General features: G+C 43.6%; 2 protein-coding genes across 8 annotated transcripts; one reads left to right on the plus strand and one right to left on the minus strand.

Moving 5' to 3' along the window:
- Positions 1 to 28,508: 28,508 nt before the first annotated feature.
- dnajc19 (DnaJ (Hsp40) homolog, subfamily C, member 19) lies at positions 28,509 to 33,303 on the plus strand. Its single transcript, XM_015971114.3, has 6 exons — positions 28,509 to 28,633; positions 28,977 to 29,028; positions 31,446 to 31,519; positions 31,613 to 31,692; positions 31,823 to 31,893; positions 33,140 to 33,303. Exons 1-6 carry the CDS (start codon positions 28,631 to 28,633, stop codon positions 33,208 to 33,210), a joined length of 351 nt encoding a protein of 116 aa, XP_015826600.3. The 5' UTR covers positions 28,509 to 28,630; the 3' UTR covers positions 33,211 to 33,303.
- A 270-nt stretch (positions 33,304 to 33,573) lies between these two features.
- fxr1 (FMR1 autosomal homolog 1) lies at positions 33,574 to 51,292 on the minus strand. 7 transcript variants are annotated; one of them, XM_070554302.1, is made up of 19 exons: positions 51,177 to 51,292; positions 46,406 to 46,458; positions 46,213 to 46,306; positions 46,056 to 46,127; positions 45,762 to 45,910; positions 43,348 to 43,441; positions 43,091 to 43,207; positions 42,699 to 42,869; positions 42,412 to 42,490; positions 41,782 to 41,891; positions 39,892 to 39,978; positions 38,761 to 38,892; positions 38,398 to 38,617; positions 38,164 to 38,257; positions 37,950 to 38,071; positions 37,641 to 37,847; positions 37,409 to 37,477; positions 36,856 to 36,938; positions 33,574 to 35,395 (listed from the first exon to the last, which is right to left on the minus strand). In XM_070554302.1, the coding sequence occupies exons 1-19, from the start codon at positions 51,264 to 51,266 to the stop codon at positions 35,237 to 35,239; spliced, it is 2,202 nt and encodes a 733-aa protein (XP_070410403.1). In that variant the 5' UTR covers positions 51,267 to 51,292; the 3' UTR covers positions 33,574 to 35,236. The 7 variants fall into 7 exon arrangements, with proteins under 7 accessions (XP_070410403.1, XP_015826596.3, XP_070410406.1 ...); XM_015971110.3 differs by lacking the exon at positions 38,761 to 38,892; XM_070554305.1 differs by lacking the exon at positions 38,761 to 38,892 and having other exon boundaries at positions 39,892 to 39,984.
- Positions 51,293 to 72,089: the final 20,797 nt, after the last annotated feature.

Consider the following 72,089-nt stretch of genomic DNA (forward strand, 5'->3'; position numbering starts at 1 on the left):
CACACACACACACACACACACACACACACACAGGAGTGAGCTGGTGAATCTGAGTTCACAGGTTAAATACAGACTCTGTCCAAATTGTGCAGGTCAACTGACAGACAGAGGAAATGACAGGCTTAATGACTAGCTGCTGCTGCTAATGACTGCTGAAACACACTAGCTGGAAGGAAGAAGAGCCTGCCTGACACACACACACACACACACACACACACACACACACACACACACACAGGTGCAGAAGCAATGCTTGCAGATTACAGATTAAATCAGCCCTCTGCCACTCCTGCTCAATGAGCTTTAATTGGCGGTGAGAGGAGACCATCCAGTCGTGAGCGGAGCATGCCCCGCCCACTACTTTAACGGACCATTAGCCATCATTATGGGGTGGGGGGGTCCTCAGGGAGCACTATGGGTCAGAACACACTAACCTGACAGAGATTAATAACCTATGAGATTTAATAGACAATTTCTCTGTCGGTCATAATCAAAATGCTGCAGAAGGAAGTAAAAAAAAGTTACTAAAAGATGAAGAATCAGGGATGAAAGCCGAGTAACAAACCTCATTTATAGGCCTAGTCAAATACTCATAGTTGTAATATTGAAATTTGAAGGCAGCTGGTGACTTAAATCAAGAAGAAACAGACAAATGTGTGACATGTGTTCAGTGGGGCCCACACGCAAAGGCACATCACTGATTCTGGACACAGACGTTCTTTTTGATTGAGAGGGTTAATATGGGAATGTCTTCAATAAAAAATATATTAAAAATGATATGTTTGGGGACATGAGAGTCTAATCTAATTTTGCTAAATTATTTCTAAATCTTTCACACCCCCTCTGTAACACACACACACACACACACACACACACACACACACACACACATGCGTGCGGGTGTGTGAGGGATTCAGTGGTTTGTTGGTAACAATCAAAGCATCGATGCATGTCATGTGACTAAGTGAGTGTGACCCTCCAGCAGGCTGGGCCCGCCCGCTGGAGTGTGGAACCACTGAGATAGCTCATCACCAGTTCAACTCCAGTTGAATTCTAACCAGCAGGTTTGTTCCCGTGCAAATTCTGACATTTCAACGTGCCAACCGAGAACTCTGCCAACACTTGGGTATTCTTCCCTGAAATCCAAAGAGGAAGTGAGAGGTACAGAAATCTCAGGCCGTGTTTGTGCAGGGCAACAAACTCTCTACGGCTGCAAAGAAAAACAGCCAATAAGGGCGTCTGCTTTACTTCCAGATTTATTTACTTCTTGCTTTAATCGCTGATTAAAGTCGCGAACTTCAGACAAAAACAGTCCAAGTTTATTTCCATCATTTTTATATTAAAACGTCTTTTACAAAAGTATCATTTTAAGTCAAGTTCTACACGAACAACTGAGTGAAACTTTGATTTTTTGTGTCAAAATAAATCACACGATGGATTTCAATTCTTGTGTGCTTAAATAAAACCCTTTTTAGTTTAAAGCTATTTTACACTTGAGTTCCTGCGGTGGTTTCATCAACGTCCAAACTGCCGTAAAATTATCCTTACATTTTGGTTTCCTTTAACTTTGTTGGCGCTTAAACAAATTAAACGGAACTTATATTGCAGAAGGTGGTAAAATTTGAATGATTTTTGGCCGTTCTTGCTGTTTTATGTCCTGTGGTTTGCTAGAAATTAGCCAAAGTTGCACAAACCTGAATTTATTCAAATCTTATCAACAAATCCGTGTTGGGTTCAGTTTCACTAAGTCTAATGGAAACAGATCAAAGACAAGGTTTACAGAAACATCCTGCCTTTGATTCAGTTTTGTCAGCTGCTAATGAACACATCAAAGTTATTCGAAAGCAGAATAAATGGCCTTAAAAAGCGTGTGCAGAGCAGAAAAGACATTATTAAAAGTTCTTTTCACATTTCACAGTTTCTGCAACCTTTAGACATTTACTAAAGAACAACATTGACTCAGAAAAATGTAAAATGTGTTCTTTGTGTAGTAAAATACATGACGATGCTATCGTTTCAGTAATATCCTGTGTTGATGCAGGAACTTACAGAATTACACTTTTTTAGGACCGATGATGCATGAAAAATGCACAATGAGTGTAATTTGAGCTTCGACTGGATTTTAAACCAAAGTGTTCGCAAAAAGACAGATTTGCAGAGACGGTAAACACAACAGGAAGCACCAATCAGCTTTATCCAGTTCATTAACCACAGAAGTTAACGTGACACAAACTTCATCTGAACAGAACAGAAATCACTTTTAAAAAGGCAGAAAGTGAAAAGCCGAAGAAGCTTTGAAGCGAACTGAGATTGTGTGAAAACAGCAGAAACGAAGAACGTGTCAGGACTCACCAGTGTCTCTTCTGCAGGAGGAAACTTCAGGTGTGTCTCCACTCTGTCAACCAGGAACTAATCTGTAGGCCCGACACGCACTTTACAGTTTACAGGTTTCAATGCATTCAAATGAATTCAATCATTACATCTGACACTCATAAGCAGCTGCCGTTAGGTTTGCAGCTTGCAGGCGTCTCCAACCTTGTTTATCTTCCAAACTGTTGAACTGCTTTTGCTGTTTGCATGAACAGCATTAACAGGTTACTGTAACTCACCTGTAATGATCCATGAGAGCGATCCTGCCTGGTGTCACCGAGGATCTGCCAGATCCATGCAGGTAAAAAGCTGCACGTCATCCAGCTCCGTGATGCAAGAGAAAAGAATGAAAGCAGTTCAGCTAGAATCCTCCAGACTTTGTAATCCCTCTGCACAACGATCCCCGCAGGATGTTTGCTTCTTCTCCCCCTCCTCCTCGACTCCAGACTCCTCTGCAGAGGTGTGACCACCGATCAGACGCACCTGCGGCAGGACGACAGGTAAGGGGGGATCAGGAGGCTTCTGAGCAGCTGCAGTCGTCCTTTCATTCCTCTTCCCTCCTCGGCATCGACACCTCTGTCTGTTCCTCAGTGTGTGTCTGCCAAGAGTAGCCGGGCAAAGCGGTCCTGTTTTACCGCTCTTTGCCAAACACACAAACACACAAACACACACACACTGAGGAGCATGTTTTTTTCTTTTTTGGTTTTGTTTTGTTTTTTTTTTCCCAGCAGTCAAGCTAACCCTGAGCCGGGGCCCGGTCTGCCTTTGAGATGCTCTCTAGCCTACAAACACAAGACGGCTTTCATTATCTTGCCCGTCGCAGCGCAAGGCCTAGCTTCTAAAAGCTACTGATTTCTTTCTTCCCTTAGCCCCCTGCACAAAGGGAGGGCATTTTGTAAATTACTTGCTCGTTTCAGACCAACAAAAGGTACTTTCATTGAACCCCCCCACCCCCCCACTGCTCTTCTTCTATCCTCCCGCCATTTGATTTTGCTCAAATTTGATTACAAGGCTTGAAAAAGGAGGAGAAGAAAAGAGAAGAGGAAATAAGAAAGCTCCACAGATGGCGTGTTCATTCAGGGCTGTGAATGGCTTTATGCGGGCTGCCTGCATACACGTGGCAATCCAGAGGCGCTTCAGCCGCGCTGCTAAAAAAAAAGAGCTCGACAAAATTATTGGTTTGGCGGCTTTCTTGCAGGGCTGACATGGAGAGCTCTGAAAGAAGCGTCTGCCTCCTCTTTCTCTGCCTTTCTTTCACCGTTTTTGTCTTGGTGCCTCGTGCTCTCACTGGGTTGTTCACCTCCATCAAAACAAACCACAAAATCTGTCTGATTCTGAGAGAAGCTGCGTGCCGGCTCACACTCGTGTGTTTTATTAATAACCAGCAGCTCCGGGCCTGAACAGGATGCAATCCAAGACCAAAAGGTCAAATATTCAGCAGAACGGAGAAATGGAAAATCAATAGCAGGAGGCTGACGTCAACAATAAATAGACAGAAACACTTCTAATCGAAGATCTCAGACTGAACAGGTTCTATAACTCGTTCTGTTTGCCGACTCCTTTCCTCAGGTGGATAATTATAGGTTACACCCACTCACGCTTGCACCAGAGGACCCTGTGCAGAGGCAACTATGACTTGTTATCCTATTATCAGATCAGCCCACCTGAGAAAAGGTAAGGGTCATTCTGGCCAGGGTCTATGGGAATGGGGTCGGATAATTCCTGGTGCCACTAACTTCAGGTCATATGCTGCACCATGACATCAGTGTAAAAATAGAAAATGGTAGAGATGGGTCCAGCAACACTGACGCACCAGCGCATGTATCTGGCTCATCAGAGTGACACCCGTGTTGGTGTGCGCGTCGTTGTCATGACAGCACCGTGGTGTCCATGGCCAAAAATGGCCGCGCTCAGACGTCTTAAATTTGGTAAAACTTTTTTTTTTTTCCGGAACTGCACTGCTCTGGGCGGCTGCATGTTGGAGTAGCTCTGTTGATTATATGTAAGTTTTGCCTTTTCTTGGACATTTTTTCTTCTAGTTTCTCAAGAAAAACTGTAGTTTTTGGGACACTTTACTTTTCTGTTTCTGGTGCTGTGAAGCTTGGAGGATTCTTACTGCTATTTTTTAGCTTTTTTCACTTTTTGAGCACTTGTTATGATGCGTAACCATGGCAACAAGCTGTTTTACAATCTGGAGCAGCTGATTAACATTGGAAAGGCTGAAATAATACCTCAACTGAAGCCACAAATCCCAAATGAGCTAAAACGCAAGAAGCGTGGGTGCAGAGCGGGAGCAAAACGGAGACAGAGAAAGAGGAAATTCAAACCTTCTCTTCCATCGATCATAATGGGCAACGTGAGATCACTGGCCAACAAGATGGAGGAACTCCAAGCCCTTTCAAGGACTCAGCCAGAGTTTCGGCAGTTTCGGAACCGCTGGAGGAGATAATGCAAAGAAGGATTCTCCAGATAATCAAGAAGATTATGGACAACCCTGAGCATTCTCTTCACAAGACTGTCCGACAACGGAAGAGTGTCTTCAGTCAGAGGCTTCTTCAGTTTGGCTGCAACACTGACCGCTACTGGAGATCCTTCCTGCCAACAGCCATTGTAATATACAACAACTCTTTGATGACTTGATTATTATTATTATTCTGAGCTACTACAGCAATCAATTTCCCTCTGGGATTAATAAAGTATTTTTGAACTGAATTGAATTGAATTGAATGTAACAGAAAATTCCATAAAAATCCATTCAAGTATATTTTACATGTCAACATTTACATGTGTTATTGTTATTTTGACATTTAGTTAGATGTTTAGCATCCAGTAAATGTTGGTCTGACGATAACGTGGTGTCCACGGCCAGAAATGGTCTTGCTAGGACGGTTTATATTAGTAAAAAATATTGTAACAGAACTTTTCCTAAAAGTTCATTCAGATATATTTGTACATGTTTACAGTTACATGTGTAATTGTTATTTTGGCAATTAGTTACGTGTATTCCAACATAAAGTATTGCTCGTCAGTGAAGCGTCGAACTGTGTTTGATGCAGGAGCGTCTCCCTCTGTCAACGGGATGAGTTTGTGTAACAAGTACAAATTATTCCACTGTTGCATCAAGGATCCAGAAAGAAAATGCAAGAATGTTGTTTTGAAATATTGTAACTATTTTATGCAGATTAAACGTCACATTTGTTAAACTTAACTTACTGCCATACCAAGTTTATTTGTAAAGCACATTTAAACACGGCATGAGAGCCGACCAAAGTACTGAACAAAGACACATAATAAAAACAATTAAACATAACAAAAACTAAATCTATTGAAATCAGGTGATTCAGATACAAGAGAAAAGGAAAAAGAGAATAAATTAGGCTGAATTAAAAGCCAGAGAGTAAAAGTGAGTTTTTAAACAAAGGGAAAGAGAGGAAGAGAGTCTGATCGGGAGGGGCAAGTGGTTCCAGAGCTTCGGTGCACAAACTGAGAAAGCCCGGTCCCCGCGGGACTTACAGCGGGAACTAGGGACATGAAGAAGGTGCTGGTCGGCTGACTGGAGGGATCGCGTAGGGACATAAGGGTGAATGAGCTCAGACAAGTAGCCAGGATCTTAAACTCTATCTGGAGATAGATGGGGAGCTAATGGAGATTTTCCAAAACTGGTGTGATGTGTTCTCGCTGCCTGGTGCCAGTCAGGAATTGAGCTGATGCATGTGTATACATAAATGCGTGTCTAATCGTGCTGCAGACACGTGTCGTCAATAGTTTAGCACTTTAGTGCATTTTTGTTAAAATTTTTATGTTCTGCCTAAAACTGTCTGTGTTGTGCCGTTGTCAGGTAAAAACTCTGCACTGCATTTGAATTTAAAACTGCTGTGTGTGTGTGTGTGTGTGTGTGTGTGCGTGCGTGCGTGCGTGCGTGTGTGTGTATTTGTTAGCGGCTCTGCCCTCTCGGTCGGCTAGGCAACAGCATTTGTTGCATTTTTCAAACAGGAAGTGGGAGTTGAGTAAGAATCTGGTAGGGGGTGACTTGCTCTTTAAAGCAGGGGTGTCAAAGCTCAGGGGCCACATTGAGGGAAATCTAGTCCCAAGTGGGCCGGACCGGTAAATTAAAAACAACTTCAGATTGTTTTCTTTGTTTTAATACTATCAATATAAAACAAGGCTGGAGCCTGAGGACAGTGTATCCAAAATAGTACAACACCTGAAGTGTACTTGAAAATCTGAAAAAAATAATAAATCAATAAAAAAAAACATTCCTTAGTGATTCAAAGAGCTTACAGATCACATGGATAGATCAATTTCATGCAGCACTTAAAGTATATTTGACTCATTTTACTTTACATCTTTTAGCTTTCACCAGCACATCAATATCAGAAGTCACATCCTGAGTGACGGCCAACTTCAGGATGTGATTCAAGTTCTTGTGTGAGCCTTGAGCGCAGCTTGGATTTATTTATACTCATTACAGAGAAAACTTGCTCACAATGATAAGTTTATTTTCACTCTACATTGTAAAATATGAAAATAAAGTTTACACAACCATCTCGCGGGCCGGATTTAACCCGCTTGCAGGCCGGATCCGGCCCGTGGGTCACATTTTTGACACCCCTGCTTTAAAGATTCCAGATGGAGCATCAGGATTAGCACCTCCATCACAAACCTGCTGCGCTTTTCTGGAGACGTCCAACCGGAGACGTCCAACCGGAAGACATGCTGGAGGGATTGCCTCTCAAAAAAAAGCAGCACAGATTGTAAAAGTAGTTTTATTTTGCTCAACAATTTTTTCCCTCACTGTCCAAAACCCCAGACTGTCCTCAGAAGTTTGACATAAAAACTTCTAAAGTGCTGTCAGCAGTTTCTCCAGCTTTAGAGATGATAAAACTACCTGCTGTCGTCCTCGGGTCATCCACATGACGTTTCCCCTCGCACCTGTCTGACCATCCTTAGTACAAACCCACCTTACCAGAAAATCTGCTTTATTTAATTTTATGTAATGAGGAAAATGTGATTTTGTTATTACTGATGAAGGCAGAGATTCCCCCCGGTGGGCAGAGAACAGCCATAATAAGCAGCTGGCTGCACATCCGCAAACCTGAAGTAATTATTGTCTCAAGATTAAAAAAATGGAAAGCAGGGGTTATTTTTAAAGGATAAAATAAACCAGAGATAGAAATGACCTTAATATTATTTCTCTGTCCGGGCATTTCCAATAGGAGTACTCCGTCGGAGGGTTTGATAAAAGGATTATGTGGTCAGCTTCATGTGGCTGCAGTTAAATCTGGATATGGAGGGAGAGCTGATTGAATAATTCTTGTTTCCTTTCTGCCAACCTAGCAGTCCTCTTTGGTAAAAGCAAAAATCAGCATTATGCCAGATTTGTGCATGCACTCTCTGTGTGTCTGTAGATTCCAGTTCGCCCATCTGACTGCTGGTCAAAATGTTTGCATGTGGAAAAAAGAAGCGCAGATGCTCCTGGTGTCATTTATCTCTTGGTAAACATTGAGAAATCCTGAATTTGGTCAGTTACGTTGACCGTCATCGATGTGGTAAACGTGTGACGCAGCATTGGGATAAAAGCTGAACCATAAATCAGTCTTTTGGTGTAAATACATCTAAACTCAGATTATTCCATTTTATCAAGTGTTTTCACCTTGCTAAGCCACTTCTCAGTTACCTTTTAAACATTACCGCTGAAAAAATGAGAACAAAGGTGTTTTATAGTTTAACCAAAGGACAGTTTTTTTTACTTGTTGTTCAAGAAAGCTACTTTTAAAAGATGCCCCTTAAAAAGAAACAACCCCCACCCCTCAAGCCTGATGACTAAAGCTTGGTTCATGCTTGACGCATTCACTTTCCGTGCGGTGATGCGGCTCGCGGCTGGAACGCGCTTCACAACTTGCAGCTTTTATGGTTCGTGCGGCTCGTCTCTGCGGTGAGCCAATATTCTCCCAAACTGTAGGGGGCAGCATGGAGCTCTACGGCATGCATCCAACACTACACCATAGTAGAAGTAGAAATTACTGTTTACAACATGGCATTTCAGCATTTTTAACAGCGTTCTCGTCTTTTCCGACAGTGCGAGCTATTTCTCTCCAAGAATTATTTACAACATGTTGATCACGGTGATCTCTGACAGCTGAATCATACAAATGTCTGTATTTACGAACCTCTGCCATACTAGTTCTTGCCGGTCCGCCATGTTTTTCCGCGTCCGTCCGTCCGCGTGGTTAGAAATTTTCCGAGGTGCGTGTTGCGGAAATTCTGGGCCGTGCGGAGGTGCGGTGGAGGGGCGTGGTTGTTAAAATGACGCAACTTTTCCGCGCGGAGCCGTGCGAACCTCGCGGACGCGTCAAGCATAAACCAACCTTTAGCATGCTGGCTAGTATAGCGTGTAGCTCAGCACCACCGTGGGCAACCCCCACGAACAACGGGTCACACCTTCCAGAACCCGACCCAAACCTTCTCTCACTCACTTTCTCCTCTTACAAACAGCTCTGCCAGCCCACAGAAGATGGGCTGCATTCAGAGACAATAACTCCATCACTTAAAGGGATATTCCACCCTTACGTAAAATTGTGTCTATTTCCATAATCCTCAGAGTTAGGTAAGTGAGAAAAAAGCATTTTGTAACCCGGGCAGTATCCAAAGTGACATACAATGTTTTACCTATAGGGCATGTTGTGATCTGTGGGGGAAACCGGATTACCGGGAGGAAACCCACGCATGCACGGGGAGAGCATGCAACTTCATGCAGAAAGGCCGCAGCTGGGTTTGGAACCTGCAACTTTCTTGCTGCGGCAGTGCAGGCGACAGTGCTAATAATTGCGCCACCATCCAGCCCACCTGCAGTAATTCTCCTGGTCTGGCAGCGCAGCAGTCCATCTGCATTAGTGCAGCATCCAGCAATGGTCAGTTTGGGTACAGTCTGACCTTTCACCATCTATTCAACATCTGGTCAGAAAGGAGACACAATATCACATGTGCTCCCTTTAAATGAGCCTTCACACCAGCTGGGATTCAGACTCTGCAAGTCTGAATCATAAACAATAACTTTCTTTCCCAAGGTCTCATCGGTCTGCCTCCAGAAGAAAGAAGATCCAGCTCGAATCAGTTGCTAAATTCAAGAATGATTATAAACTACTTATATGACATATCTAACTAACCGTTAAATAAACATTTGTTTATTACTACTTATAATAATTATCGTATAATGAAATGCTTCATTAATCTGTGCACACTGAATGGATTTATATTATGTGTCTAATAGAACCTGCAATGTGTCCACCATGTTTGACTACAAGGTCCTCACACCTGCTCCACACAATAACAAGTACGGCTGAGTTAAATCCATTACGCATAGCTAACCTTTTACCCAGATCAGAGCCTCCATGTAAAGGAGGGTGTGTTTCTGAGTTGCCTTGATAACATCTCCAAACTTGTCAGAGGCTGATTGGCTGTCCAAACCATAACAACTAAACTTGAAAACTAAAACATGCTGAGAGATTCGACAGTTCTTGAGAAAGCTTCAGACCGGCCATCTTTAGCATATCTCTAACAATCAAAGATTTTGACACGTCGTCAAAACCTTTTTGCACCTACAAAGCTGAGACAGCAAACAGTTCCTGCAGAACAAAGCTGATATTGTTCAACTCCTTAAGAGTTATTCCTGAGACGCATGCTGATTCCAGCCTGTGCTGCCTGGTGACATCTTTTGGACTGGAGAAGTCGGTGCTTGCGGTCAATCTACCGGACCTGGGTGTTCCGAGGTAATCCAACCTCTCTGACCTCCGGATCCGTGATGAGGGTCATCAAAGGGTGAGGTAGAACACAGAGAGATTGTGTCTGAATGTGCTTTGATGATACCCACTTATAGCTTAGAGTAAACCTAATTATTTTCACCAGAACTCAGCTTATTTTGATAAGGAAGATCTGACTGATATCGCATCCACACATAGGATCCAGACGTTACCTTTAGCTCCATCCATTCACAGTAAATAATCCATCCACCCATCTTCTGAACCCACTTTGTCCACGCAGGGTTGCGTGCGGGGGGGACAATCAGGCGGGGTACACCCTGGACAGAGAGCCAGTCCATCGCAGGGCAACACAGAGACGCACAAGACAAACAAACATGCACACACACACTCACACCTAAGGACAATTTTGACAGACCAATCAACCTAACAGTCATGTTTTTGGACGGTGGGAGGAAGCCGAAGTACCCGGAGAGAACCCACGCTTGCACAGGGACAACATGCAAACTCCATGCAGAAAGATCCCAGGCCGGGAATCGAACCCAGTAAATAATAGTTAACCAATATGTTTTCAATTGTTTGTAAAATAAATTCTTACTTTTATGAACTTGACTCTTAGTAACACGAAGTGTGGTTGATCACTGTAAAAGCAAAGAACCTAGATCTTCTGAATTAAATCCTACAATCTTCTGATTAATTACAATAAAGACCTCGCAGGTTAATATTTTATATTTATATAGAATATTACATCTTCATGGTCATAACAGATAAAATCATCACTTTGCCTCCACTACATTAGCTTAGCATAAACAATGGAAGTGAATAGTAGAAGTTAGCATTTTGTGTGCAGCAGTGATTAAAATCACTCAGTAATGACACAGATTGTTCCTGGTGAGTTCAATCATCATGTTGATTTAGACTTGGGACTACCTTATGACGAAGCACCGCTGCTGCGGGGCGAGCAGATACAACACAGCGGGCAAATCGTGGGTACAAGACTGAGGAAGCAAGGCTGGGGAATCTACTGCTGTGAGGACTGGTTGGAGAACAGGATGGATCTGTTATAGCAGGAGAAGCAGGTGAGTGACATGAGTTTGATGAAGGGAGCAGGTATGATGACTGAGGCTGATTGGAGACAGGCTGTGGTTGCTATGGAGACGGGTCATAGCTGGAACGAGATCATGACAATTGGGCTTCAATTCAATTTAACCTTCTCAGTGACCTAGTGGTAGAGTGTCTGCCCTGGGACTGGGAGATTATTCAAATCCTGGACAGGTCATACCAAAGACCTAAAAAACAAATGGGACCCAGGGCCTCCCTGCTTGGCACACAGCTTTAAAGAGCAAGTCACCCCCAAATCAACTTTTTTTGCTGATAAACTATATAAATGTGTGTCTAATTGGGCTGCAGACACGTGTAGTCAATGATTTAGCGCTTTAGTGCATCTTCGTTAAAATTTAAATATTCTGCCCAAAACTGTCAGTGTTGCGCCGTTGTCAGGTAAAAACTCTGCACTGCATTTGAATTTAAATCTGCCACCGCTATTGGCTAAGAGGTTTGCTATCATGTAAACTGGTACATTATGATGTCACAATGCCGTTGTGAGCCTGTGTGTGTGTGTGTGTATTTGTTAGCGGCTCCACCCTCTCGTTCTGCTAGGCAACAGCATTTGTTGCATTTTTTTTAAACACGAAGAGGGAGTGAAGTAAGTTTCTTGTAGGGGGTGACTTGCTCTTTAAGGGGGGTAAAACCACCAAACAGTTCCTGAGCGCAGCCACAGCTGCAGCTCCCCACTCCCCACGAGGATGGGTCAGATGCAGAGATAATGCAGAGATAAATTTCACCACTGAGTGATGATGACTAATGGGACTTGAACTTTCAGCTCCTCAGAAACCTAAAGGTGATGTCATGGAGGGTCAGTATTTTAACTATCTATGGTCTGCTCGTGCAAGGTGCTGTTGTAGCACCATCAAATGATGTTAGAGGGAGTCTGAGGAAGGGAGTCACACCTTAAAATGTTTTTCATTTTTATTTCTTCAAAATGAAGCTTGCTGGAAGAGCTTTGCCCAAGAACAAGTACTACAACTTTACTGGTGTGGAACACTTGTTTACTCAACACACATCTCTAGTAGGAATGAATGCCTTGTAAGTCATACTGGGGGGGGGGGGGGGGCTGGTGCAACCTTTTCAGGAACTAGAAATGAGCCACAACCCAGCTGAGCTTCAGACAACAGAATTTAGTCTTTTTCCTGATATATGGACATCTCACCTCTGATTGGCTAACAGCAACGTGATGACCACTGACTCAGCTTGCTTTGACACGTTGGTGTTTTCATCTCCACAACTAACGCAAGCATGGAGGACGTCTGCTGTGTGGTGGAGTTGCTAATGCTAACTGTGAAATGAAATAAAAAGGGGAAAACATGTGACGAGTGATGCAACATGTGATTGTTGGTAAAGTATCATAAACCATAGATTAAAGGTTCAACTGTGGAAAAAAAACTCAAATATATGGAATTTAGGCTGGATTTTCTCTTTCTTTCTGGATCTTTTTCTCCTTTTTGTCATCGTCTTTCAACAGAAAAATGTATTCACGCTGATGTAATCAAAGTTTTAAATTTTCTTTGCCTTTTTGGTCAGCCTGGTTGAGGACAGTAGACAAATAGAAAAGAATATTTCTTTTCTAGATGAATTTAGGTGGTAACTGTTAAATAACCAAACATTCATCTGCTGTTATCAGACACCGTCAGCAGTCAGAGCAGACTAACGTTCGGGCGTCTGACCTACAATTTGAGTTATCATAACAGGGTTTTGACCTCGTGACCTGCAGTCATTACTGCCGTCGCCTTCAATCAGCCCTACAGCGCTGATAAAACCCTCTGGGAGCAAACCGGCTGCTGGGACTGAGGTGACAGAAGATTTATGTATATGTGCAGGAGTTGTGACAGTACATGCATGCCCTGCTGTAAATTGTCATGTTCCATTCCTTCTGAGAGCAGAGATGCTGTCGTGGAGAGGAGAAACTCCCAACTGAAGTGGCTTTTCTTTTTTTAATTCCCCGAAAATTTAAATTAGAAAAATTATTTTTGTTAAAATTGGCTGCCTGGACTTCTCTGTAAAAAAAAATTCTGTAAATAGAGTATTTCTACTGTGTAGGCTTTGTCACAAAATGCAAAAAGTACAAATTTTACATATAAAAATGAAAAAATTTGCCATTTTACATGACTTTGAGAAGTTTCCTGTATTTTTACTCCTTCAGCATTATTCTACAAAAACGATGTGAATTCAAGGTTTTATTCCCAGTAAAAGTGTCCACCAATTTTTAAATTGTAAATGTGAAAAAGAAAAAATCTGAATTGATGCTTTATTACTTTAAAACAAAACTATCCAGCCAAAAACAGAAAATATGCACGATTTGATCATTCGGTTAAAAGACAAGGTTAGCTGAAACCACTAAACACTTTCCCAGCAGCAGAACCTCACAGCAACACATTACGGTGATGAGTTGTGGCGTCTGTGTGACTGAAGGGTTTGCTGTCGCTCATCCAGCTGTAAATCACTTGTCATGTCAAAGCGTGTGTGAGGACTTTGTGAAGCCATCTGTTCCCAAGAAGTGAAACCAGCAGAGCAAAGACATGAATTACTCGATGAAGGTAAAAGTGTAGGGGAGGGTGCTGGGGTCGATACGAGAGAGAAAAATATAAAAGATGCAAGAAATTTTTTTAAATGATCCTGTACACATGTATCTCACTAAACTGAGATGTATTTTCTACAGTTTGGTCTGCCATTCACATAAAAGTGAACATATGCAGCACCAAAAACATTCTTTCAAAATCCTACGACCAAGGTGGACATTTGTGGTCATAAAAACAAGGTTTTAGGTTTTGTAGCACCATTGGCCATGATGAATATTTTCTGACGTCACATGGGCGACCTGTGTTTACACTCGGTTGTTTTTACAAACTCAGTTACTGCTCTGTGTAGAAGGCCACAGGTGGTTATTGTCTGCTATCTAGTTGTTCCAAGTCCAAGGAACAGTTTTTGGCAAAGATGCGGATGATTTGGGGAACTTCTGCCAACTACAGGCTTGGCATGCCTATGAATGTGCGTCACAATGAGCAGGATTTATTTTTGCTCAAAACAAAGTTTTTTTTTCCAGATGAAACCCCGCCCCCTATCACTGCTGGATTACATCGGCTGCTTTAGTCCTAACTGATGGCCTATAAAGGCTTCTCGTCACCCAGGAGGCACACAGGAAAAATGTCATGATGGGTGAAAGTTGTCACACCGTCTTGTCTCCCCGTTCTGTTTGGTCATGTGTCTCTGTTAATTGCTCCCACCTGCCTCTCGTTTTCCAATCACCCAAACTCACAGCCCTCTTGTATTTAAACTCCTTCAGTTCTGTGTCTATTTTCGGTTCATTGTTTCATTGTCCAGCGTGTGTTCTACATTAAAGACTCTACTTGTGCTGGTTTGTCTGCCTGCCTGATTCCTCACCCGCATATGGATCCTCGCCTCCGCTTCACTCACCGGCATGCGCTGACAAAAGTAAAGAACTCTTCCAAGATCTTCGTAATCTTATTGTTCAAAAGAATTCTGATGGGAATGGTGGTTATAAGCGCATTTCCAGAGTCCTGAATGTTCCTGTGAGCTCTGTGGGGGCCATTTTCCAGAAATGGAACTCCGCCATCTTCCGCACGTCTTCGGTGGCAGGTCAGTGGTCGTCCACACTCACTATTGCACACTCCTTTAGAGAAACCTTACACATACAAGCGTGTGTACGCACACAGGTGCTCATGTGATGCGCTCACAAGGATGGACTTGGGCATTTTCAACTCATCACCCGTGTGGTGGTTGTGGTTGGCACTAAATGCACCATGAATTGTTACCGTGTGTTTCTCAGCAAAAATTGTTACTTTGATTTATCCTCATGTTGTTGGCGCAGTGATGTTTTGGTCTTGTTGTATTTTTGTTTGTCCCTTTTTTTACTCTTTCTCTCTTTATGCAGGTCTAGAAGCAGATTATTGTTCATCATTTATTGTTTATTTTTGTGAAACCCCCTCCCCCACCTCTTCCTTCTCTCTTTTTCTCTTACACTTCTGTCACTGTGTCCATTGGTATTTTAAATAGGGATGCACCGATATGAAATTTTTGGGACGATACCAATATTAATACCACTGTTATGGCCGATAACAGATATACTGACAATACTGTTTCTAAAAGCAGCAGATTTTGTATAGCATGAAAATTATTAAAGTTGAATTTACGTTGTTATGTACACACATTTACGCTTCTGAGATGATTACAACCACTGTCACGTGACCAAACAAATACGCATCACCCCCTCACCCTCTGAAACAGGCAAACAAATGGAAACAATATGGAAAAGATATCGGTTGTTAATATCGGCCCAGTTTTATTTATCGGACCGATGCCGATTTGTTAAAAAATGACTAGCATTGGCCAATACTGATATTGATGCCGATATATTGTGCATCCCTGATTTTAAACAACCAAAAATGTTTCTAATAAAGTTTTGGTATCAGGATTGGCATCATGGCAGAAACTATGATGTTCTACCTGTGAGAATAAAACTGCAAGGCTCGTCTTCGGCATTCAGACGTCAATTCTTATTGCTTTACAGCCGGACAGGACACGGTAAAAAAAATAAGTAAATAAATGGAAAGAGCATCAGTTCACCATAAACCGGCCATGATCAGGTGCTCTACATAAGATTCCTGTCACAGGAGACCAAAGAATTATCAGGAGAGTTCTCCAACAGCAAGAACCATTCGGGCAGAACTTCTGCAAGACCTTGCATCAGCAGGTACTGTTTCAAAGAAAAACTATGAGCAATGCACTGAATCGACATGGCATCTATGCACGCTCACCATGCAAAACTCCATGGCTGAACGAAAAGTTATGTCGAGGCTTGGTTAAAGTTTGCTAAACAGCATTTTGAGAAGCCTGTGGATCACTGGGAGACTACTGAATGGTCAGACGAAAGTTAAATGGAACTTTTTGGCTGCCATTCTACACACCATGTATGGAGAAGAAATGGCACTGCCCACCACCCCAAGAACAGCATACAAACATTTGAGATTGGGGGTGGAAGCATCATGGTGCGGGGCAGCTTTTCAGCAAGGGGTACTGGCAGACTTCACATTATTGAAGGCAGGATGGAAAAATGTACGGGGACTTTCTTGATAAAATCTGCTGCCATCTACCAGAAAATAGAAAATGAAAAGAGGGTGGATATTTCAATTATTCAATTATTTCAATTATTACAAGAAGGTCAGCACAGTCAGTGTTCAGCCCACTGCATCTCTCGCAGACGAGCTGAACAACTTCTATGCTCGTTTTGATGCAGACAACAGAGAGGAGATCCTCTACCCTCAAGAGGACAGTGAGGCTGCAACTCTAACTCTGGAAACAGAAGCTGTGAGATGGGCCTTTAAAAAGGTCAATCCTCACAAAGCTCCAGGACCAGACGGCATCCCAGGCCGGCTACTCAGAGTGTGTGCAGACGAGCTGGCAGAGGTGTTTACCAACATCTTCAACCTCTCCCTGAGGCAGTCAGTGGTCCCGACGTCCCTCAAAGCATCCACCATCATTCCCGTTCCCAAAAAATCAGTGGTCTCCTGTCTGAATGACTACCGTCCTGTTGCACTGACATCCGTCATCATGAAGTGCCTGGAGCGGCTGGTCAAATGTCACATCTGCTCCTCCCTCCCTGACACACTGGATCCTCTTCAGTTTGCCTATCGGACAAACAGAGCCACAGAGGATGCCATCGCCCTGGCAACACACACCGCCCTCACTCACCTGGAGAAAGGGAATACATATGCAAGAATGCTCTTCATCGACTACAGCTCGGCATTTAACACCATCATCCCCTCAAGACTTGCCACGAAGCTCGTCGACCTTGGGCTGGGAACACCGATCTGCAGTTGGATTCTAAACTTCCTCACAGACAGGCCCCAGGTGGTGAGAGTTGGTAAGCACACTTCCTCATCACTCATCCTAAACACAGGTACGCCCCAGGGTTGTGTGCTTAGCCCCCTCCTATATTCCCTGTTTACACACGACTGTGTTGCTAAACATGAGACCAACATCACCATCAAGTTTGCGGATGACACAACCATCATAGGCCTCATCACAGGGGATGATGAGACGGCCTATAGAGAGGAGGTGATGGCACTGTACGAGTGGTGCCTGGAAAATAACCTGACTCTCAACATCAGCAAAACCAGAGAAATGATAGTGGACTACCGGAAACGACCAGTCAGGGAACACCAACCCATCCGCATCAACGGGGTCGAGGTCGAAAGGGTCAGCAGCTTCAAGTTCCTTGGAGTCAACATCACTGAGGACTTCTCCTGGACCCTTCACACAGACACTACTATCAGGAAAGCTCGCCAGCGGCTTTACTTCCTGAGGAGGCTGAGGAAGTTTGGCGTGAGCGCCTGCTTCATCTCAAATTTCTACAGGTGTGCAATTGAGAGCTTGCTGACGAGCTGCATCACAGTGTGGTACGGAAGCTGCTCTGCCAGCAGCCGTAAATCACTACAGAGGGTGGTGAAAGCAGCAGAGCACATCACTGGCATGAGGCTTCCTGCCATTCAGGACATTTATCTCCAACGATGCCTCCGGAAAGCACACAGCATCATCAAGGACCACAGCCACCCGGCACATCATCTGTTCTCCTTGTTACCATCTGGCAGACGTTACAGGAGTCTGTCTGCTCGGACTACAAGACTTAAAAACAGTTTCTATCATCAAGCCATACGACACCTCAACCACAACACCTAAACACACACAACACAGGACTCAGAAGCTACCCTGCAGCTTCACAAGTACTATATTTAATCCGTACTGGTCACTTCACTTTATTGTTATTGTAATTTATATCCAAAGTGCAACACTGTAATCTATATCCTGCATAATTTATATCCTGCAATACTGTAATTTATATCTAAAGTGCAATACTGTAATTTTCTGCAGCTCATTCCTGTGCAATATCCCATCTGCCCTCCCGTCATATTTCTTTTCAGGATTTTCTTTATTGACACATATATATTTAGTCATCTTTTCCCTTTTACCATGTCTCTCTAATATTTTGCTCCTTACTATATTTTTTTGCTTTATTTTATTATATTTTTATTATATTTTATTATATTTTCTCCCGTATCATGTTGCTGAGAGACCGCTGCTCGTCATACACGTTTCATTGCAATGTTGACCCTGTGCTAACTTGCATATGACAAATAAACTAAAACTGAACTGAACTGAACTATTTCAGCAAGATGGTCCCAAATACCAAGCCAAGGAAACACCGAATTGGTTCCAACGATAGAAAATCAAGTTGCCTGAATGGCCCAGTCAATCCCCTGACCTAAATCCCATAGAAAATTTAAGTTCATAAGATCAAAGTTCATAAAAGAAAAACCCAAAGACTGTTTGTGTGAAAGAATGGGCCAGAATCCCTCCTGTGCAACACTGATGACTGGTCTCTCCATACAGGAGGCGTCTTGTAGCAACATGATGCTGTAATCGCCAACAAAGACTTTTCTACAAACTAATAAATAAAGTGTGTTCAATAATTATTCCCTGTGTCATTTCATGTTATTTATTATGGCGCAACTTGTTGATTTCTTTATATCAATTCAATATTTAGTTTGATGGTAACATCTGGTGCCAATTTTGTGTCAACAGCCTGCCTGCTAGACCTGACTGCAGCCTTTGACAATGTTGGCCATCACCTGCTACTGGAGAGGCTCAGAGGCAGTATAGGGTTTATCAGGAACTATCTATCTGAGCGTTCCTTCTCTGTGGCCATCTCCAAGTTTCAGTCCTCCACCACCTCCCTCACCCATGGTGTTCCTCAAGGTTCTGTGCTGGAGCTTCTACTTTTCCTTTTTTTATCTACCTACTCTGCAGCACATCCTGAGCTCCTTTTAGGGAATCTCCTACCATCTTTATGCAAATTACATCCAACTGTACAACTCCTTTAAGCCCCATGAGATGTCTAAGCTCTAATGCCTGTGCTCGGCTTCTGACCAAGTTCTCCAAACACACCCACATCACCCCGCTTCTCCTCCAGCTTCACTGGCTCCCAGTCAACTTCAGGGTTCATTTCAAGACCCTGGTTCTGGTCTATAGGGCCTTACATGGACAAGCACCATCTTACATTGGTTATCTTCTGAGGCCCTACACCCCCAGCAGGTCCCTGAGGTCCAGTGATCAAAGCCTACTGGTTGTGCAGCACCAGGCTAAAGACCAAAGGTGATAGATCATTTGCTGCTGTGGCCCCCAGACTCTGGACCTCTCTCCCCCTGGGCCTGAGATCAGTGGACTCAGTGGTCCCCTTTAAAAAACAGCTGAAGACTCACCTGTTCAGGCTGGCTTTGGTGTGACCTTCATCACCCTTCTTCTTATTCTGCCCTTCCTACCTATTCCACCTTTCCTGGGATCCAATGATTTCCCTCTTTCTTATTTATTTTCTCTCTCCCTTTTCTGAACATTTTTTAATCACAATTCTTTTTTATATTATTTTTATTATTGTTGACTTCTAATTTTAACCATATTTGATAACCAGCAAGTTAGTTTTTGATGGGAAATGACATACAGTGGTGTGAGAAACTATTTGCCCCCTTCCTGATTTCTTATTCTTTTGCATGTTTGTCACACAAAATGTTTCTGATCATCAAACACATTTAACCGTTAGTCAAAGATAACACAAGTAAACACAAAATGCAGTTTTGAAATGATGTTTTTTATTATTTAGGGAGATAACAAAATCAGAACCTACATTGCCCTGTGTAAAAAAGTAATTGCCCCCCTTGTTAAAAAATAACCCAACTGTGGTGTTTCACACCTGAGTTCAATTTCTGTGGCCACCCCCAAGCCTGCTTACTGCCACACCTGTTTCAATCAGGAAATCACTTAAATATGAGCTGCCTGACACAAAGAAGTAGACCAAAAGCACCTCAAAAGCAAGACATCATGCCAAGATCCAAAGAAATTCAAGAACAAATGAGAACAAAAGTAATTGAGATCTATCAGTCTGGTAAAGGTTATAAAGCCATTTCTAAAGCTTTGGGACTCCAGTGAACCACAGTGAGAGCCATTATCCACAAATGGCAACAACATGGAACAGTGGTGAACCTTCCCAGGAGTGGTCGGCCGACCAAAATTACCCCAAGAGCGCGGAGATAACTCATCTGAGAGGTCACGAAAGACCCCAGGACAACTTCTAAAGAACTGCAGGCCTCACTTGCCTCAATTAAGGTCAGTGTTCACAACTCCACCATAAGAAAGAGGCTGGGCAAAAATGGCCTGCATGGCAGATTTCCAAGACGCAAACCACTGTTAAGCAAAAAGAACATTAGGGCTCGTCTCAATTTTGCTAAGAAACATCTCAATGATTGCCAAGACTTTTGGGAAAATACTTTGTGGACTGATGAGACAAAAGTTGAACTTTTTGGAAGGCAAATGTCCCGTTACATCTGGCGTAGAAGTAACACAGCATTTCAGACAAAGAGCATCATACCAACAGTAAAATATGGTGGTGGTAGTGTGATGGTCTGGGGTTGTTTTGCTGCTTCAGGAACTGGAAGGCTTGCTGTGATAAATGGAACCATGAATTCTACTGTCTACCAAAACATCCTGAAGGAGAACGTCCGGCCATCTGTTCGTCAACTAAAGCTGAAGCCATCTTGGGTGCTGCAGCAGGACATTGACCCAAAACACACCAGCAAATCCACCTCTGAATGGCTGAAGAACAACAAAATGAAGACTTTGGAGTGGCCTAGTCAAAGTCCTGACCTGAATCCTATTGAGATGCTATGGCATGACCTTAAAAAGGTGGTTCATGCTAGAAAACCCTCAAATAAAGCTGATTTACAACAATTGTGCAAAGATGAGTGGGTCAGAATTCCTCCAGAGCGCTGTAAAAGACTCGTAGCAAGTTATCGCAAACGCTTGATTGCAGTTATTGCTGCTAAGGGAGGCCCAACCAGTTATTAGGTTCAGGGGGCAGTTACCTTTTTACACAGGGCAATGTAGGTTTGGATTTTGTTCTCTCCCTAAATAATAAAAACTGTCATTTCAAAACTGCATTTTGTGTTTACTTGTGTTATCTTTGACTAACGGTTAAATGTGTTTGATGATCCGAAATATTTTGTGTGACAAAGATGCAAAAGAATAAGAAATCAGGAAGGGGCAAATAGTTTCTCACACCACTGTAGGTGTCTCTCAGCAGATAGTAAGACAATGTACAAGAGGCAATGTTGTGCCAAAAAATACTTTCTCAGCTTTTATTTACATTTGAGCAAACAGTGTCATGTCTGCTGTTTTTCACCTGTTGAGTTGAATAAAACAGCTGTTCCCAATAAATCTGGGTAATTAAGATGCTTTTGACCAGCTTGGACTATTTGGAACGGTTTAGAACTTTGGATTTTCCCCGAGACCGAGTTTTGAAGGGTATGAACAATCTTGGACATGACACCTTTTGCTCAAATGTAAATAAAAGCTGAAATGTCTTGGGCACAATAATGCCTCTTGTACATTGTCTTATTATGGTCTGGGAAACACCTATGTCATTTCCCTCCAAACAATAACTTTGCTGGTTGAATAAAAGTAACTAAAACACAATTTGCTAGGGGTATGAATAATTATGGTCAGCACTGTAGGCATGTGTACATCACTAGCTAGGGTGCAGTATATAAAAACAAACTAATTTGAACTGGGAACAAACTAAGCTATAGGCCAGGGCTATTCAGTTCCAGGCCTGGAGGGCTGGTGTCCAGCACGTTTTAGTTTTAACCCCATTTCAACACATTTGATTTCAATCAGCAGATGATTAACAGGCTTCTGCAGCGCCTGATGAGCTGCTGCACAGGGGATTCAATCAAGTGTGTTGGAGCAGAGAAACCACTAAAACATGATGTATACCAGCCCTAGAGGCCCAGAAATGAATAGTCCTGCTGTAGACAGGGGAGGGAGGGAGGGAGAGAGAGAGAGAGAGAGAGAGAGAGAGAGAGAGAGAGAGACAGACTTGACTTTTGTTTTTAGAGACCAACACTCAACTTTATGGACACCTTCTCACTAGAAAGGCCCTCAGAACAAAACAGAACATATTAAAATCCAAGAGTTAAAACAGTGAGAGAGATCCTGATCAATTTACAGAATAAGCCATGTTCACAGATGATGTCATGACGGTGTGCACAGCAGTGTCGCTCCATCCAACCAGACACAGAAGAAGCTAAATCCAATTCTTTTTCAAGAGCATGTGTGCACGCAGAGCCTATAAAGAGTGTTTTTGTGTGTTCCAGCTTTTTAATGGGTTCATATTTAATTCATATATGCTATTAAAAATCAACATTTTGAAATAAGGAAATCAAAATTTAAATATTCATAATATATTGGGATTAGTTGGCATTTAGACAAACACTTAAATAATATCATGAACTGGTGCTGTAGCACTCTAATGTTCAATCAAGCTGCAAAATATGAAAGTATTCATTCCTTTCTTGTTTTGAGTCATCTTATGAAACCAGTACGTCAAATCGGGGCGTCTGATACGCAACTTTCTAGGAATGCAATCAAACGTGTTAAAGATTCTTAATAAAACATTGAAGTTCATGTGGTGACCAGGAGCAAGGCACGCAAAAAGAGCAAAGGCCAACTCAAAACTGTAACCAGGTCTCAGATAAACGTGTATCTGGTGGCAGAAGCCTCTCGGTCATGAACACATGGAGTCAGAGAGTCAAGAGGAGCACCACGCCTCCTGGCAGACAGCAGCCGTTCTCGTGGACTCGCTCCAGAAAATGATTGGTCAGGAAAACCACCCGCTGACAGGAGGTCAGGACCCGACTCAAACTAGCTTCAACTTTGCTCAGCTCGCAAATTCAGCAACATAATACCTCGATAGGCTGTTTAAAAATAAACAGGAAGCCTGACCACCTTCACAACATCAACTAAAACTTTAGTCATCAGAGAATTCATTCTTCATTTTTCAACTAAAGTATCCCACCACATCAGGCTTTCCTATAATCCAGCCTCCGAAGAGAAAACTGGAAATGCCAAGTCCGGCTGCGACTCCCAAAACACGATCAAATCCAGCGCTGCAAGAGATAAAAACTTCAAATCATCCCTCCATCTCCACCAGGCAGCCCCACCACTTCCTCCTGAGTGAGGTAAAAAATAAATCCTTTCAATGTCCCTAAAGGGTCCTATTGTCATTTCCAATCAACCCTCAGCATCACAAACAGTCTCACAACTTTTTGTATTCCGCTCCATCTACTTATGCAGGTCCCAGAAGACACTGCCTTTTAGACTCCTGCTCTCTGGCGACAAAGATGTTGGGAAAACAAATAACGGAGCAAAACAAAACAAAACCAAGTCTCCTGAAATACCTTGCGGATGCCCAGAGGAAAGCGCTGGACAGACAGATGAGCAGATAGGTTCCTCTGTCCTCCTCTCTCAGGCTCCCTTCTCTCTCGGTGTGCTGTGGAGAGTGACTGCTCACAGCCCGCCTGGCATATCTAATTAGAGCCAGGCTGTTGCCACTATCGGGCAGAGGATCTACCTCTCCAATCTCTCCTGACTCAATCTTCCCCATCTCTGATTTTCTTTTATATTTATGCTGGAATATTTAATTGTAGACAAAAGGTTACTCTGGGCTCTATTCATCACACACAGGCAGAATAATCTCCTTTTAAAGGCTTGACATTTCAGGCTTTTCAAAAGGGGCTGAAAAAATTATATCCCCGCTTTTGTTAATCAATGAAGTAGAACTCCCCCGAACAAAAGAATTAAATTGCTTGGTTGGGTTAATAAAACACACAGAAATAGCTGCTTCCTGTGGGCTTTTGTGCCTGCCACTGGCTTCCCCTCATATGCAACCAGCACTGTAATTCCATATGATTTGAGGGGCAAAAACTCTTCTTTCCCCACACAGTTGGCTTTTTAAATCCTATTGAATGAGCAGCCAGTGAGGCTGGCTGCCCGAGCCTGGCTAACAGAACAGGCTCGCTCCATTCGAGTCCATCTTCCACTAAGGAGAGACGCAGGGTCCACTACAATTTAAAATTTCTATACTGTCTCAGACAAACATTGTAATTATGAAAATGATAGGGGTAATAAGTAGGCCCTTCACTGTCCCATTGTGTCAGCTGCCACCATAATTCAGTCCAGCGGCAGGAGAAAACACAGCAGGACACGTTGTGGTTTAAATTGCTCCTCACAGACAGCCTGCAGATGTGCACGCCATCACCCCAAGGCAGGGTGCTTCTGGATAAAACTATGCAGTGGCACACAGTCTAGCTATGGGGCTGAACGCTACAGTAGTACACAGGCCAGCTGCTGCTCTCTACATATTCTGTTTTACACTTTCCCTATATCATACCATACCAGCGTTGTTTATAAAGCACTTTTGAAAACGGTGTGGCAGCCGACCAAAGTGCTGTACAGATAAAAAGTAAAGGGAGTGAATAATTTACCAACTTTATTTTAAAGGTGTGGAACACTCGTTTAATCAGTGCATTTGCAGTGGTTTTTAGTAGGAACGAATGCTTTGTAAGTCGTTCCCGGGAGCCAAAAATCACAGGTGCACCATTTAGGGGCGGCGTTAGGCCCGGCTACCTGGGCTGAAGCCCCGAATGTTTTACGAAAAGCCCCGGATCTAAATCGTGGAAGTAACATGCAGTACCAAAGTCCAACAGAGAGGGAGCAGCTGGCAGTAGTTTGTATACAGCCTGCCTGAGCCTCCCCCTCTGAAGAAGAAGCCCTTCAGCAGCCGGCTTCTTCTACAGTCTCTGCCTGAAACGCCATGTGTGAAGATGGACATAAGGATGTTTTTTAGACAAAAAGTACAACGACAGAACCCCAGCTTTGATGAGACTGGTGTTGACTCAGGTTTGTGAGTCTTATTTGAAAATATTTGTGATTTCTAATACATATGATGTTGACTAGAGTGTGTCACGTGTGTGTGTGCGCGCGCGCTCGCATGCACGTGTGTTAAGCCCCGGATCTTCTTCAGTCTTAAATCCGCCCCTGGCACCATTTCCAGGAACTAGAAGTGAGCCACACCACAGCTGAGCTCCAGACGGCAGGTTTTGGGATCTCATTTCCTGATATTTGGACATCTCGCCTCAGTTTGGATAAATGGTAAATGGCCTGTATTTGTATAGCGCCTTCTAAGGATTCCACGACCCCCCCCCCCAAGGCGCTTCACAACACAATCAGTCATTCACCCATTCACACACTGGTGGGGATTTCATTTCATTTATTTATAAAGCCCCTTCTGCGACCAAAGCAGACACCCAGGGTGCTGAACACAACACAATAAAAACATAAAACCATCAGAATAAAATATAACTATCGTAAAACCAACATAAAATCAATTAAAAGAGGAGGGTGAAGGCAAAAAACTAAATCCTGAAAAAGATTAAGAGGCCGGGGCATCGAAACCGGGTAAAATTTGCTAATCCTGGAATGCCTTGACAAAAAAATGGGTCTTAAGGCGAGTCTTAAAAAAAACCCAATGAGAGTGACCGACGCACCACCAAAGGCCACTGGTTCCAAAGTGCAGGTGCCAACACCGAGAAAGCACGGTCCCCCCGTGACCTGCACTTAGTGCGTGGAACGATCAACAGCTCCCTGCCGGCTGAGCGAAGGGTCCGTGAGGAGGCATGCCTATGCAAAAGGTTGCCAAGATATGCTGGAGCAGTTCCTTGTAAGGCCTTGTATGCCAGTACCGAGACCTTGAATTTTGCCCTGTATTGCACAGGCAGCCACTGAAGGGATGCCAACACAGGGGTGATATGTTCCCTGCGCCTAGCGCCTGTCACGAACCTAGCTACGATGTAGCTACAGCTGCCCTGGGGCGCACTGACAGAGGCGAGAATGCCGAGCACTGGCGCCACCAGTCCCTCCGACCACCACCAGCAGGCAAGGCGGGACACAACAGCAGAATTCTCTGGTCGGAGCAGGGATCGAACCTGCAACCTTCCGATTACTGGAAAGCCTGCTCTACCTCCTTAGCTACTGCTGTCCCTAACAGCAACGCAACTCTACCACTGAGTTGTAACGATGATGTTTTATCTCCACAAATAACACAAGCCTGGAGGAGTCCTGCGATGTGTTGAAGCTGCTAATGCTAATGGTTAGCTTCTGCTAGAAGGGGCCATCTCTGCTGTTTCCTGGACGCTACATCAACAACAGCCTTCTCTGTCATGAGTCAAGATGGGTGAGTCCATGAATGTTAAGTGACAGTGTGATGTAGATCTGTCAGGCTTTTCTAATCCTACAGTTAAACCGTCTATTTTCTATCAGAAGCTAATGCAGGAGATGGTGTACGTGTAGGAACGTGTTCATTATGCCCTAAAATACCTTTCACTGTTGCACAGCAGCTATTTTAATGGAATTTGATTATTAACAATAACAGCGGCAGCAGAGCAAGATGTAGCAACACTGGTGCATCCCGGGGTAAGGCCTGACTGGAGTTTCATCCAAAAAAATAAAACAACACTAATGTCAAATGTTGTATGGACGTCTCAAATGAAAACTCTTTTTTTTTCTCCTCCTATTTTCTGATTTAAAACAGAGAATTTATCTGCTATGGTCAGTTTAATAATTATTTATATTTAATTAAACCTAAATTCATATTCATGCAATAGAAAGAAATTGTACACAACGTTTTTCTAATTATGAGTGGAATAATGCTTGTTATTTTCTGCATCTTGTTTACTTTTCTTACATCTTAAATTAAAGGTCATTTTTACTCATATTTTAAATACATTTGCAGTGGTCTCTAGTTGGGATGGATGCCTTATAAATTGTACTCTGGGGAAAAACCTCTGGTGTGCCTGTTTGAGGACGTAGGCGTCAGCTGGAGGACAGAGTGGCAGAACACGGCAGGATTGGGAGTCTTGTTTCCAGATATTTGGACATCTCTCCTCTGATTGGATACCAGCAACACAGCCCTACCACTGACTCGGTTTGCTCTGCAATGCTGATGTTACATCTTCACAAATAACACAAGTCTGGAGGAGTTCTGCTGTGTGGTGGAGTTGCTAATGCTAACAGTTAGCTTCTACTAGACGTTCTCTGGTGGACGCTAAACCAACAAAAGCCTTCCCTATTGCGACTCAAGATGGGTGAGTCCATGAGTGATAAGTGACAGTGTGACGTGGATCTGTCCGGCTTTTCTAATCCTAGAGTTTCACCGTCTTTTTTCTATCAGAAGCTAAAGGTGGAGATAGGTGTAGGACACTATTTTCATGCTCAGCCTGCATGAAAAACTCAGGGTGACCCGTTATAATCAGAAATAATCATTAAAAACATGTTTTTCAGTGTTTCACAACTTTAACTGCTAATGAAATTAGAGTTGTACAAAAGGGATTATGAAAAGATTTGGAGATATAAGAGAAATGAGTTCTGATGGGACAGAGAGACAAGAACATTAGAAAGTCAAATAATTTATGAGTCAATTATGTTATTTTTACCTCGTGTTTTTTTTAGTTTGATCAGAATTAAAAGTTACTGATTCATGCCCTCTGAGAATGATTTTCATCATTTGTGTCAACTTTATCATAAAACCATAAATAGGCATATGTGATTTGTCAAAACTGTTTAATTCTAAACAATATCATTAACCTGAACTCAAAAAAAATATTTTTGTAACGTTTTAGCTGTAACGGTGGAAAAAGTAAAGCTGGTCCCAAATCTTATTAAAATTGCAATAATATACAAACAGTGGCTAATATGGCAAGGAGCTAGAAAAGGATAACGAAGTTAAAGATGCAGTGTGTACAAATATAGTGAGAATTTTACAGTGAGAAAATTCCTAACTAGTTTCAGTCATTTTGGAAGGAAGGTTATACTGAAATATATTTCATATCCAGCCGGCTGCGGGGATTGCCAGTTTTTCTCCTTTCAAAGCAAAGGGAGGACGGAGGCAACTACTGTTTACCATCAGTGAGTGTGGAGGTGCCGTGTCTCCTGCGAGCTAATACTGCAGCGCCGCTGACATTTGTAATTTGCCTGCAACAAGCTCCAGGGTGGTTGTAGTAACCACATTTTACAACATGATATCATTTTTACTTCATTTCTACATAATGCTCCTTTAAAATAATCTGACAAAAAGTTAATTCTCAACATGAGTAAAAATCAAAATAAAAAGTCACTGATTTGTTTTCATTTTGTAAACAAACAAATGTTTCAAGTGTTGTACAGATTAAAAGTGGTAAAAAAAACTGTAGTAAAAGTGTATTTTTAAACAGATTTTACCTCCAAGAAGCCGGATTTGATTCCAAATTATTTCTCATAGGCACCACTAGCTAAAATCTGGAGAACAGCAGGCGAGCCGCTTTACGGCATTTTTACAACACTTCACATCCATTTCCGGTATAAACACATGGGACGTCTGAGCTAGCTAAACACAGGGGTCAAAAGTTATGCTCCTGTTCTGTAACAGAAACGGAACATAACACAGAGAAATGGTAGGTCGGACACATTATTTACTATCGAGACGGGTGTATGAAACGCCAGCGTGCTTGGGAGTGGGTCATAAACTGCGATAACCCTATTTTCATAGCTAAGCTAACATTAGCATTCCTAGGATGTGTGACCCAACAGGACTCTACAAATCCCTTGTTTAGGTTTTACCTAACGCAACAGCCAAATCACTGTTTCTGTGTTTAATGGGTGATTTTTTTTTTTAATTTAATGTGAAAGTAGCACTTACACATTTGCAGAGCAGTTTTGTTTACATTTGCTGCAGCAGAGAAGCTTGTGAGGCTGACTGACTACATCACGTTTCATTATTATTATTTACCTCGACAGGCCAGCTCCATGGTGGCAGTGGGACTGGCTGTGGCAGCAGCTGGATTTGCAGGTGAAATCAAAGACAAGTTTATTAGTATTTTAATATCCATTAACCAGAGCAGTTTGTTTACGTTTGATGTGAACTGATTTAATTATACAACTTATTTTTCTTCTATTAAATAATATAAACAACTTTCAAAAGTTGAAGATTATTAGGGTGAGAAGCTTGGTCATCCAAGAGGGGCTCGGAGTAGAGTCGCTGCTCCTCCACATCTAGAGGAGCCAGTTGAGATGGCTCAGGCATCTAGTTAGGATGCCTCCTGGATGCCTCCCTGGTGAGGTTTTCCAGGCATGTCCAACTGGGTGGACACCTAAAGGAAGACCAAGGACATGCTGGAGGGACTATGGGTGTTTCTCAATGTCAAGGCGCCTGGCCTTGCGAGGCGATGTCTTGCGAGGCCAGGCGCCTTGCTTACGAGGACACGGCCCTTCCTTGGTCAAAGAAAACAGTTAAATGGAACAGACTTGCGTCACGTGACTGCGGCTTCCACGGCGGTCGCGTAACGTCACGTGACACGGGAGATAACGTTATATTTTATATGTATTAGTTTAAATATAAATACATAACAAGCCTTTTACTTTTTAAATTGTGTATATGTTTATTAAATTATATTCAAATATATATTGTGTTTTCATGAATATTGTTTAGTATCTGTTGTGTTTTTTTTTTGAATGAAATAAAGATAGTAATAATAATAATAATAATAATAAATTAAAAATATAAGTGAGTTACTACACGCTAGCCACTGAAGCTGCAACTAATAAGCAACTAACCAACAATAGATAACTTCTTTGGATCTAAAAAAAAAATAAACATTTAAAATTAGCCGACTTACTTTTAAACTTGAAAATTGTACCAGAAGTAGCTGCCGGCTTCTAAACTGTCATCCTTTTGAAAATACTGCTGTGTATTCTGGGTAGTTTTTGACCAAGGCTAGGCTACAAAACACCTCTCGTGTATCCTCGCTCAGCTAGCTAAACGGCTAACAAACGGAGAACACACGCCTCGGTAGACCATGAACATTGGAACACGTCTTGGCAGCTCCCGATGACGTATCTCCTAGGCAACCGGGGCGGGGCCAAGACATCAAGGCAATGTTCCTTGGCATTGAGAAACACCCTATGTTTCTCAGCTGGCCAGGGAACCCCTTGGGATTCCCCCGGAGGAGCTGGCCCAAGTGGCTAGAGAGAGTAAAGTCTCGGCCTCTCGACTTAGGCTGCTGCCCCTGCAGTCAGACTCCGGATAAGCGGAAGAAGATGGACGACTGTTCTTATGGACTATATAAAGCAGGCATCTCCAAAGTGTGGCCCGGGGCCATTTGTGACACTTGGTGTGGTTTTGTGCGGCCCCCATTTGCATCTCTAGAAGTCTCTTCTGTAAGCTGTTGATGTAGATCGACACTTTCTAACATTTTTATGTTCAAAGTGTCCTTGATGAGCCTATTTCTGGAACAGTTTTGAGGAATGTAAATGAAAAAAAAATCACCTTAAAATGATTTGAGCTTTTCTAGAAGAAGACAAAACGACATATTTGAGGTTCCCGAGAACGTTTAACTTCAGTTTTGTTCCACATCTTCAAAAGTTCAGACACCACTGATCAGGGTATCTGCAGGTTTAAGGGAGCCAAATAAGACCTTTTTAAAGGCCACTTTGACCAAATTTAAGCCATTTTTTAAATTTTATTTCTGCTATAATTTCCAGCTATTGCCTGGAACCGGTGCTAACCACGTCGCAAACGTGGGATTAGCCATCCAGTTACCGTTAAACTTCCACTTCCCCATGGCGCAAGCTCCCACTAGCTTAACCAGCTAATGTGCTCATCTAAAAATAGCCCCCTTTCACAACCAACTGAATGTGTACGGTTCCGCTTACGCCAACCATCATACACAAAAAATGCTCATCACTAACTAGAAATTCACAAAAATCTCATAGAAATTAAATAATTTAATTTATTGGGTCTTTGGTAATTTAAGACCTTTGGAAACTGTATTTAAGGATTATTTGTCATTTTTAAGGATTTTCAAGGCCTTAAATTTGGAAAAGTAAATTTAAGACTTTTCAAGGACCCGCGGATTCCCTGACTGATTTAAAGGGGACAAGGTGTTAAAAAAAGGACACTAGTTCTTTGTCTTCAAGACGTGAGAAAGTGATATACGTGAAACGATCTCATGTCTGACCAGTAAAGAATCCTGGTGTGTAACTGAATAAAACAAAACAAAAATTAAGCTGTGAGTTTTTCAGATTTCTCAGTTAAAATTGGGATTATAAATTTACTTTTATAGTGACTTAGTGGTTCAGTCAGTGAACCTGCTGCTTTCTGAATGTAAACGAATGATCACTGTGGTGTCATCTAACAAAACAAGCATGTCAGCAATAAGGGAGAACAACTTTCCAAATATCTGCTGCTCACATCTGTTTGTCTACCAGGACGATACGCCATGCAGGCCATGAAACAAATGGAGCCTCAAGTCAAACAGGCACTTCAGAGTCTTCCCAAGACGGTATTTCAGTCTGGAGATATAGTAACATAAATGGGTCTTTCATTTATTCATTCACTCATTCAGCTTCTTATCACTTACACTATGTTGTTGCAGGCCTTTGGAGGAGGGTACTACAGAGGTGGATTTGAGCCAAAGATGTCAAAGAGAGAAGCGGCTCTGATTTTAGGCGTCAGGTATGAGAGCTCGCCTTCCTACAGGGCCTGACCTATGGTCTATGTGCAGCAAGTTCTCTGACATCTTTCATCGTTAGAGCCAAAATCACAATTATTCACACTAATTACTGTAATTGTTTCTGTATTTTAGTCCCACGGCCAACAAAAATAAGATTAGAGAGGCTCATAGGAAACTGATGATCCTGAACCACCCAGATAGAGGTAAGAGGAGGCTTGGAACCATCTCAACTGTTTTAAAGGTGCAGTATGTAAGGATATAGTGAGAAAATCCCAAGAGTCTAGTGTTTCAGTCATTTTGGGAGGAAGGTTATACTGAAACATATTTCATATCTGCGGGGATTGCCAGTTTTTGTCCTTTCAAAACAAAGGAAGGAGGGACGTAACAACTGTTCACCATCAGTGAGTGGGAGGGTGCGGTGTCTCCTGCGGGCTAATACCGCAGCGCCGACAATTGTAATTGGACGATGGCCAGCAAAAAGCTCCAGAGTTGTTTAAAGCGGTCGCAGTAACCAAATGTTACATAACTTTTACTTATTTTCTGCAAAACGCAACTTTAAAGTAGACAGCTAAATCATTTTAGCCAAATCAATGGCTGATTATTTTAAATTAACTTACTTACTGATGATGTAAATCTGCTTCATTCTTGACCCTCACTTATTCTGTTTGTGCAAGAGTCCTAAATGCTTGAAGGATCTCATTTTAGAGACGTTTAGAAACCGCTAGCATCACTGCTGTTGAGATAATATATAAAATAATGTTTTTCATCATTGAATGATGTGATTGTGAAGAACGTGCTTTTTATTAGTGAGGAGCTGATAAACCATAAAGTCACTTAACAGCTCTGTATCTGTAGGACTACAGATGGCTGTGAATCTGACAAGTGAACTATTTTAGTAAGCAAAGCTACAACAGGGTATCTGCAGGTTTAAGGGAGCCAAATTTAAGACTTAAGACCTTTTTTAAGGCCACTTTGACCAAATTTAAGCTATTTTTTAAATAAAATTTAAGCTTTAATTTCCAGCTATTGCCTGGAATTGGTGCTAACCACGTCGTGAACGTGGGATTAGCCATCCAGTTACCATTAAACTTGCACTTCCCCATGGCGCAAGCTCCCACTAGCTTAACCAGCTAATGTGCTCATCTAAAAATAGCCCCCTTTCACAACCAACTGAATGTGTACGGTTCCGCTTACGCCAACATCGTACACAAAAAATGCTGAACACTAACTAGAAATTCACGAAAATTTTATAGAAATAAAAGAATCTTGTTTATTGGGTCTTTGGTAATTTAAGACCTTTGGAAACTCTATTTAAGGATTATTTGTAATTTTTAAGGATTTTTAAGGCCTTAAATTTGGAAAAGCTAATTTGAGACTTTTTAAGGACCTGCGGATACCCTGTAATAAAAATCACCATTTTAAGTAATTTTATTCATATTTGATCCGCAGGTGGATCTCCCTACATAGCAGCAAAAATCAATGAAGCGAAGGACCTGATGGATGGCCAAGCCAAGAAATAAAATGTTTAATTTTTTTTCTTATTCATGCTGATTTACTGAGCTAGCACTTCATTTTTTTAATTCTTCAATAAAATCACTGTAATAACTTGATAATGGAGTTGTCAGTCATTATTTTGGATCGTCAGACAGATTCATCTTCAAGTCTCATAACCACTGTGTGAATTTGAAGTCCTCCCCTTTTCTGCTCGTGAGTAATGGCCTGTGTTTGATATAGCGCTTTCAAGAGTTCTGCAACCCCCCAAGGTGCTTTACAGCACAACCAGTCATTCACATGCTGGTGGCGACTAGCTACCCTACACAGGCGCCAGCAGCCCCTCGCCGGTGATCAGCGCGTTCACAAACGACTCCATTTGGTTTCAGATCTACACAGAAGATCGAGTTTATTTAAGAACTACCTGCATACAAAACATATTGCACATCAACCAACCAGACGAACATTTAAAAAAAAAAAAAAAGACAGTATACTGTATTTGACCCCCCCACCCCCAAAAAAAAACACTTCTGATGTCGCAACTGTCAGTAGTCCCAATTCATAATTTGTCTTAAAACAAAACTGGATTTGTATGTTTTAGTGTCAAGAACAAGAAAGTGTAATTTTTTAAATACTGTACACTTTTTTTCTAAAAAACAAATAAATAATCCAAATAAACCTCCTTCCTTAGAGGAACAGTCGTGACCAGTTTCCAGCCAGCCAGTGTGGAAGAACCATAAAAATGACATCGTTGTCCCCTGGGTCTGCTTTTCAGGAACATCAACACCAGAGCAGAGAAGTCCAGTTCTTTACAGGATTTTTGCAGTTTTAGGCATTAAGAAGTGGGCCCAAAAGGCTGAGCAAAGGCGCTCTTGACGGGTTTTATTTTGATTTTATTGGGTTTCTGAAGTCTCAGTATCCTTGTGAAACTTGATCAAACTGCCTGATGTTTCCAGGAAACCTGGTGGCTACATATCGGTGCAGCGTTTAACCGCTGCGAGCCAGTTTTCTCACTCAACTACAATCAGCTTCAACAGAAGTCGGTTACGCTTCAGTGCAAACAAAACGTCTCGTCTCGTCTCAGATATGCTGTAATAACATTTGTCCTATGATCAGAGTGGTTGCATATTAAAGAACAGGAAGCAGCTAATGTCAAACTCCTCAACAGATAAATATATAAAGGATAACGGGACCCCCCCACCCCACCCCACCCCCACAACATTAAGAGCAGACACCTGATTTTAGAGAGATGGCTCTGAAATCCTTTGAGGGCGTTTTGAGGGTTCGCCCTCACCGGCCTCTAGCGGAGACGCCTCGTCTGTGGCAGGTGAGGGAAACCGGGTCACGCGGAGAGATGTGGAAGGATTTCAGGTGGAGCGCAGAGCCAGGCAGCAACATGTTGAATCTACTCTCAAGGCACAACAGCTGATCACACGTGAATCAATTCTACTTGAGTTTGCGACAAACCTATCTGCAGCGTGGTAAGGCTCATGCAGATGTTCACTTTTCAAACTACCTCGGATGGAAAAAGCATCCTGGAGAAGACAAAACTAAAATAAAAAATATGTTGCCACGCGACAAAAAAACAGGCATCGTTGTAAAACTTTGCCAGAATTAAAAAAACAAACTGCTGCATTCACACCACAGAATGGATTTGAGAGGAATTCCTGTCTGCGTTGTATAAACACTGCTTTCAGCCAAACCTCCATCGGAGCTCTCGGTGAAGAGCAAGCTAAAGAGGTGTGTGTGTGTGTGTGTGTGTGTGTGTGTGTGTCCCTAAACATGTGTCTGACTATCTTTGGCAAGCTCGTACTGGAAGAACTACTGAGAAAGAAAACTAACTAGTAAAATGAACAGTTGAACAGATAAAGGTGTAAATGAGAGGTTACGGTCTTGTGCTGCAGAACAGGTTTCAAATATTTGTTAAGTAATAAAAAGGACAGTGCTTGTTGTGTTTAAATGTTTAGTAAACTTTGACGCCTCGCCATGGAGACGCAACCAAGTATCCCCAAAGGAGTCCAAATATTTGAAACCGTTTTCTTTGCTCCGGTCTAACTAGGAGAGTCCGTTAACGACAGGTTCCGGGTTCGAGTCCTCCGTGTGAGAGGCTTTGGCGGGCTTCTCAGGGGGAGACTTGGTGGCGCCGTTGCTCGAGCCGTTGGTGGTTGGCGGAGCAGACTGCGGACTGTGCTCAGCAATAGCCTCCACCTGACCCTGGATAGATGAAAGGAAGTTTTCAGCTAAAGTGCGTTTAGGAAATGACCGCACTGCCATTTTTCTGATAGAAAGTTTCATTTGAGTTACGACTTTCTTCAAATCAAGCTTCAGCACAAAATTCACTAAGTACATAATCACTCACAAACATGGCCGAACGCGACATCACACCGTCAAAGCATTAAAGCTAACACTAAGGATGAAATCTGAAGGTAACTGGATGTTCTTCAGGGCCGCCTGAATGATTCTTCACTCAAAAGCAGCCGTTACAACCAACGCCGACGCATTTTACAGGCTAGCTTTGAGTTACCCTAACTCTGCAAAGGCTTGTGTCATCAGAAACGTTCAAACAGGTTTTGAAAGAAGAGAACTTGAGCTTCCACGGCTGCAGTCTTACCACGATAAATCCCCTTCTGCTGCTTCAGGAACCCAGATATAAAAAACATGGGCCTGCGCAGCGCTACAGGAAAAAAAAAACAACTAAAGCTGGGCGGACACTGTGCGACTTTTTCACTCGTAGCACTCATCTTCAGCTCACACTGTACGACTTCCTCGCAGGGCAGATCTCACGAGTCATGTGCTCACGCTGTACGACCCAGTTCTCGGATGCGACCTGACTGCTCACACTGTACGTCTGGTAGCAACACGTCGGCCCTAAAAATATGCTAAAAAAAGCAGTTTTTACTCAACACGTCAGACTTTTTTGTCTTGTTTTGCCTGTTGTCCTTCGGGAGTCCTGCAGGAGGACACACGGGGATTTATGGGGGTTGGATGAGGAAAACAAAATAAAGTAAATCTGTGTTTTGTTATCAGTTTAATTTGACATGAACACGACAAACACGCTTTATTGACAATATTTGTCATTGTGTGTAAAAAAATGTTTAGAAATAAAAACGAACAGCGTGTGTTATTAGGGAAATAGCGGGCGAGCGGTGTTGATGCAGGATTGCGCATGCGCCGTGAGCGGTTCTGGTACTTTTTGGGTCGCAGCGCTGCTTCAACAGTGCGATACCCTCACGAGGGACGAGCAAAATATCAAACACGCCAGAAGTCCGTGCGAGCTCACGATTGCTGATCGGTAGCTGGTCACGTGGTGTTAATCGCCTCTCGTAACCCCCTGTACACTACACGACGCTCAGCGCAAAACTCGCCCCGATGTCGTGGATTCTCGCACGAGTGGAAAATCGGCTCAAAAAAGTGAAAAAGTCGCACGGTGTGCGCCCGGCTTAAAAGGAGCCGAAGCTTTGCTCCTTCAGCTCTGGCATTGGCCGATTATGTTTGTCTGAAATCGAATTGTCGACCAGAAAACAGGTGATCATTCAGCTCTATAAGACAGTTTCTTGCTTCTAAAATAAGAGATTCTCAGTCGAACACCAGAGATGCTCACTTTACCAGAATTACCACTTTATAGAAACTAACGGACATCTGTCGGCAGTCACATGCAGCATGGCGGTACTGACCACATCCTTGGGTTTCTTTGTGTCCTTGGTGTTTGTCTGCCTGCTCTGAGATTCAGCCCTGGATATGTAGTCAGCCACGGTCACTGCACAAACACCACAACACCTCTGGTAAGGCACCGGGGCAGAGAACTTATGCCACATCCGCCCCAGTTTTCACAACATCAGTAGGACTTCCATTTGTGCAAATTACAACGCACAGACATTAGTGAAGCTTGCAGAGTCGGGAACACCGGACACAAACATCAGCGAGGACTGATTAAGTATTTTAAGTTAACTTAAAAATGTAACTTTTGCTACGGCAGAATCGCAACGCAGATAGTGAGTTTAGAGTAAAACAAGTTCAGGCTGGAAAAGCAGTGGTTCAAATCTCGCATTTTAATAGAAGCACAACTGTTAGATGCTGTTGGACAAGAAGAAACCTCTTAGTTTTCCAAAACCGCCAACAACGCTCATGCCAGTTAATTCTGCACCTGCAGCTCAGTATGCAGTGTTCTGTTTGATGCCACTAAAGCTGCAGCCTGGAGAACACACACCAGCGGTTGCCATTGGTTACCTGGCTGCCTCTCCTCTGGCAGGTGGGCGCGGCGACGCCGGCTACGGTTGCGGCGCTGAGGTTTTACATCTAGGAGTTTTAGGTTTTCAAAAGCAGAATGATTGGTGTCTTCAACATTAAACGCTACCGTAAACTGCAGAAGCTTCTCCTACTGTCAAAATGCTGCTCTGATGACAACACCTAGCAATGCCACTCTGATTACATTCAAAGACGACTCATCCATCCTCCATACCTAAGCCATTTTCACTCAGCGAGGCGTTGTCAGACTCGCTCATGCCATCCATCAGAGTGGCATCTTCATCTGTTCTGCGACGCCGTGACCTTCGGCGGCGGTTTGCTGGCAGGTTGGACTCGCTGGCATCGGTGTCAGCTGTCTGGTCCGTCTCAGTGTTTGCCTCCAAGGTTCCATAGGGTTGGTAGTTGTCATGGTCCCGAGGCGCTGCAGAATTATATTCAGAATGACCGACAGCAGGCTGCAGTTACACAAGACAGCAGGTGACTGGGTGCGCTTCAGAAGGACAAGCCTTAAGGTGAATTTTACCAGAACTGTAGTTGTATCCTCCTCTGCCTCCTCTCCCCCTTCCTCCAGGTCCCCCTCGACCTCTGCCAGGTCCCGGCCTTCTACGACCATCTCTTTGTGGCCGAGCGCCTCGTTCTCTCTCCCTGTAAGTCCAAAAAACGAACGTAGAGGCCCTCAAAAAACAACACATTTAGACTTGTCAGCTCGTTGAGTTTCAGTGTGGAACATCGCTCACCCATCCTGATCCTCTCCAGCAAGGGACCAATCGCTGAGCTCATCCTTGCGCTCTGAATCGGTCTCAGAGGCATTGGACTGCTCCGAGTTGGTGCCTACATTTAATAAGATGCAAAAGAAGACGAGAAACTTTGGACACTACGAATTCAGCGTTTCCCTTCTTGATAAATGTGAAAGTGTCTCATTTAAGGATCAACGGTTGATTTTGCGTGGCTTCTTATTTAAAGCTAGTTACCGTATCCGGTGCTGTAGCTATGGCCTCTGCGTCCACGCCCCCGGCCGTTGTAGGAGCGGCTACCACGTAAGGAAGATGAAGGCGTACCGACACTGTTCTCGGTGTTAAATCCTCCTCTCTCTCCCCTATCGCCTCGCTCCCGGTCAGCTGGCCGGTAACCCTGGGTGACCTGACGTAACTGTTCATCAATCTGCATCCGCTCCAGACGAAGTTGCTCAACCTCCTTAGAGAGAGCAAATACCAAGAACGGAGAAAACTTAAGAGATACGAGAACAAAGGGTGATTCACAGGCTTTGGTGTTCTAAATAAAAAACTATCTGGCAAAGCTGACACTGGACACACGTGCAGAATCATCACACACACATCTACATCACATCCAGTGCGCCTTGAGCTTTTCATTCTGAAACTTGCTAGGCTGCTTCCCTGCGTGTAATCCACAATCTGCCTCAGTTCTTCCTCTAGCTGCTGGCCTTCTGCAAGAAGCTCCCCCATGGCCTACACACATTGCAAAGCAAACATGAAGCAGCACAAAACATGCTAAATGTTCACGACTAAACACAGATGAGCAGCACAGGGACGGTCATGAGACTTAAGCCTGATTCATGCTTCTCCGTCTGCGTCAGTGCGGAGACACGCAACATCCTTGCGGGCCTGCTGGAGAGCCCGGCAAGGACGGACGGAGTCGAGCTCTCTTTTCTAAACATCCGTCCGTCGAGACGGACAACGCAAGCTTGTGATTGGTCAGGACGCCGCTGTCGTCTACACTGCCACCATTGCGCCCTCAAAAACATAAAGACAGCCGAGGATAACTAGCGGCAGACACGGAGAAGCTTGAAGAATACCTCGCGAAAAAACTCTAAAAACAAGAACGTTTAATTCCCCCGTGACTGGAGGAGTGAAAAGATGTGCAGCAAGAGTTTTATTTGTGGACGGAAATGACAGGAAACGTGGGTTTAGAGGTGGCGAGCGCATGAAGAGGTGGAGGAGAACGAGAGACAAATATGCCCGTGTTACAAAGTCTCTTATATAAACAAAAAACACAATATAAACACACTATCTTGGACCGATACATGACAGGATACCACAGAACAGCGCTACGCCCTCTGCTGTCCTGGAGGGGAATTGCTTTGCAACACTCCCCAGGAGACGGAGAAGTATGAGAGCAAAACGCTTCCGTCAATCCGTGCGTGTCTGTCCCTTGCGGAGCTGACGGAGAAGCATGAACCAGGCTTTATTGTAAAACTGGAATCATGTCATTTATCACGTTAAAGATAATACATCATGTTTATCGCTTCCTCAGCCAGTTCAGGGTAAAAACTGCTGCTTACAACCTACTTGCATGCAGTGAGAAAAGATGTCCATTACGCAAGCAGAAGTTATGGAATAAAGAAAAGCACTGACCTGGAAAAAGCTCTAAACTCATTCTGACGTTTAGTGGGAGAAAAAGAAGGCTGAACACAAACAAACAGTCCAACACACACTTTGGCATCTTACGTTCAGATATGAGATGTGGTACTCCAGCAAGACCTGAACGTTGCCAATGCTCTCCTTAGTGCCGACAAAGGTAAATGGGACCATTCCCTGTGTCAACAGAACACAAACCCACACCATGCATGTTAGTATGAGACTGTAGGGATGTTGGTAAAATATCACATTGCCATTTTTTTTTTCTAACGCGGCTAAATTCATAACGATATCGAAAAAAAATACAGGAGCTGTTAACAAATGACTTGAATAGCCTTTAGGTTATGCAGCACTCCTGCCGTCTTCTTAACATTTACCCTGTTAGGGTTTTACAGACCGTCAAATGTAAAAGACGAAGAAGCTCCGCCCTTAAACAAGACTCTGGCTGCAAGAATCGATGGATTTGATAGCAGGGATTTGAAAACCATCAAGAACATCAGGTGGCCCCAACGGATCTCTGACCGTGTGCTAAGAGAACGCACACGCCAACGAAGAGCGTCATGCCTGGCAGCGCAACGCCGCACCCGCTGGCTCGGCCGTGATCGCCACTTCCGCAGCTGGTTAACCTGGTAGGCTCAACGCACCGGAGCAGGACGACCCCGACCCCTTGCAGGAGCCATGATGATGATGATATATAAATATTGTCCCCCCCCGTTCAAATCAGTGTGTGTAAATGGTAAATGGCCTGCATTTGATATAGCGCCTTCTAGAGTCCTGGAACCCCCCAGGGCGCTTTACAACACAATCAGTCATTCACCCATTCACACACTGGTGGGGATGAGCTACAATGTAGCCACAGCTGCCCTAGGGCGCACTGACAGACGAGGCTGCCAAGCACTGGCGCCACCGGTCCCTCCGACCGCCACCAGCAGGCAGGTTGGGTTAAGTGCCTTGCCCAAGGACACAAGGACCGCGACAGACCTGCAACCTTCTGATTACTGGGCGGGCACTTAACTCCTGTGCCACCGTCGCCCTAGTGTTTGCTGCAAAATAATTCAATCATAAACGTGGATGTAAGAAATTAGATGCACCGACTTCTAATATGATGTGTCATGATGCAGAATTGATATTTAAAAGCAGTTTATTACATTTCTATTGAGAATTTACACACGAGCATTTACAGACGCAACTCACACTCTGACAGCAGCTTTTACCACCTTCGTTCTGATGGAACACGATCTCGTGAGAACACTGGACATGTCTTTAAATTGTTTTGGTGGCCTGAGGATCGGGTCTCTGCTTTTTGCAGATGATGTGGTCCTGTTGGCTTCATCAGAACGTGATCTGCAGCTTTCGCTGGAGCGGTTCGCCGCCGAGTGTGAAGCAGCTGAGAATCGGCTCCTCTAACTCCGAGACCACGGTCTTGAGTCAGAAAAGGATAGAATGACTTCTCCGGGTCAGGGATGAGGTCCTGCCTCAAGCGTTTAAGTATCTGCTTCCTCAAAGTGACCGCTGCATGTCGGATACCCTTAACAGCTGAGAACACGCCCAGCAGCAGGAACTGTGATGGCGTCGTCGTGCACACGCATGTTGCAGTGCTGATGCCCAAACACAACATGCTGCTCCTGTCTGAATCCACGAGCAAACTTCATTTCAAATGAAAAAGCTTTCAAAATCTCTCACGTGCAATATGATCTGATGATTTATGTTTATTTATTTAGCAGACGCTTTTATCCAAAGCGACTTACAATTAATAACCTATAGGGCATGTTGTGATCTGTGGGGGAAACCGGAGTACCCGGAGGAAACCCACGCATGCACGGGGAGAACACGCAACTCCACGCAGAAAGGCCGCAGCTGAGCCGAGTTTCGAACCTGCAACCTTCGTGCTGCGAGGCAACAGTGCTAACCACTGCGCCACCATGCAGCCGTTTATTTATGGGAAACTGGATGTGTTATGTTACGAAGTAGCAGGCTTACCTCCTGCCGGGGCTGCTTGTTGTCATTGTCCCCCTCTATTCTGACTCTCACCACGCCAGACTTGTCCACAATCTCCTGGATGACCTTACCGTTCTTCCCAATCACTTTACCTACAGATGCAGGGAAGAAAATGCATTTAACGTCTACATAATGAAACAAGAGTTAGAAGAAAATGACAATGGTAAATAAAATATTCAGTCATTTTCGCAGTAAGGCATTTCTATCGTTTAACTTACAAAAAACCTCTAATGATGAAGAATAGCTAAAACCCTTACACCACATTAATGCCTTAATGTGGTCCTAATTAGGAATGCAACGATACCACTCTTTTCCAAACCGATACTTGGATCTGAGTACTCGCCGATACCGATACTTCTACGGCACAAAAAAATGCAATGATTTGGAATACAGGTTTTATTTTCTTCTCTGCTTTCAACAGGAAAAGACTGTGAGGTAGATAAAAAGTAAAATATATGACTAGAAATCCTTACAAAACTAAAATATTAGGTGAACAGAAATGACAAGTTACAGTGAAGCCATTTTCAAGCAACTGCATTGGTATCGGTTCCTGGTATCGGTTAACTTTTACCGATACCGATACTGGTATTATAAAGTGAGTAGAACTCATACCAACAAGGTTTCTTGGCACCTGGACCGAATCTTCCACAAATTCCAAGAAGTTCCTGGCCTGCTTTACGGCCTCCTCTGTCTAAATGAAAACACGTTTAGTCCACAGTTAGAATCCAACTAGCAAAGCAGGTCTCATCGCAAAAAACGTCACCAAACTGTATTTTACATATTTAAAGTGTTGGAGGTACGCCCCAAACACACAATCACTAAATGAAGACGGGTCTCAGATCTTTGTTAATAAGAATTTCACATTTTTGTGCCCGACTGAGCAACGTGCATCACACTACCTCTCCATAAATCCTGAAAGTACCAGTCTCCTCATCCAGCTCGATGGCAGAGACACCTGGAACCTTGCGCGCTTGCTGGATGTTGCTTCCGTGACTGCCGATAGCCAGCCCCATCAGGTCTGGTCTCACTGTGAACTCCTGTTGGAAGGATGACACCAGCTGCCTAGAGGTCTGCAAGGCCGGGGGGGGGGGGGGGGGGGGGGGGGACTATTAAAATCTTAAAACTTAACTGTTCTAATTAACAGTAAGTCTGTTTACCAAAAATATTTAGATTTATTTTCCTCTGTCGCTCATTAGTGCACTTTATAAGCCTCCTTTGTCCAGCCTCGACTAAAGAGCTTCATGTGTGCCCCGTTGGCTGTCTGAAACATTATTTCTTGTCACCAACTGACCTCCAGGTGTTTTGTGGCCTCCTGGTTGCGTGACATCAACAGCAGCTTGGTTCTGAGGCCGCGTAGGTGCATGTCGCTCAGCAAAGATACACGCTTCACCGTTGAGTCATTGGTGGACTTAACACACAAGAACACAGGAAATAATAGAAATATTTACACAAATATACACAAAAAACTCACAAAACATACTGGGAAGATGAAAAGTGCAGCAGCACTGGTGCTATTAAAGGCAGGAGGTTGTAGAAAGCTCTAGTTACCACAATCACTAGCTCACTGGTCTCAGGGCAGTACGTGATGCGACAGGCTCCCACCGCTTTCTTAAAGTCTTTATGTGCGTTCTCACCCTGACACCTGAAATACAACAAACACTTAAAGTAAATGTCTCATCTGACATTCAGGTGATTCCACTACATTTGTCAGAAAACCTTTAGTCTCCTTTCAGAAACAACATTTTCTATGAGATTCCATTAAATACTCCCATAAATGTGGGTCATTGATTGAAAACCAGATTTGTTCATTTGCAAACACAAAAAAGTGATTTTCCTAACAAATCCATTCAAGCCCATGTTGCAAAAATGAGTACATCCCAATTATTGTCTTAGGAGAAAAGCCACACATAAGATTACAAAATTCTAATTAACAGGCGTTAAATCACAGGTGAGTCTGAGGATTCGTTTAGGTGTCCAGCAGACAGGTGACTATAAAAGGGCATGACTTAAAGAAACGCCCTTCCCATTTCATGCTGTCAGCAACGGCTCCACAGGCAGGAGAAACTGATTACTATTACTTTTTAAATAAATTAATTTATTTGGTTAATTATTTATCTATTTATTTTATGTATTCTTTCTTTATATGTGCTGTTTTTAAACATTTTTTTACCATAGATTTATGATCAACATTATCTTAATATCTAAATAACTTTGCATATTACAATTTTCATTTTAGCTCTATTGATTTTATATTTTAACCTTATTTTAACCTTTTTCCAGTGTTTCCTCTGTGGGTGCCCTCTGCCCCGGGGGCGGTGGTCGGCTGTGGTGGCCTGGGTGCTTTCCAGGTGTGCCTGGGTAGAGGCGGGGACCCCCGCCCTCCCTGCCCTGGGCGCCCTATGTCGGTGCCTCAGCTGCTGCTGTGGATCTGCTGCTGTTGGGGCGGATGGCTCCCCTGATGGCGTTTCCTTATCCTTATCTTAGCTGGTCTGGCTCATCTGAACTCAGTCCGTGTTTTTTCCGCGTGCGTGTGTGCGCATGAGTGCCGGAGGATGAGTGTTGTTAAGGGGTTTTTATTGTCAGACTGTTTTTAAAATTCTGGGGATGGGAGGGAATGTGGGCTTGCGGGGGCCTTTTTAATTTGTAAAGCACTTTGAGTTGCATACATTGTGGGATTAAGTGCTATATAAATACAGTTGACTGACTGATTGAAATGTCAAAAAATTTGAGAGGAAATACTTTCTTTACACAAAAAAGGTGATGGCTACAAAATCAGCAAAGCTTTACACATCAGTCAAAATACTGTAGCAACGGTGAGCCAAAAGTTTAAGAAAGATGGAAGTGCGAGACGCCCAGGCCGTCCACGGAAGTTAACATCTGGACAGGAGCGTCTTCTGGTGAGATGGGTTGAAGAAAATCACCATGCAAGTTCACTGCAGTTAGCTAAAGCAGTAGAAAGCCAAAGTGGAGTGACAGTTTCCCGTGACACCATACAGTTCACACTGCACAGGAATGGCATACATCGGTATCGTCCACAAAGGAAGCACACCTAGGATTATCCAGGGCCCATGCTGAAAGAGGTGAAGACTACTGGGACTCTGGAGTGATGAGACAAAGATCTCTGTTTTTGGAACTAATAGTTTCAAAACTGTGTAGCATTGTAAAGGTGAGGATTTCAAAGAGAAATGCATGGAGCCTACAGTGAAGCACGGCGGTGGCGGTGTCCTTATGTGGGCTGCATGAGTGCTGCTGGTGTTGGGGAGCTGCATTTCATTGAAGGTATCATGAACTCAACAATGTTCTGCTCTACACTGAAGGAGAAGATGCTGCCATCACTCCGTGCACTTGGGTCGTCGTGCACTTTTCCAACACGACAATGACACAAAACACACATCTGAAGCTACTGTTGCGTTTCTGAAGAAGAACAGGGGGTGATTATGTACGTCTCCTGATCTGAACCCAATCCAACAGCTGTGGGGAATTCTGATGCAGCAAGTTGAGCATCACTCTCCATCCAGCATCCGGCTCTAAAAGAGCTTCTTCTTGAAGAATGGAAAAAGATAGATGTTGCAACATGTCGCCATCTTGTTCATTCCATGCCTAGAAGACTTGGTGCTGTCCTTGAAAATCACAGTGGTCAGACAAAATACAATGTAGTAGTTTTTGTTGTGGGGTGTTTTCATTTTTGCTTTGAAGATTTTGTGATCTAAGTTATTTTATTAACCTTAATTTCATGTTGTGGAGTTAAACAAGAGTTCAATAAAACCCAGCCTTGGGAAAACACTGGAACTTTTTCTTTTGAGCTACTGATTAAATTCATACTTTTTAAAGGGGGTGTACTCATTTATGCTGAGCACTGTATGTCAGACTGTAGCTAATATTTAACACAAATACTAGAAGCTAGTTCTATAACTTCTAACTTTGTACATCTAATGCTGAAACGTTAATGATGCTGTACGCACGCTTCTTGCAGATCCTGAGGAACAGGGACAGTGCACTTGTGAAAGGAGTTCTTGGTAATGGCCTTGTTAGGGTTGACTGGTCGCAGACGATCAAAGGTAACAATTTCGTTGTAAGTGGCGTCACAAGCTGCATACTCAATCACATAGAACTGAAAAATAAAAGTAGGTTGAATGATTTTAGACAGAATGATAAAACAAGATAAATCTGATTTTAAATCCAACAAGGTTTTGTTTGTTCTTTTACATTTGTAGCACTGCAACAGCTTAACTTTGTACATGAAGAAGAATACTCACATCTCCCTTCATCATGCGAACTTTAGCTAGCCACCAACCACAAGGCTCCTGTTCATTGGCTCTGGAGAATATCTGCCATGAGGTGAAATAAATTAAAGAGTAAGACTCAGACAAGATAAAAGAATAAAAGGTTTAACGTAGCAAGTGTCTACCCCACCTCCACCTCCTCGCCCTCTCCGATCTCCTTCTTGGCATCAGCAGGCGGTGGCAATCTGACATCACTGAAGGGCACCTGGCGTTCTGGCTGCCAACTAAAATACAAACCTCTAATGTCACAACTTGACTCTCTCACAAATCTTAACTTGATGTTTTACAAAAACACAAGAAGGGTACAAGAAACGGTGGCTTACTTGTTCTCAAAGGCAATGGTGAGAGAGTCACCGTGGACATCTTTGACAAAGCCCTGCAGGACATAGACAAGCGGGTGAGTGACGAGTGTGCCACTTCTTCCTTTAAAGTTCCTTTGAAGTTTTCTAACTGAAAACCCAGTGACCCCCAAACCCCCACCCTTTATTCCGTCTCTGTTTTATTAAACATTTACAGTAGAGCCATAGATATAAATACATAGATTGGGCTATGTATAGATGGGGGGGGGCAAGTTTGGCTGGAGATCACACTTGTTTTAGTGCTCTAGTTACAGACATCGTATCTGTAGACACGACGTAGACTGGCACTGCCTAGTGGAGCTGCTGTAACAGCAGGTCCTCATCTTGGATGGGTCTCCATCCACCCCCTGTGCATTTATTTCTACTGAGGAAGGTGCTTACCCGACTAAAACACATTTTATTATGCTTTTCACAAAAACAGACATATGGTACGTAGGGTTGTCACGGTAACCGGAATAGCGGTAAACCCCGGTAAAAAAAAGTTGACAATAATAATAACCGTCTTGTTTAAAAAAAAACATATATTATCTCGGTGGGTTACCGTGGCTGCGGTGTAGCGCGGTGACCCTTACCAGCCACCGTATCATCTGCTGAAGTTGCCGGCGGCACATGCTCGCTTTGTTGTTTACAACCAAAACTTTCTTGAAGCTAAAGCTGAAATAATGACCAGAGGAGGAGACGGCAGCACTCAGGACATTTTTTATCCCTCAAGGAAGACAAAGTGGGAAGTACGGGCATCTTTTGGATATTTGAAGAATGCCGAGGGACAGTTTATAGAAGATGCCACGGCTATCCTGTTTGCAGCACGTGCAGAAAAAGTGTCTGTGAAAGGCAGCAACGCCTCAAATCTCATGACACATCTGCGTGACCATCACCCACAACTCTACAGTCAACGCAAGGCAAGCTAACGTTAGCGTTTTAGCTAAAATGCGTGATCCGAGGATTTGGGTTGAGGGAGAATGCAACGAGTCGCTATATAAAGCAGCCGCAGCGCCGCTACCTGCATATAAACCGTGTCGCAGACACCCCCATGTTGAAATGACGCTATGCATTACGGGGCTCCCAGGGGCAGATAAGAGTTGGTCTCTCTCTGAGAATAATTATGAATTTATGACATTTTCCCAAATCTGCAAAGCTCACTGGAAGAACACAAACTGAGGACAATATTTTCCTGATATATGGTTTATTACTCAAATAAGGGTAAAAAAGTATCTGATTAGAAAGCTACTTGAGTACTGAGTATCATCTGATCTAATATTTTTAAAATGATGACATCAATTAGACAAAAGATAAGAAGTTATGGGCAAATATTGGTATTTTAAAGACTAAAGGGAAAAAATGTAAACAAATAAACAACATAATTACAAAATAACACATTTTAGGCAAAATTTAGACACAAACTGAGGACAATATTTCCTGACATACAGGGTTTATTTAATTGTGTGAAAATGTAGCACGTTTAAAAAAAATACCGCGATACCCCCCGCACCGTGAGAACAAACATCCCAGCTCCAAGGCCGATCTTTATCCGCGTACGTCACACGTCACGTGATCAGGAAGCAGAAAATCCATGTGTGAGGAGATCGTTTTGGGCCGCTGCTGTAAAAAAGTGAGGCACGAACCGGAAAAGCTTCTGCCGATCACAATTCGACAACCGATTATGAAAGAACGGATAACGCTGGAAACACGCGGATTCTTCCTGATGTAAGAGGTGAGTCTCCTCTTTGTTTTGGTTGTTTTGGCGTCGACATCCGGAACTTTCCGGAACTGCACTACTCTGGGTGGCCGTATGTTGGAGTAGCTCTGTTGATTATATGCAAGTTTTGCCTTTTCTTGGACATTTTTTCTTCTAGTTTCTCAAGAAAAACTGTATTTTTGGACACTTTGCTTTTCTGTTTCTGGTGCTGTGAAGCTTGGGGGATTTTTACTGCTATTTTTTAGCTTTTTTCACTTTTTGAGCAGTTGTTATGATGCGTAACCATGGCAACAGTCTGGTTTACAATCGGTAGCAGCTGATTAACATTGGAAAGGCTGAAATAATACCTCAACTGAAGCCACAAATCCCAAATGAGCTAAAACGCAAGAAGTATGGGTGCAGAGCGGGAGCAAAACGGAGACAGAGAAAGAGGAAATTCAAACCATCTCTTCCATCAATCATAATGGGCAACATGAGATCACTGGCCAACAAGATGGAGGAACTCCAAGCCCTTTCAAGGACTCAGCCAGAGTTTCGACAGTTTCAGAACCGCTGGAGGAGATAATGCAAAGAAGGATTCTCCAGATAATCAAGAAGATTATGGACAACCCTGAGCATTCTCTTCACAAGACTGTCCGACAACGGAAGAGCGTCTTCAGTCAGAGGCTTCTTCAGTTTCGCTGCAACACTGACCGCTACTGGAGATCCTTCCTGCCAACAGCCATTGTAATATACAATAACTCTTTGATGACTTGATTATTATTATTATTCTGAGCTACTACAGCAATCAATTTCCCTCTGGGATTAATAAAGTATTTTTGAATTGAATTGAATCATCCTAGAGCACAACATTCTGCACTTGTCATTCTTTTAAATTTCTAGAGACCACTTTATCAATGTGTCATCATTACTGGTATTACAATTTCTTCACACTGTGTATTTATTTCAAGCTCAATAAATATATTTGAGAGTAAATGAAGAACGGTTCTAAATCAAGTGGGATTAAAGGGCAGACTGGTTCTTGTGCCAAGTTTAATAAACATTTTCTAATTTAAATTCATCTTCATTAGATTGAATTTCAAAATGAGCTTTTGTTTTGTATTTAAAGAGCAAGTCAACCCCTACCAGAGTCTAACTCCACTCCCGCTTCATGTTTGAAAAATGCAACACATGCTGTTGCCTGGCAGACCGAGAGGGCGGAGCCGCTAACAAATACACACACACTCAGGCTCACGACAGCATTGTGACATCATAATGTACCAGTTTACATCATAGCATACTTCTTAGCCAATAGCGGTGGCAGATTTAAATTAAAATACAGTGCAGAGTTTTTACCTGACAATGGCACAACACTGCCAGTTTGAGGCAGAATATTTAAATTTTAACTAAGATGCACTGAAGTGCCAAATTATTGATGACACGTGTCTGCAGCACGATTAGACACTCGTTTATTTAGTTTATCAGCAAAAAAAAGTTTATTTGGGGGTGACTTGCTCTTTAAAGAGCAAGTCACCCCCTACCAGAGTATTACTCCACTCCCACTTCATGTTTGAAAAATGCAGCAAATGCTCTTGCCAAGCAGACCGAGAGGGCGGAGCTGCTAACAAATACACACACACACACACAGGCTCAAAACGACATTAGGACATCATATCGTACCAGCTAACATTCTAGGGTACCTCTTAGCCAATAGCGATGGCAGATTTAAATTCAACTGCAGTGCAGTGTTAACCTGACAATGGCACAATGGACAGTTTTAGGCAGAACATTTACATTTTAACTAAAATGCACTAAAGTGCTAAACTATTGACTACACGTGTCCGCAGCACGATTAGACAAGCATTTATATAGTTTATCAGAAAAAAAAAAGTTCATTTAGGGGTGACTTGATCTTTACTGCATCTGAATGGCCCCTCAAGTAATCTATATAGTATCAAATCTATACCATGTGGAGCAGAACAGATGTGATTTGGGAGATTGTTTGCAGTAAATCATCAGATCACAACAATGCTGACTGGACTTTCATCTTAAATCAGCAGTCGTGGGGATGAAACCCAAGAATTCTGACATTTATATTCGAAAGTATATTTAATCTCTTTTGAGGAACAGCCTGCGGGTCTTTTATAAAAGTCATGTGACAATCTTGTCTGAAACTGTGTGGCAGGGACTTTACAGAGAAAAGAACGTCACACCTTCACGTAACTCACGAGTTTAAAAGATGCAGTGTAACTGGGAATGGCTGAGGTAAACATATGAGCAAAAAGGAACAGTGATCTCGGTATTATAATGAGCTGCATCACCGGGGGCATGGGGATGAAACGAAACCGAGAGAAGTGAAAGAGAAAATACAAAAGTATCACTTTAGGGCCGAGGTCTAGAAATAGCTTACAAGTGTACAATATCACCGAGGCTCTGCTGACATGCCAACTGCTCTGGACTGACAGGGAACAGCTGGCACACATAGCGAAGATGGCCTGAACATGATCAAGTATCAAATAATAGACGGTGACAGGAAGATATGGTAGTCTGTGAAGAGCGTTGCAGGCGTGGTGCTTTCTGAACGCCGTTAGTAAAAAATAAAAATAAATAAAAAATACCCTCCAAACCAATTATGTGTTGTTATTCTAAAACGAATAAAACGTCAACCCCGACAAGGAATACATGTTTAACGGATAGCTTTATTCAACTATTAGACGTCAACAGTTTGCGAGTTAGCTAACTTTTAGCTAATGACCGTTACAGTCACGGGAATGCAAAAAAACAGCTTTCACGTGTTTAATATCTGAGGTATAACGGAAAGGACAGTGATTCCTCTCATTTGTGTTGGGCAAAAGTCGATAAAACAAAACACTTGGCAAAAACAAGCGACCGACGTTAGCTTAGCCTGCTAATTTTGGCTAGCTGCACTTTAACAACAAACAGTTCGAGGACTCAAAGACACTCGGAACACGTAGTTACGGTCCTCGAAACTTCAGCTAACAGTCTGTATTGGGTAACGAAGTGCTACTTTTACAGCTGTGATGATATGCCGGTATTTACCTTATAATAAGCGCCGTTGGAGCCACGGACCTCCACCGCCAGTTCTTCCATATTGGACACGCAAAGGATGCCGGGACGACAGGTGTTCATTAGGGCTCCGATAGAGAGGCATGTTGTGGCGTTAGAAACTGTATTTTTGTGGTTTACATTTAAAATTATGATTGTTATTTAATGCTTTATGTTTGTGGGTTTCCTTTTAAGTTTCATATTTAATGCCCCACATCACTGGGGATATTTAACACGTTGTTTTATGAAGATGTTCAAAAGCATCATTCTGTAAAATGTAATGAGAATAATGTAAGAAGAGTCATTAAAATGAGAACATATTTCACATTTAATGATACACATGTCAGCTGAAATGCCACATTCAGACTAAGTTCACTACAAACAAACAACAGACGTGTGTCTGGCTTAAGATCACACATGGAATGAGTAGAAATCTTCATTGCTTCCAGGTATCACATCCAGAACATTCCGTTGAAAATATTCTCTCATAGAAGCTTAGACCTTCATGAAATAGTAACTCCAAAGTGAAGGCTTCTCTGGTCTGCTTGGTAACGAAATCATAACTAGGTTGTCATGAGTCGGGGTGAGTACTCGTCTCACACATTCCACCTTTGAGTTGTGTTTCAGGAGAGGGAGGCTTCCAGCTGCGCCAGGTTAGCAATCGGGGGGACCGGCTACTTAAGGAGTTGGAGAACACACCTCGACGCGGGATGATTACTACAGCTCGGTAGTTTCCAGCTTTCTAGTGTTGCAGTGATTTTGTGCCTCTTGTGTTTTTGGCTTATTGATCTATGTGGATTTTTTTGTGCTCACGCCTTCTTCAGGATTTTTGGAACATCTCTGGAGTAGAGACTTCTCAGGATTCAGTGACTCATCAGGATACTCACCTTTGCCACGTAACCCTTCAGGATGCAGCTCTCTGCTGTTCTCCATTCCTCCATCCAATCCGCTCACCTGCTCTCTCCACGCTCCCTCTCCTGGACCTCCTCACCCGGACACACCCCGACTCTGGACCTGCCCTTCCCAATACCTACACCTCCCAAATTCCCTATGCTGCGCTCCGTTTCCCGACCTCCACTGGAATTCCCAGTGCACCTTATGTTCTCGTTCTAAAATAAACATTCTTTTTTTTTTTCATTAAATCAGTGAGTTTATTGTGATTGCATGTCCTGGGTTAAACGCCTTCCCCAGACCATGTCAGAATCATCCCGCCAACCCGCTAACCCTGCAGACACAACTCTCACCGATCATCTCCATAGGGTGTCCCAACAGGAGCAGACGATGCCGCTGCAAATGAAGCAGCTTAACGCAGCCCAAAGTCGTTGCCAGCAGCTGGAGGCCCTGGTGCGGCAGATCCACAACCGAGTGTCTCAGCCGCAGACTCCTAGAACGGAACCTCAGGCGGCCGCTCCAGTTGCCTCCGGACCGGAAGTTCCAGTTCCCACAGAGATCACCCACTTCCATCCAGCCGCTTCTCCTCCATCCCAGACATTCGGCGGTGAGTTCAAGGACTGCCATAGCTTCCTCCTTCAGTGTCGTCTCGCATTTGAACGCTCACCAGGAGCTTTTTCCACAGACTCAATTAAAATGTCATATATTGTTGGACTACGTCATGGACGAGCCCTACGGTGGGCTGAAGCTAAGAGCCATTGTGCCACTTTTCTATTAGGACCTCATGATGAGTTTTTAACGGACTTCACACAGACTTTTGGACAGACCGAATTTGTTTTGGATATTAGGAAGCGACTCTGGACATTGTCACAGGGTCGACGATCAGTGGCGGACATGTCTGTGGAGTTCAGGACTTTGGCAGCAAGGACTTCATGGAACGAAGAAGCACTAATTGCTGCGTTCACAGAGGCTCTCAGTGATCGAGTCCAGGACCAGTTGGCGTTGTGCCAGGAACCTCAGTCTCTGGAGGGACTCATTCGCCTTGCCATCTCCATTGACAAACGTCACCAGGAGCTACAGCGCCCGGTCACCAGTGCTCGTCCAGCTCCCACTCCTGACCGTAACCAGGGGACTGGATATCGCTCCTCTTCTGAGACTACCACAACTGATGAACCCATGCAGATGGGTTGGACTCGTCTTTCCCCAGAAGAGCGGGAACATCGAATAAGGTCAGGTCTATGTTTGTATTGCGGGGGGCCCGGACACTTCGCCAGAGTCTGCCCAGCACTGGCAAAAGGCAGAGCCCACCAGTAAAACCGGGACTACTGGTGGGCAGAAACTCCAGCTCCCGTTGTTCTATCCAGTGTACTGTGTTTTTAATTCTGAACAGTTTCAGCTAGAGGCATTGGTGGACTCTGGTTGTGAGCAGTCTATGTTGGATCCTGGCTAGGTAGAGAGGTGGAATACCCCTACCACTCGTTTGTCGTCTCCTCTCCCTGTGTCATCACTGGATGACAGGGCTTTATCCACCATCACTCACCAGACCATTCCCCTACAGTTAAGAGTGTCAGGTAACCACACAGAACGTCTGGCATTTTTTGTATTTCCCTCTCCCCAGTCCCCGTTCGTCCTGGGCCACTCTTGGTTGAAACGCTACAACCCCCAGCTGAACTGGAAAACCAACCGGATAGAAGGATGGAGTCCAGAGTGTTCTCAAGTTTGCCTTCGCTCAGCCTCACCAACCTTCCACAGCCCCACAATCCCTTCTGCAGAAGAGATTGATCTCTCCAAAGTACCTCTGGTCTACCATGACCTCAGACAGGTATTCAACAAAGACCGTGCTTCTTCTCTTCCCCCACACAGACCTTTTGACTGCAGCATTGAGTTGCTGCCTGGAGCTCCACTTGCCTCCAGTTGCCTATATCACCTTTCCAAGCCTGAGAGGGAGAGTATGGAGAGTTACATCCAGGAGTCTCTGGCAGCCGGTCTTATCAGGCCCTCCACCTCACCTCTGGGAGCAGGGTTTTTCTTTGTTCCAAAAAAGGAGGGAATGCTCAGGCCTTACACAGACTACAGGGGGTTAAACAAAATAACTGTAAAAAACAAGTATCCTCTGCCTCTGTTAACTTCCACTTTTGAGCCCATTCAGGACGCCACTATTGTCAGCCACTTGGATCTCAGGAATGCCTTCCACTTAGTACGGATCCGTCAGGGAGATGAGTGGAAGACGGGGTTTAAAATTCCTTTAGGACATTTTGAGTATCTGGTAATGCCTTTTGGCCTGACTAATGCTCCTGCTGTGTTTCAGTCACTTGTGAACTCTGTCTTAGGAGATTATTTGAATAAGTATGTGACTGTCTATTTGGATGATATCTTAATTTTTTCAAGTACTCTAGAACAACATGTTCAGCATGTTCGGTCGGTGTTACAGCGCCTCCTGGAAAACTGGCTTTATGTGAAGGCTGACAAATGTATGTTTCATGTCACCACGGTTAAGTTTTTAGGATTTGTCATCGAGAGTGGGAGGCTGAAGGCAGACCCTGAGAAGGTCTAGGCAGTCACGGAATTGCCTACCCCATCCTCCCGTAAACAACTCCAGAGATTCCTGGGTTTCGCCGACTTCTACAGGAGATTCATCAGAAACTTCACTCAGACAGCCGCTCCTTTAACTAACCTCGCCTCCATTAACCAGCCTTTTGTTTGGTCCCCAGAAGCCCAAGCAGCTTTTCTGATGCTGAAAAGGAAGTTCACACATGCTCCGGTGCTCCACCGACCAGACCCCCAACTCCAGTTTACACTCGAGGTGGATGCCTCAGACACCGGACTTGGTGCAGTACTGTCTCAGGTATCTCCTTCTGACCATCGCCTTCCCCCTTTTGCCTTTTTTCTTGCCGTTTAACCCCAACAGAGAGCAGATACAACGTAGGCGACAGAGAGCTCTTGGCAGTGAAACTCGTCATCGAGGAATGGAGACACTGGCTTCAGGGGGCTGAGATCCCCTTCATCATCTGGACCGATCATAAAAATCTGGTCTACCTGAGAGAGGCAAAGAGACTCAACCCGCAACAATACAGGTGGTCCCTTTTTTTCTCTCACTTCAACCTTCAGATTTCATACCGCCCAGGCCCCAAGAACACCAAGCCAGATGCTCTCTCAAGACAACACGCACCTGACCAGGAGACAGAGCCCTCCACGATCCTACCCCCCACGTGTGTGGTGGGAGGGGTGACGTGGGAGATCCGAGACCAGGTTTTAGAGGCCCAGAGGACCGATCCAGGTCCAGGGATGGGACCTCCTGGCAGACTCTGGGTTCCGCAGGCTGTGAGGGGCAAAGTTATTCATTGGGCACATATTGGCAGATTTTCACTCCATCCCAGAGTTGGGCATACAATAGCTCTCATTAGATGCACGTTCTGGTGGCCTGCCATGTACAGGGATGTCAAAGACTATATATCAGGGTGTCATACTTGTGCTCAGCAAAAAGGAGACCGCCGGTCCCAGGCAGGACTATTAAACCCACTAGCAACCCCTTCTCGACCATGGTCTCATGTGGCGCTAGATTATTGTGGGTGGTCTGCCGAATTCTCAGGGGTTTAACACGATACTCACCATTGTGGACAGGTTTTCTAAAGACTGCCATCTCATTCCTTTAAAGTCCCTTCCTTCTTCTACAATCACAGCCAAGCTACTTATCAAACATGTTTTCCGTTTGCATGGTATCCCAGAGGAGATCCTGTCTGATCGAGGACTCCAGTTTCTATCCAGAGTCTGGAAGGAGTTCGCAGAGGCTCTGGGGGCTCGAGTCGCCCTCACATCAGGATACCATCCTCAGACAAATGGACAATGTGAGCGTATGAACCAAGAACTCGGGGCGATGTTACGCTGTGTATGTTCGGCTCACCCGTCGTCCTGGAGTTCTCACCTTGCTTGGATAGAATACGCCCACAACTCCCACGTCTCTACAGCAACAGGTCAGTCTCCTTTTGGGTCCTCCTTGGGTTATCAACCTTCCCTGTTCCCTCTACAGTCTCCAGCTCCTTCCATGGTTCCACAGTTCCTCCCGGGGGCTAAACGGGCTTGGGCATCCACCCGGGCGGCTTTGTACAGGACTGCTGACAAAAACAAGAGGCTAGCCGATCGCCGGCAGTGCCCAGCTCCAGATTACGCCCTTGGTTGGGAGGTCTGGCTCTCCTCCAAAGATATTCCCCAAAAAGCAACCACCCGCAAACTGTCACCCAGGTTTCTGGGCCCTTTCAAGATTCTGGACATCCCCACTCCCTCCACAGTCCGGCTGGACCTCCTTTGCTCTCTCAAGGTTCACCCAGTGTTCCACGTGTCCTTGGTGAAACCAGTGACCACGAGCCGTCTCTGTCCTACACCTGCTTCTCTTCCGCCTGTGCGGCTCTACGGGGGGTCTTGTTTATTCTGTCCGCAGGATTTTGGACTCCCGACCCCGAGGCCGGGGCACCCAGTATCTCGTCGACTGGGAGGGTTACTGTCCTGAGGAGCGTTCCTGGGCTCCACGCTCCTTTATTGAGGATCCGTCCCTTATCTGGGACTTCGAGGCAGTGTCTGCCAGGCCGCCGGGAGGCGTCCGTTGAGGTGGTGGGGGTACTGTCATGAGTCGGGGTGAGTACTCGTCTCACACATTCCACCTTTGAGTTGTGTTTCAGGAGAGGGAGGCTTCCAGCTGCGTCAGGTTAGCAATCAGCGGGACCGGCTACTTAAGGAGTTGGAGAACTCACCTCGACGCGGGATGATTACTACAACTCGGTAGTTTCCAGCCTTTTAGTGTTGCAGTGATTTTGTGCCTCTTGTGTTTTTGGCTTATTGATCTATGTGGATTTTTTGTGCTCACGCCTTCTTCAGGATTTTTGAAACATCTCTGGAGTAGAGACTTCTCAGGATTCAGTGACTCATCAGGATACTCACCTTTGCCACGTAACCCTTCAGGACGCAGCTCTCTGGTGTTCTCAATTCCTCCATCTGATCTGCTCACCTGCTCTCTCCACGCTCCCTCTCCTGGACCTCCTCACCCGGACACACCCAGACTCTGGACCTGCCCTTCCCAATACCTACACCTCCCAAATTCCCTACGCTGCGCTCCGTTTCCCGACCTCCACTGGAATTCCCAGTGCACCTTATGTTCTCGTTCTAAAATAAACATTCTTATTTGTTTTCATTAAATCGGTGAGCTTGTTGTGATTCTGCATGTCCTGGGTTAAACGCCTTCCCCAGATCATGTCATAGGTAAGCTGGTCAAAGATCCGCGAGTCCGACATTGTCGATGCTCCGGCCGGAGAGGGGACAGCCGACTCGGCTACAGGCGCGGTGTCAACACAGAGTCTACAGCCGGGACCGCTGACAAAGGCAGGCTCGCAGATATTTGACAGCGATGGAACAGCAAAGCCCGATTGCCTCCTCTATCCTCAGTCAGATAAGTAGCTCTCATTACCCAGCAGCAACACAAACTCGTTATATTTCTACCAAGCCCCCACAATGCGGCTCAAAAATTGAGGCCAACCCGGAAGTACCAAAAATTGCAGTTCCACCCTCATCCGCTGGGGGCTGGTGTCAGAAGCGAGCAAATCCTCATTGACTCCCATGTTAAAAATACCAATTTCACAGCAGAAATAAACATGTTTACAGCCTGGTACCAAAACATGTTTTTGGTTTAAATGATCTAGTTTACACTCATGACACTCTGAGGGGGGTGATTTTTTTCTCACTCTTCCGTTTAAGTGTATAAAAAGCCTAAAATTCTGTATAATTAATTAATTGAGTGAAAAAATAAAATATTTTTTTTTAAACGATGAACTAAAGGTGCACTGGAAGTCCAGCGGGTGAGGGAACGGGAAGCAGCGTCTAGAGGGGAGAGTAGCAGAGGTGAGTATGGAAGTTGTAGTCCAATAGGGGAAACACTGACGGAGGGACTCACAGTTTGGGAGGAGGAAATGTGCTAGGGAGGGGTGAGCCAGGGTGATAATCCCGGTGATGAATGAAGAGCGGTGGAAATGGAGAAAGGGAATGGATCCGAGCTGGTGTGGGTTTTGGAGAGGAAGCGATGCACGGTGGAGAGCGTTAAGCAGTGGATGGTGAACCAGAAAGCGAGCCGGGTAAAGGTCCATACAACGTTGGATGAATCCTGATGAGGAGCCAACCTGAGGTGAGTAATCCAAAAGAGATATCCAAAATTAGTCGAGGTCACAAAAAGGCACGAGAGTTCAACCACTAGAGAAAACAAGTTAATCGAAGGCTAGGGACTACCAGTCAGTAGTAATCTTCCGGCGTCGAGTCATGTCCACCATCCTCCTTATAAGCCGGCCCGCTGATTAGCTTGATGAGTAACAGCTGTCGCTCCCTCTCCTGAAAACAGAAAACTCAAAGATGGTCTGAAACGAGAGGAGCACTCACCCCGGCTCATGACACTCTCCTTCAGCCTTATCACTGCCTCTCCCGACTCCAACCAGGCCCATCATCCTAGATAGCTTTGCTCCTGTTTCTTTGCCTGAGTTAACCAGACTAGTTAACTCTATGAAGACCTCTGCATGCCCCCCTCAACATCCATCTCCAAGTTTAGGTCCTCCACCACCACCCTTAACCATGGTGTCCCACAAGGTTCTGTGCTGGGGCCTCTGCTCTTCCTCCTCTATCTGCTTCCTCTTCAGCACATCCCGAGCTCCTTCAAAGGAATCTCCTACCATCTTTATGCAGATGACATCCAACTGTGCATCTCCTTTAAGCTCCATGAGATGTCTAAACTGAAGAAGAAAGAAAGAAAATCTTTTATATAGCACCTCTCAAGATAAAAATCACGAGGTGCTTCACAAAAACGAAACAAATTAAAGTATAAAAAAGATTTTTTGAATGATTAAAAACATGTTTAGAGTGAAAAAACATAAAAATTGTGAATACAAAAATAAGTAAGGAAAGGGAGAGAGAAAATGAATAGGAAAGAGGAAAATCTGTGGATCCCAGGAAAGGCGGAACAAATATGAACAAGGAGAGGGTGATGAAGGTCACGCAAAAGCCAGCTTGAACAGGTGAGATTTCAGCTGCTTTTTAAAGGAGAACACTGAGTCCACTGATCTCAGGCTCAGGGGGAGAGAGTTCCAGCGTCTGGGGGCCACAGCAGCAGATAACCTGTCACCTTTGGTCTTTAGCCTGGTGCTGCACAACCAGTAGGCTTTGGTCACTGGACCTCAGGGACCTGCTGTAGGTGTAGCGCTTATTAAAACCTGGATGGCTGGGAGCTTTCTACAGCTGAATGAAGATAAGACTGAGATCCTCATCTGTGCCCCAGACAAGCTGGTTCCCAAAGTCAGAGACTCTCTTGGTCAGCTTGCTTCTCACACCAAACCTTCTGTCAGGAATCTTGGTGTGACCTTTGACTCAGCTCTCACCCTGGATTCTCATGTCAGTTCTCTTGTTCGCTCTTCTTTCAACCATCTCAGGAACATTGCTAAGCTGAGTCCCATTCTGTCCCGCTCTGAACTTGAGACAGTTCTCCACACCTTCATCTCCTCACGCTTAGACTACTGTAACTCTCTTTTCACGTGTCTGAGCAGAACCTCCCTGAACCGTCTACAGGTGGTTCAGAAGGCCTGTGCTCGGCTTCTGACCAAGTCCTCCAAACACACCCACATCACCCCACTTCTCCTCCAGCTTCACTGGCTGCCAGTCAACTTCAGGGTTCATTTCAAGATCCTGGTTCTGGTCTATAGGGCTTTACATGGACAAGCACCATCTTACATTGGTGATCTTCTTAGTCCCTACACCCCCCAGCAGGTCCCTGAGGTCCAGTGACTAAAGCCTACTGGTTGTGCAGCACCAGGCTAAAGGTCAAAGGTGACAGATCATTTGCTGCTGTGGCCCCCAGACTCTGGACCTCTCTCCCCCTGAGCCTGAGATCAGTGGACTCAGTGGTCTCCTTTAAAAAGCAGCTGAAATTTCACTTGTTGAGGCTGGATTTGGCATGACTTTCATCACCACCTTTTCCTTGTTCTGCTCTTTTTACCTATTACGCCTTTCCTAACATTTCTTAATCACAAATTTTCAATTCTTTGTTTTTGTGAAGCGCCTCATGATTTTTATCCTGAGATGCGCCATATAAAATATTGTTTTCTTTCTTTCTTATTTTTGGGTGTTTCTATTGAAATTTCCAGAGTTTGAAAACTGAACATTTTCACACGTCCAGTGAGAAAGAAAGTGACGGCGCAGGTAGTGGCATCCCGACGGCTGGAAACCTTGTTCTATTGTTGCAGCTACAACCTCCACACACTAGATGTCACTTTGGTGTTTGTGGTCCATAATCCATCTTTAATGCCTTGGAGTGTACGCTCTACCTCAGCTGCATTGTTGGTGGCTGCTTCTGGGGTCGCAGCAGTCTCAACAGCCGTCACCTTATGGCAGCTAAACAAGCAGTTGCACTGCAGCTTTGACTTGTTTGTAATGTGCCGTATCAGTTTATGCACGTCAGGGGTCCTGTAAGCCGCCTCAGCATCTCTGACGCTCCTCTGTTGTTGGGCATCACCTCCATCTGTTTAATAACACACAGATTTGGGGAAGTAATTAGTTTAGGCTGCAGTGTGAGAACATTTAAAAACTCTTTAGATGTATGCCAAATATATTTGAATTTGGAAGACAAATACAAAAACATATGCTTTATTTTACTGCAACAAAGCGAAGGTGCTGCTTCAGCTTTTTCCAAACAGCCACTCTGACACCTAGTGGCCATCAGTGGGTCTCCTGGGGGCTGATGTTTCCCCTGACAGGGTGCCATCGTAAGACCTGGCCAGAGATACGCCACAATCCCATGAGGACATGCCAGCAAACACGCTAAAACATGCAGTGAAACAAAGTCATTTAAATTGATAAATTCACTTCATGTGTTTGTCTATAAGCATGTGAAAATCTCACAGTACAACTATTTTGCATGATTTTTTTTTACACTTTACAGCAAAATAAATTACACTTTAACCTAAATTTAAACAAAACAGTTAATTTATCATATTTACTATAAAATAAACAGAAATAAACAACTAAATGCAGCAGTACCCATAAAATAAAACGAAAACAAGTTGAGTGAGTACATTAGTCCTGTTCTTTTCAACAAGAGTACAAATAAATAGATTTACATCTGAGCTAAATTTACCTAAACAAATCAACATAAATTATCAAAGTATTACAAAGATTAAATGATAAATACATTATAATGAAATAAGTTGGTGAAAATTCCTTAATTACAGCTAAACTGGCTAATAGTTTTCCTACAATTTTTTGAGTTTTTCCTATTTTGAAACTCCATTGAAATCCTTTAAAAATGGAAAAAATTACACACAAAAAGCTGTTATTGATGCTTACAAATGAATCTTAACTATTTTAGATTACAAACTTTTAAAAACTTTATCCACATATGAAATTTCCAGTATGCACAAAAAGCTTTCTCCCTCCAAATATTCCCTAAATTATATTGCAGCATCATTTATTTATAGATATTTTACCTATAAAGCAAAAAGCACGTCTTTTGTTCTTTTCCTCTTATCTATTACAGCAAACACTAACATCACATTTTTTATTGTAGTTATAAAATCAAAGGAAATGAATAATTAAATTAAACCAAGATTTTAAAGTGTACTTATGCTCTTATTTCAAAGAGGTTCGACAGAAAAATGAAAGTGTGTTCAGGTGCCGTTTGATGTGTGCTGACTGTGATGAAGAAGAGGTGAAGACGAGGTTCCTGCATACAGTGTGTGTGTGTGTGTGTGTGTGTGTGTGTGTGTGTGTGTGTGTGTGTGTGTGTGTGTGTGTGTGTGTGTGTGTGTAAGATACTCTGCTTGGTCTGAAGACATTACCACAGCCGCTCAGAGTCTGCCTGATAGTCTGTCCTCACGTTCTGATTTAAACCAGTTTACCAATTCCATTATGCTAAGCCCGAACACTGGTTGGAAAATGATGAACGATTATGTGAAACACATAATCTCCCTGCTGCACCATCATTGCAATATGACAGCCAAATTTCATTCATCCTATCCAATTTCTTCCTTATTTAAGGAAAGAAAATTACTGGTACCAGTAATCAGATATGTAGCAGGGCTGTGTGCAGGAGTTAAGCCCACTCCCATTAGGCTTTCTGCTTTCCTCTGGCTCTAGTCAAACACACACACACACACACACACACACGTTCCACGTGTCTGACCCTCCTCAGTTCTCACAACCCTTTTCACCCATTTCAAGGACTATTATTTAGCCTTGATATATTCTATACAGCATCATCTGTTAGCGATGCCAGTTTGAAACAGTGTTCTTTAAGTGGTTTAAAGAGCTGCAGGCAGCTCTTCTGCATTTTTCAAACTTTTCTCTCTGTATTAAAAAAAGATTCAACTTTTTTTTTCTTTCCAGCAACAACACTATTTAGAAAATTAGGTTAAATCACATAAGAATGTAATTTTGTCCTTTTTTGTGAGTGATTATCAGAAGTAATAGCGAGATATCATTCGGCACTAATTCCCTCCTCTCAGTGTTGTTTCTCCGTTTCTATCTGCTGAGCTAAATCACCAGCGAGCTTCCATTTTAAACACCGTGTCATTTATTGCTCTTAGAGCTGCAGAGGCACAAACAGGAAGAGTGGCGGTGAGAACACGGCTGTTTGTTCTCCTGCACACACGTCCAATTTCTCTCTCCAATAGGGAAAGCGTTATGAGTGTAACTGAAAATTAGCAGTACATCTTTTTTTTTTTTTTTTGTGCGGGGTAATTTATCAAGTCTCATTGTTCCGACGCCACCTCTAGGGCCCGTTCCCAACAAGGAGCATGCGGCACCGAGAGGCTTTTTGCATGCCGGGGCCCCGCGGCGCTCTCTCTGCTTTGTCGCTAATTGTGGCCTCCCCTCCACTGAATTGTGATTCACCTAAAAGAGCTAGTTGGCTCGATGCGACGACGCTGCCGGTGACGCTCTCGCCATTATCAAAGATACTCTTGATCTTTTCAAAAGCAGGAAATAGATTTTTTTTTCCCCAAGCCCCTGTTCATCACACAAGGGGTAGGTTGTGAGGGTGGGGGGGGGGGAGTAATTTGCAATGCGTCCATTAGTTCTTCATTAAAGCAAGATTAAATTGCACCTCAAACCACATCTGCCTTTTTCAGAGTAAAGGGTGACAGTTTTAGGGCCAAAACTAATTACTTGTGCCAATGAATGAGGGAGGAAAACAGGGCTGTTTTTACATGAGATAGTGTGGCCTGTCATTATATTCAGACTAATTTCACTCTGCCTACTCTCTTAATGAGACCAGAACGTCCTCACATCTCTCTCCTCCTCTTTCTCTGTATCTGCGCGCACTCCAAATGTATAATTTCGATAGCACTTGGAGTTTGCATTAATTAATTTGTCTGCGAGACCTGCTACAAGTGCCAAATCTGTGATGTTCTGAATTATCATCAGGAGAGAAAGAAAGGAGACAGACAGGGAGAGACAGACAGGGACACGGGCAAAGACAGAAAGACAGTTAATGAAATTTTACAAAAGTTAGATGAATATTAACTTCTAATCTGCTTTGGTTCTTATTCTTCGGGACGTGACGTTTGCTGTCTGAGTGCAAAACTTTGCAGAAAACTGAGAGTGTGAAATACATTCCTGAAATAAAAGTGATTTTATTTTCATGGATCTGAAACCACCGCAATGAAAATGCATTTATCAGAAAACTCTAAATAATCTTTATGTTGAAAAAGAGAGAACAGCTTCTTGTCCCAAAAAGTTAAAATACCATTTTATAGTTGTGCCTTCACATCCATGCTTTGTTGAAGTCTGAATTTAAATGAAGGCCAGCATCAGCCTCCCTTTGCTCACTATGAAACGCTGCTCGGTTCTCTTTTCAGATACTCATACAAGCTCATGAGTTTGTTTATTGTACAGAAAATAATTACAACTCTGTTTCTGGGATAATTATCCTTCATACTGTCCATAAACTGAAATAAAATGGTAAATAGACTCGTCCTACAGCCCCCCAAGGTGCTTTACCACACATCGGTCCCTCATGCCTTCGCACACACACGGATGGTGATGAGCTACATTGTTGCTACAGCTGCTCTGGGGCACAATGACAGAGGGGAGATTGCCCTCTGGCCATGTGGTAAGTAGCAGCTACGCTGGGGGTGAAGAGGTTCTGTGGTGATGTCATATATGCAACTTGTGATTTGTAGTCATTTTAACTATGAAGTCTTAAAAGTAAATAAATCTCAAATTATGTGTAAACATGGTTGAAATACACAAATGTATTTTTCATTTAAGTTGAAGCACAAAATAATAATAATAATAATAATAATAATATGCATTGAACTTATATAGCGCTTTTCTAGACACCCAAAGACGCTTTTCACACACTCTCACATTCACACACTGCTAGTGATGGTAAGCTACTTGTAGCCACAGCCACCCTGGGGGGGTCTGACAGAGGCGAGGCTGCCATTTGGCACCGTCGGCCCCTCTGACCACCACTAACACAGGCAAGTTGGGTGAAGTGTCTTGCCCAAGGACACAACAGCAGGATACCCCTGGCGGGAGCTGGAATCAAACCCATGACCCTCCGATCATGAGGCAACCCGCTCTACCACCTGAGCTACTGCTGCCCCGAAATATGTGTGATTCAGGGAGTGGGGCCAAGTGGACCAGAAAATATCTTCTTGTTCCGTTCACTTCCATTCTTTTTTTTTTCCGTTCCCCGGAAAGGGAGTAGCCTTAAGCTGGATTCATGCTTCTCCGTCTGTGTCAGTGCGGAGACACGCAACATCCTTGCGGGCCTGCTGGAGAGCTCCGCAAGGACGGACGGAGTCGAGCTCTCTTTTCTGAACATCCGTCAGTGGAGACGGACAACGCAAGCTTGTGATTGGTCAGGACACCGCTGTCGTCTACACTGCCACCATTGCGCCCTCAAAAAGATAAAGAGAGCCGAGGATAACAAGCGGCAGACACGGAGAAGCTTGAAGAATACCTCGCGAAAACACTCTAAAAATATGAACGTTTAATTCCCCCGTGACTGGAGGAGTGAAAAGATACGCAGCAAGCGTTTTATTTGTGGACGGAAATGACAGGAAACGTGGGTTTAGAGGTGGTGAGCGCATGAAGGGGTGGAGGAGGATGAGAGACAAATTTTTCCGTGTTAAAAAGTCTCTCATATACACAAAACACAATATAAACACACTGTATTGGTCCGATACATGACAGGAAAACACAGAACAGCGCTACGCCCTCTGTTGTCCTGGCGGGGAATTGCTTTGCAACACTCCCCAGGAAACGGAGAAGCATGAGAGCAAAACGCTTCCGTCAATCTGTGCGTGTCTGTCCCTTGCGGAGCTGACGGAGAAGCATGAATCAGGCTTTAGGCGCCCTGTATAATATCGGTAAATCGGGTAAAGTTATCAACCTTTACAGAAGGATTGATATCGTTATCGATATTGACCCAAATTTTCATATTAGTGCATCCCAAATGTAAAACAAATATATCCTTTTTTGTTGCTCCGAACAACTTCATTTAGGCTGATTTCCATAATAAAACTGGGCTGCATGGTGGCGTAGTTGTTTGCACTGTTGCCTCGTAGCAAAAAGGTTGCAGGTTCCAAACTCAGTTGTGGTCTTTCTGCTTGGAGTTGCATGTTCTACCCATGCATGCGTGGGCTTCCTCCGGGTACTCCGGTTTCCCCCCACAGACAGCAAACATAACATTTCAGTTTTGGACCCTGACTGTATTCAGTAAACATTTTGGAAACTGCAGAGTTGATGCAGTTCCATTTTAAAAAGCACTGGCAGGTTAAACACCAAAGTGAATAATTTATGTATTTTTTATGTACTTTCATATTTTTTCCAAAAGATCTAAATTAAAACTAGGGATGGACAATATACCGGCATCAATATCGGTATCGGTCGATGTTAGTCATTTTTTAACATATCGGTATGGGTTCGATAAAAAAGACGGGCCAATATTATCAACCGATATTTTTTCCATCTTGTCACCATTTGTTTGCCTGTTTCAGAGGGTGGTGATGTGTATTTGTTAAGTCATGTCACAGTGATTGTAATCATCTCAGAAGTGTGAGTGTGTGTGATGTGTGTGCATACTAACGTAAATTCAGCTTTAATAATTTAATTCCAAACAAAATCTGCTGATTTTAGAAGCATTAATGTCAGTATATCGATATCAGCAAATATCGGTATCGGCAATAACAGTGATCTTAATATCGGATATCGGTATCGGCCCAAAATGTCATATCGGTGCACCACTAATTAAAAGCTGTTTTCATTTGCAAACCTTAGTTTTCCCTTAAAGCAGTTCCCCAAACTTGCTCCTCTCTGCACCCGCAGACGCTCATCTCCCCGAGTTGGACGCTGAGGGTGGTTAGATTAGTCGAAGAGCTGAGCGCAGTCAAGTCTCACAAACAGGATTTAGCATGTTGTCTCACAGTGGCAGCTCTGCCTGGGATCACATGGTACTGATGAGCCCTGAGGCATAACATGCTTATGGCAGATACACTGCGATTTACAGAGACAGGAGAAGTGCAGAGTACACCAACTTAACATGTGTGTATTTGTTAGCAGAACACAAAGTTCAGATGTTGGCATCTTTAAATGAGTCAACAATGTTGCGAGGCTTTACCCGTGTGCTGAGAATAAATCTCTTAATGCATGCTTACAGGCTTTTCTGAGGTGCTAGCTGATTAGCCAACTCAAGATGGTTTTTGCCACCCTTCAATTTTTATTTATTTATTTTTACATACGGTGCATTTTCTCTCGCAAGGTATCAAACCTCCTTTCCTTGCAAAAAAAAGCATATGCACTAGCACTAATTTTTTTTAAGCAGAGGAATCACCCCTCTGGTTTCTGCTGAAGTGAGATTTGGCTGCAGGAACTGTGCTGGTTCCAGAAATTCAAACCTCATACCATTCAAGGCTGAGCTTATCCTAAGCTTGTTAGTATGTGTGATGCTGAGACCGATAGGGACTTCTACATTACCATAACGCTGCTGAATTAACTATGATCTTCCACCACACCAGGAGAAAACTGGCCCACAGAAGTTTGGCAACGGGCTGTCCAGGATATTATGATAACATGCAATTATGAATGTTTTTAATCTACTTAGAGAAGAGCCAGGGTTCAAATACGGTCCTGCATTAGTCTTATTAATGCACACACTGATATTCAGTTCCATCATGAGGATGGCTGGTTGAAATTTGCACAGTAAACAAGAAATGGAAAAAAATGAAAAGGCTTCAGACTGGTAGTTAATTAAAACAGAGCTTTTAGAAGGATCTGTTATACAAAGAGGGAGATAGAGTTGCTGGATCATGTTTGGGGGTAAATATTTTACAAAGATATATAAATGTTTTTTATCTGCTTTATCCAAACTCCTGTATTTTGTAGTCTAGCAACATAAAGGAAAAACAACATTGTAGTATTATTGCAATATGTACTTTCTTATCTTGCAAAGACATAAGAGCTAAAACAGCCACATCAACAATAAAGGTAATATTTACTCATATTTTAATACATTAGCAGTGGTTTCTAGTAGGAATAAAAGCCTTGTAAGTCTTCTCTGGGGAAAAAAGCTCTGGTGCGTCTGTTTGACGATACAGACGTCAGCTGAAGGAGAAAGTTGCTTCAGACAGCTGGATTTGGAGTCTTTCTTTCTTGATATTTGGACATCTCTCCTCTGATTGGCTAACAGCAATACGACTCTACCACTGATTTCTTGTTTGCTTCGCAATACTGATGTTTTCTCTCTACTAATAACACAAGCCTGGAGGAGTTCTGCTATGTGGTGGAATTGCAAATGCTAATGGTTAGCTTCTACAAGCCGATATGTTTTTTGCTGTTGACTGAAATAAAAATTTGAATGATTATTTCTGATTATAATCGGTGACTACGTTTTTAACCTGTTTTACCCTGACGCCGCCCAATTGGGGGCCTCTACAGTTTCATGTCGGAGCCCGAAGAGGAAACGTGGATCCCCCTTCCCATGGGCTCACCACTTGTGGGAGGGGCCAAAGGGATCGGGTGCAGTGTGTGACGGGTGGTAGTCGAGGGCAGGGCCCTTGGAGGTCTGATCCTCGGCTACAGAAGCTGGCTCTTGGCACATGGAATGTCACATCTCTGGTGGGTAAGGAGCCTGAGTTGGTGTGAGGTTGAGAGGTTTCGACTTGATATAGTGGGACTCACCTCAACACATGGCTCTGACTCTGGAACCAGTTTCCTTGAGAGGGGTTGGACTTTCTACCACTCTGGAGTTGCTCCCACTGAGAGGTGCTGAGCAGGGGTGGGCATACCAGTTGCCCCCCATCTTGGTGCCTGTACGTTGGGGTTCACCCCAGTGAATGAGAGGGTAGCCTCCCTCCACCTACATGTGGGGGGATGGGTTCTGACTGTGGTCTGTGCTTATGCACCAAACTCCAGTTCAGACTACCCACCCTTTTTGGAGACCTTGGAAGGGGTGCTGGAAAGCGCTCCTTCCGGTGAGTCCCTCGTTCTGCTGGGGGACTTTAACGTTCATGTGGGCAACGACAGTGAGACCTGGAGAGGTGTGGTTGGGAGGAATGGCCCCCCGATCTGAATTTGAGGTTCTGCTGGGAACGTCTGGCAGAGTCTCCTGTCAGAAGGAGCTTCATCTCCCACCTCTGACAGAACTTCCAAAATGTTCCGGGGGAGGCGGGGGACATTGAGTCTGAATAAATAAAACAATTGAATTAATTTCCTAAATGGAATTTGAACTCACAACCTTCATCCTGTCAGCACTTTCACACAGGGCAGCTCTTCTTAAATAAAGTTCACATTTTATTTTATCTTAATGTATCAAAATCCCAAAATTGCTTTTTTCAAGATCTAAACTGTTTTGATTGTAGCTGTAGCTGTGCTCGCAGAATGCAAACAATCACTGACACTTGGGACATGAAACTCCAAAGGCCCCAGACTGGGAGGCGCCAGGGCCCAAAGAAAAAAGGCTTTGAGCCTAAAGAACATGAAAATAGCCTCTTACATCTTTCTGCTGCATTAGCTTCTGATTGAAAATCTAGGATTTGAAAAGCCTGACAGATCTACGTCACACTATGAACAGGACTTACCCATAATGACTCACGACGAGGAAGGCTATTGTTAAGATAAAACATCCACGTCCCCAAGCAAAGTTCATGGTAAAGTTGTGTTGCTTTTATCCAATCCAAGGCGAGATGTCTAAATATCAGGAAATAAGTCTCTAAATCCTCCCGTTTGAAGCACAGCTCTGATGTCGCAGACTGGTCCGGCTGGGCTAGGGGTTTGTGGGCTTTTTTGTGCCCTGAGTTCTGCCAGCAAGGCATTAATTCCTACTAGGGACCACTGCAAACGTACTGAATAAACAAGTAATCCACACGTGAAAAAACGTGTTATTCTCCTGTGTTTCCAGGTTTTGTGCCAAGTCCATTTCATATTTACTGCACAAACACAACAGCGATATCGACGCCCTTGACTGATTTTCAGCATAAAAACAATAATCAACGTTCTGCTCATTCAAATGAATATTCCTCATATAGCTGCGACTAAAAGCGTCTCTCTGACCTGCTCTGTTAATCGGACTCGCTGAGGAAATACCACAAGGCTTGAACAAATCTGAGAGGCAAAAGATTCCTAAAGGATCCTTTTTATTCTGCTCATCTTATTTTGATAAACAGTAATTTGGTGTCATGGAGGACAGTAAGAACTGAATGGGACTTGTCTGTCTATCTGCCATTCAAACCAATTCTCTCTTGGGTTAAGACTCTTCTTTCCCAGTGTTGACGCATATACATATCACACACCAGGATTAGTATGACGGTGACCGTAACAAACGTCTCTTTTTGAAAAAAGAAAAAAAGGAAAGAGGGGAGGGAAGCACCCTATTCTATAGTGGAGGTGCCCAGCCAGAAAATAGCATACTTAGACAACAATGGCGTGGTAAGTACCTTAGCAAAGGATCAGCGCTGGCAGAGTGAAACACATTACAAAACAATGGCTGACTGCTTGGCTGACTGTCAGGAGCCGTGGAGCTGCTATGAGCTCCCATGCCGTTTTTTTTTTTTTTTTTTTTGTCAGAGGAGAGAAAAGGAAACACATCATCATCTTCATCATCATCTCACTCTTCATCGCCGTAAACACTGGTGTGAATGACTGGTCACAGAGGGTCTAATCCCAACCTGCACATGCATCTTCCATGATCCCCCTCTGCAGCGGGCGCGATGTTGTTCCACTACATGACAATAACATGGATGCCCAGATGACAGGAGGAGATATGGAGTGGAGATGGGGTTACCGTTGGATTTACTTTGATTTAAACACCGTCTTTAATGCACAACGCAGAAATAAAATAACAGTTTAAAAATTGTGTTCCATCAAATCAACCGATTTGACAACTTCCAGAACTGTCCAAACCTCAGGTTGCAACGTCTCAGTCACTGTTTTGTTTTAAAATCAGACAAACTTTGTCAACATTGATGGACTAATAAACAAACACCAGCAGCACTAATAAAAACACAATACCAAACTAAACAGCATTGTCTTCAAAAATGCAGAATTTATACTAAATTCAGAGCGACTGTGTTACGATTATACACTCTAAAACACAACTCTTAGTATACTGCTCCAAAAGGAGCAACAATCCAAAACAAATGAGAAAAACACAACCCTAATTTTCATTAAATGTCAAATAATCCTGATGTGAAATAACACAGAGAATATCCAGCAATTATTAAACCTCCATATCATGTGTTCAACATTACACATTCCCATTCCAATGTTTTGATAGGATCTAAATCAGAAAGTCAAATATATTCCAGCTTTATTATTGGGCCAATAATGACTTGAGATTGTTTAATGCCAGTTAAAAGAGGAAAAGGGCTTCTGTGAGAAGAAGTGGGGGTGGGGGGTTACTAATGATATAAGAGCGAACGTTGAAGCATCTCCTGAAAATCTGGCAGAAATCCTAATGTCGCCCCTGTCGCTCTTTTAATGCAAACCAAATGAGGCTGCACTGTAATAGGAAGCTACCCAGAATTAGTTTCCGTTTGCAGAAAATTGCAAGAAAAAAAACCTAGTACCTTTATCTATGAATTTCACTCCAGCATAAGCAAAAAAAAAAAAAAAGGCAGAGACCCTCCTTTGACATTATTTGGATGACGCGCCATCAGTAGCAGCAGTAAGAAATAACATTGTGCAAATTCTATGCATGTTAATGATAAATAGGAATCCACCTGCTCACAGATAAAATGAGTTTAATTTCCCCCCCACCCACGCCTGCGTGCCTGCCTGGCCTTTAAGAAATTACTTATGCACAGCTATTATTAAAATGGGGCCAGAGCAAATGAGAAAGAAGCGCTATCTTTGAAGAGTGTGACTGGGTTTAGACTGCTGCTGCTTCCAGAACTCTGCTTCACACAGTCAGCGTTTCTTCCCCTCACACACACACACACACACATGTGCACATCTCAAAAACACACCAAGAATGGAGCTTCAGCAGGGACACCTCACCTCCTCCCAGCTCTTGTGGCAGCTCTGACCCGTATTTACTAAATTAACCCAAATCCTTTCGGAGTGTAATGGAATTTGCGAGCTTTTTTCAGAACATCTGTTTGCAAATGTATGCTAAAATGTATACGAGCGGGAGAATATGCACTTGTGTGTGTGTGTATTTAAACAAGTGGGTCTGTTTTTGTAAGTCCGAATGTAATTTTGCTAGACGGAAATTCCCTTCGGTGGCACAACATGCTTGTCCCTGCATCGTCGGAGTAGCGGAGGATGTAACAGCCAAATGCTGAGGAGTTAGTAAAATTCCAACATAAGTGATGAGTGAAACATTTGTGTGAAAAAGGGGAAATTTTGGGAAAAGGCAGAAGAGAAAGGAGGCCAGTCATTAAAGAGACCTGAGCGTGTTTGTTCTGTGATATGCGGTTACACTCGTACTCCATTAGGAGATCAACACATTCCTCTCATCTCCCACACTGGCCTTGAACACCTCCAGACCATCCA

This window comes from Nothobranchius furzeri, chromosome 8 (assembly GCF_043380555.1).
Source record: "Nothobranchius furzeri strain GRZ-AD chromosome 8, NfurGRZ-RIMD1, whole genome shotgun sequence".
NCBI classification, from domain to species: Eukaryota; Metazoa; Chordata; class Actinopteri; order Cyprinodontiformes; family Nothobranchiidae; genus Nothobranchius; species Nothobranchius furzeri.

Excerpts from the sequence above, each read along its gene's own strand:
- dnajc19 (XM_015971114.3), top strand. Across the intron at positions 29,029-31,445 it reads GGCAGCAGCTGGATTTGCAG|GACGATACGCCATGCAGGCC; the intron begins GTGAAATCAAAG and ends TTTGTCTACCAG. Across the intron at positions 31,894-33,139 it reads CCTGAACCACCCAGATAGAG|GTGGATCTCCCTACATAGCA; the intron begins GTAAGAGGAGGC and ends TTTGATCCGCAG.
- fxr1 (XM_070554302.1), bottom strand. The coding sequence starts at position 51,266 with ATGAACACCTGTCGTCCCGGCATCCTTTGCGTGTCCAATATGGAAGAA. Across the intron at positions 42,491-42,698 it reads CTTTCAGGATTTATGGAGAG|ACAGAGGAGGCCGTAAAGCA; the intron begins GTAGTGTGATGC and ends GTTTTCATTTAG. Across the intron at positions 38,072-38,163 it reads GCTGGAGAGGATCAGGATGG|GGAGAGAGAACGAGGCGCTC; the intron begins GTGAGCGATGTT and ends TTGGACTTACAG.